At 45.4% G+C, this 72,089-nt stretch overlaps 2 pseudogenes; both read left to right on the forward strand.

Moving 5' to 3' along the window:
• Nucleotides 1-18,461: 18,461 nt before the first annotated feature.
• LOC119924052 lies at nucleotides 18,462-25,639 on the forward strand (annotated as a pseudogene).
• A 5,223-nt stretch (nucleotides 25,640-30,862) lies between these two features.
• Nucleotides 30,863-31,966, forward strand: LOC119924077 (annotated as a pseudogene).
• Nucleotides 31,967-72,089: the final 40,123 nt, after the last annotated feature.

Raw genomic sequence — 72,089 nt, forward strand, 5'->3', positions numbered from 1 at the left:
AATTTAAGGAGAAATCTGTTAAACTGAGAGGAAAATAGATCATTCAGTAAAACCAAGTGGACTTACCATACATAATAAGATCAGATGTTAAATAAACCTAGAATGGATTACTTTAGTAGGACCTGTGCTCTCTTCAACTTTGTTTTTGTTTTCTGAACTGATAATTTTGCTTCCTGTTGCCAAGATGTTACACTGGCTATTTTCCTAAGAGCATTCTGCTTGTCAGACTCAATAACTTTTTCCTCTAGGTTGTAAGCTTGTTGTGGGCAGTGAATGTGTCTACCAACTCTGATCTATTTTACTCTACCGAGCACTTAGTACAGTGCTCTGCCCAGAGGAAGTGCTCATAAATATCATTGATTGATTTTGTCTATTAATGACGTTATCAACCTAAAGTGCCCAGTGATGCTGTTTCCACTTGACAAATGTGTGAAATCAGAGATGCAAAAGTCAGGCAAGCTAGTGAGCAATCTCTTTTGCTAGAAATACACAGACAAATGAGCTGGAAAATTTCCCTCCAAAAGTATCTGAAAAATTATCTCAGTTACCTTCTCCAAATAACCAGGAGACATTCGTTTGCAAGGTTCTGGTGACTGGCAATTTGACGATGGTCATAAGAGAAACAGAAATGATTTCTCTTTTGGGATCAATATCAGGGAAAATGTGTTTTTCCTTCCCTGCATCTATACTCATTTTTTTAAGCAAATTTCTTTTTGGCATCATTTTGGGCAAACCTTCTGCAAGGGGAGACTGGTCATATTCCCATGTGGCTGATTAGGCAGAACGTTATGTGGCTCCTGAATATCTGTAGAATGCAGTTCAAATGTGAGAGGAGAAACAGTGTACCAAATGAATCTGCTTCAGGGAAGACCTAGAGCAAGGATGGACAAATCGAGTCAGGTAGATATGTTTGTCACAGTCCCAGCAAAATATATTCTTTCTGACTGACTTGGAAAAGTCACCAAATTTTTAGTGCACTTAGAAGTCCTCCTTCATAAAGGATCTAGATGTTCTGAGAAGAGGATCTTGAGCTAATATTGCAGATAAAGATTGGCAATGAAAGGAAATTGGACTAAAATTCGTTGCTGCTCTAAATCCGGACTTTACTCCAAGAAAAGACACCTCAGGCCAAGTTTAGGTTTATCCAGAAGCCATCTAGATTCTTATGGAATCTCAGACCTAACGCTTTTCTAGTTTCTAGGATTTTTCCAGGGAACAGTTATGTGTTTCTATTGGAAATCTCAGATGTAAACAGGTGCTCAAAATGCCCTTTTCACTGCATTTATATGTGGCCCTTCAGAAATATTGCCCATATTTGTACTCTCCCAAGCACTCAGTGCAATGTTCTGCAAACAGTAACCAATCGATCAATCAACCACATTTATTAAGGGTTTGCTTTGTGAAGAGTACTGTACTAAGGGCCTGGAAGAGTACAATATAACAGAGTTAATAAATACATTCGCTACCCACAATAAGCTTACAGGCTAGAGGAACAGACAATATAAATAACTAAATTATGGATATGTACATAAGTGCTGTGAGGCTGAGGGAGCGATGCAAATCCAAATGCAAAGGTGACACAGAAGGTAGTGGTAGAGGAGGAAATCAGGGTTTATTCAGGAAAATCCTCTTGAAGTTGTGCCTTCAACGAGGCTTTGAAGGAGGGGAGAGTGATTATCTGTTGGATATGAAGAGCTAGGGCATCCAGGACAGAGGTAGAATATAGGCAATAAGTCGGCAGTGAGATAGATGAGCTCAAAGTACAGTGAGTAGGTCGGGATTAGAGGAATGAAGTGTCTGGGCTGGGTTATAGTAGGGAGGAGGAAGGTAAGGTAGGAGTGAGCAAGGTGACTACGTGTTTTAAAGCTGATGGTAGGGAGTGGGGAATCATAGACTGAATGATTTTGTAGAAAAGTAATCTGGCCAGCAGAATAAAGTATGGATTAGGGAGGAGAGAGATGGAAGACAAGGAGGTTAGCAAGGAGGTGAATACAGTGATCAAGATGGGATAGGATAGTGCTTGGATTAACATGGTAATGGGAATTGTTCTTGTCTGCTCTCACGGAGGCACCCTCTAGTCCCCAGGCTCACTAGGGCGGAAGAAAGTCTCCTCTCCTAAGAGTGCCGCCATAGACGCCCGGGACTCCGTCCCGAGAGGCCCGCCCGCCATCACACCGCGTGGCCCCCGGTGCTCCCGGAAGGATCCTCTCCTCAGAGCGCCGCCATAGACGCCCGGGACTCCGTTCCCGAGAGGCCCGCCCGCCATCACAGCTCATGGACCCCGCTGCTACCGGAAGGATCCTCTCCTCAGAGCGCCAGAGAGGCCCGCCATAGACGCCCGGGACTCCGTTCCCGAGAGGCTCGCCACCGCGTGTCCCCCGCTGCTCCCGGAAGGCTCCTCTCCTCCGAGCGCCGCCATAGACGCCCCCTGCTTCCACCACCCCCACACTTAAGCGACCTTCATTATAGTGCCCCCCTACCCCCCTTCCCGGTCCAGTCCTGTGACTGACACTCCCCCCCCCCACCCCGGGGAAAAGGCCCTTGTTATCACCAAGTTACATTAACCACAACCTCATTCGCACCTACTCAGCCTTCCTGTCCCGCCATCGACCCCCGGCCCACGTCCTCCCCCGGGCCTGGAATGCCCTCCCTTTGCTCATCCGCCAAGCTAGCTCTCTTCCTCCCTTCAAGGCCCTGCTGAGAGCTCATCTCCTCCAGGAGGCCTTCCCAGACTGAGCCCCTTCCTTCCTCTCCCCCTTATCCTCCTCTCTATCCCCCGCATCTTACCTCCTTCCCTTCCCCACAGCACCTGTATATATGTATACATGTTTGTACATATTTATTACTCTATTTATTTATTTATTTATTTTACTTGTACTTATCTATTCTATTTGATTTTGTTAGTATGTTTGGTTTTGTTCTCTGTCTCCCCCTTCTAGACTGTGAGCCCACTGTTGGGTAGGAACTGTCTCTATATGTTGCCAGCTTGTACTTCCCAAGCGCTAAGTACAGTGCTCTGCACACAATAAGCGCTCAATAAATACAATTGATTGATTGATTGAAGCAGTTACTGCAGCACTCTGCAGACAGTAAACACTCAGTAAATACCATTGATTGATTGTCACTTGGCTTGATTTTTCTTTCTGTCAAATGGGACCAAGGTGTTTCAGGAATGAGTGAAATATTAGGTAATATAAATTAAGTACCTTGGGTTCCATGGGGAAAAAAATGGTGCTAAAGAAATTCAATTATCTTTATCTTTTCAGTTAAACCAGTTCTCTGTTGTACATGCTCACCGGTCTGTTCATCACCAACACCGAATTGATGGAAAAAAGGAACAATGTGACCGAATTCATTCTCTTGGGAATTACCCGGAATCCAGAGATGCAGAAACTTTTATTTGTTTTTTTTTTCTAATCATTTACCTGCTAACTCTTTTGTGAAACTTGCCTATGGTTATAACCATCAAGGCCAGACAGAATCTCAGTTCCCCTATGTACTACTTCCTCTGGTACTTATCTTTCGTAGGTGCCTTCTACTCCTCTTTCATGACTCCCAAAATGATTGTAGACAGCCTGTCAGCTAGAAAGGTCATATCCTATGATGGCTGTATGGTCCAGCTCTTTCTATCACACTTCTTTGGAGGGACTAGACTGTAAGCCCGTTGTTGGGTAGGTACCATCTCTATATGTTGCCGACTTGTACATCCCAAGCAGTTAGTACAGTGCTCTGCACAAAGTAAGTGCTCAATAAATATGATTGAATGAATGAATGACCGAGTTAATTCTCATTGCGATGGCCTTTGATCGTTAAGTGGCCACCTGCAAACCCTTGCACTATTTGATCATCATGAACCGGCAGGTGTGTGTCCTACCGGTGGGGGTAGCCTGGGTATTAGGCTTCTTTCATTCAATAATTCAGATTCTCATCCTATTCCGGCTGCCCTTCTGCGATCCCAGTGTCACTGATCCTTTTTTCTGTGACATGTATCCTTTGTTGGAACTCACCTGCACAAACACCAATGTCGTGGGCCTGTCGGTGGCTCCCAACGGTGGCATGATCTGCACTGTTTCCTCATGTTGGTCATCTAGTACGTTGTCATCTTGAACTCCCTAAAAAGTTATAGTTCAGACGGAAGGTGCAAAGCCCTCTCCACCTTTGTCTCTCACGTTAAGGTTGTCATGCTGTTCTTTGTTCCCTGTATCTTCACCTACATGAGGCCTGCCTCCACTTTCTCCATGGATAAAACAGTGGCCGTATTCTATGTTTTCAGTACTCCCATGTTAAACCCCTAGATCTACACTATGAGAAATGCGGAGGTGAAAAATGCCATGAGGAAGTTATGGAGCCAAATAATGACTTCAGGAGAGAAGTGAATCACTTTCTAAGAATTAAGTCGTTTTTTTCAGAGGGAGAAGGAAGAAACCAGTGGGTTCTTCAGATGCTTTAAGGAAAATCACCGTGGCATAATCTCTTCTAAAAGAACCATACTTGAAGGTTTTAATGTATTTTGAGTTGTCGGAACAATGAATGTCATTTTCTGTACATGTATAAGTCTTTCTTCTCATTATACACATTAATTAAAAAACTCCTTTTAGTACATTCTAATGGTAATTGGAATCCTCTTAAGGGAAGAATAGACAGGAAAACAGATGGTTTTGGTAAATAAGAGAACACTCGGGATTATATACTCAATAAGTGAAATCAATGTGTCCAGGGTGACATAGTAATAATTTTATGGGTGAAGGAGAAGAGAGATTTTTATTGGTATTTGGATATACTTGAAGCAGCAGAGTCAGCATTCTGTTATGAAGAAAGAAGGAGCAAAACCTTAGGGACCACCTGGGCTTAGGAAAATCATTAAGAATGCCCCATGCCTGCACAAGTGGGCCTTGCATCAGCTTTTTAATCACCAAAATAGCCACCCACTTTCAGATGAAACAAAACCCATCTTGAATATACTCCAACACAAACATAGCTCTTGATGGACAATATTACTCTTTGACAGTAAAACCTGAAACCCATTCAGATTATTTTTGCTATACATAATGTAGAATGCCTATCTGACCATTACTAAACACTATAATAATAATTAGAAGAATAATGAAAATAATGAAAATTGTGGTATTTGTTGAGTGCTTACTATGTGCTAAGTGTTGTACTGAGCCCTGAAGTAGACACAAGATAATTTGGTTGGACAGTTTCTGTCCCACAAAGGGCTCACAGTCCAAGTAGGAGGAAGAGCAGGTATTTAATTCCCATTTTACCGATGAGGAAACTGAGGTATGATGAAGTTAAGCAACTTGCCCAAGGTCACACATCAACAAATGGTAGAGTCAGGATTAGAACTCATGTCATCTGACTCCCAGACCTGTGGTCTTTCGACTAGGCCATGTTACTTCTCCAAATCCAATCCAAATTTAGTTTATCAATCACATACGTTAACAAAAATGTGAGTTAAATTGTCCAGATGCTTTGAGGTCCACCTTCTGGAGAATTAAAATTGCTTCAAGAGGCTTAATGATGACCTTCTATAGCCCTATCAGGGCAAGGGGTACCCTGTGTGTGACTCAGTGGAAAGAGCATGGGCTCTGGAGTCAGAGGTCATGGGTTCAAATCCCGGATCTGCCAATTGTCATCTGTGTGATTTTGGGCAAGTCACTTAATTTCTCTGTGCCTCAGTTCCCTCATCTATAAAATGGGGATTAAGACTGTGAGCCCCCCGTGGGACAATCTGATCACCTTGTAACCTCCCCAGCACTTAGAACAGTGCTTTGCACATGGTAAGCCCTTAATAAATTCCATCATCATTATTATCACTTATTTTCCTATGTGAGATATTACCTTGGGCAGTATCTCAAATCTTATATACTCTATTACTTGGTCTCATCTGTAATTTAAATTGTAAGCTCCATGAGGGCGGGGATCAGATATTTTCATTTTATATGAGAAGCAGCACGCACGACCTAGTAGAAAGAGTATTGGTCTTGGGATCAAGGGACAAGAGGTTTAAACCCCTCTTCCACTTACTGGGTTACCTTGGGCAAGTCACTATTTTTTGTGGTACTTATTAAGCACTTACTATGTGCCAAGCACTGTACTAAGCACGGGGCAGATAAAAGATTACAATAATTATTCTATTTGTTAAGTGTTTACTATGTGCCAGGTACTGTCCTAAGTGCTGGACACTGTACTAAGCTCTGGGCACCATATTGAGCACTGGACTCTGTCCATATCCCACATAGGGCACATAGTCTAAGTGGGAGGGGGTAGGGTTTGATCCCATTTTACAGATGGGGTAACTGAGATACAGAGAAGTTCAATGACTTGTCCAAGTTTAAACAGCAGACAAGCGGCAGAGCCAGGATTAGAACCCAGTTCATCTGACTCCCAGGCCCGTGCTCCTTCCTCTAGGCTACGTTGCTTCCCACTTAACTTCGCTGTGCTTCCGTTTCCTCATCTGTAAAAATAGGAATAAGATTCCTTTCCTCCTTCTCTCTTAGACTGGGAGCCCCATATGGGACTGTAACTGTGTCAGATCTGCTTACATTGTGGTAATGTAAAGCAGAAGCTTCTTACCATTGGCTTTAGAGTAAATGATCACCTTGTCCCTTCCTACCTCACCTTGCTACTTTCCTACTACAACCCACCCCACACACTTCGTTCCTCTAACGTCAAGTTTCTCTTTCTACCTCGATCTCATCTATCTCAATGCCAACACCTCACCCATGTCCTCGCCATGGAAAGCCACTTACCTTCTCTGTGCCTCAGTTATCTCATCTATAAAATGGGGATTAAGACTGTGAGGCCCACGTGGGACAACCTGATTACCTTGTATCTACCCCAGCATATAGAACACTGCTTGGCACATAGTACGTGCTTAACAAATGCCATCATCATCATCATCATCATGTCCTACCTCTGGCCTGTAATGTCCTCCCTATTCCTATCCAACAGACATTTACTCTCCACACATTCAAATCCTTATTGAAGGCACATCTCCTCCAAGAGGCCTTCCCTGAATGAACTCTTATTTCCCTTTTGACTTGGTCCCCTCATTCATCCCCCAACCCGGCCCCACAGCACTTATGTACATATCTGTAATTTATTTATTCATATTAATGTCTGTCTACCCCTCTAGACTGTAAGCACAGTATTCACAGGAAATATGTCCGTTATATTGGTGCTCTGTACTCTCCACGTCACTTAGTAAAGTGTCCTGTACTCAGTCAGCACTCCATAAATGCTACTGATTGGTTGATTTATTGATTGCATCTACTCCAGGTTTTAGTACGGTGCTTGGCACCCTAGTAAGTATCATTGTTATCATTATTTTACTATCCCAAATGCTTAGTACAGTGTTTTGTACTCACACATCCATGACACTTACGTATATATATCCTTATACTCAGTTGCGTCCTTTACCGGTAATTTATTTTAATGTTTATCTCCCCCACTCTATTGCAAGCTCCTTGAGGTCAGGGATCATGTCAACCAACTGTATTGTAGTCTCCTAGGTGCTTAGCACAGTGTGCTGTCCAAAGTAAATAATCAATAAATATGACATTGGTTGCTCTATATACAGCAGACACTCAGTAAATGCTATTAATGTATTGATTGAATAAATACTGGGCTTCACTGCCATGGAGAATTCAAAGCTGACTTCAGTTCTCTCTAGACTGTGAACTTGTAATGGTTAGGGAATGTGTCAGTTGTTGTATGGTACTCTCCTATGTGCTTAGTACAGTGCTTTGCACACAGTAACTGCTCATTAAATACCATTGAATGAAGTAGTGAAAGTTCAGCAGCTGTTGCTTTATCGGGGCCAGTTTAGTGCACTTTCAAATTCCTAGTTAGGAAATATGAAATATTTTGCCCAATCAGAACTCCTGTAAGGAGGTAACAGGCCGAAATCGGGCACATATCCCTAGCCAAATAACTTGTTGCTCATTTCACATCTGCCTGGCCTATAGATGCATTCATCCTTGAAGAATCTCTGCAGATGTTACACACCATATCAGGATGGTATAGAAGGGAGCAAATTTCCTGGGCACTGAGAAACTCCTCAGTGAATTCAACCAGTGGAGAAATAGCACTACGAGAATGATGAAATTCTGTTGTTGTTCTTGTTCATAATGGATTAAGGTCATTCATATCATGGCGTTCACCTCTTACTGAACATTTTCTATAAAGTGCTCTTCAGGAAAACAGAAGTGAAATCTCCCAAGATCAGTTTAAACCCTACAAATGGGGACATGTATGTTTGTTCCAAGTAAAATGCACTTTAGACATTTTTTTTGCAAGCCTTTGTCAGAAAGAAGATTTGGTGCCATTAGAGATATGGTCTTCTCCAGACTCTTGGATGTTAATGGAGTTCTCCCTAGAAGTGAAAATTATTTTCTGAAAGCTTCTCAGGATTGGAAGAAAGGATTTCTAGCGCTAGAGATTGTGATTCCGTTGTTGGTTAGGGACCATCTCTATGTACTTCCGACTTGTTACCATAAAGCCACATCTGTTTCCTTGAGCTCTTCCACCAGCATCCCTTCTTGGAGCAAAATGGATAACAACCAAGTTTTCCTGATTAACTTGTAATTGATTAAATCAGCACTTAGAACAGTGCTTGGCATATATTAAGTCAGTGACTTCCTAGCTATACTTGCTAGTAAGCTAAGTAACTTAAGCTCTAGCTAGCAAGTGATTGACAAAAACACAATTAATGAATTATATCCGAGCCACTGCTGTTTGGTACATTCCATGAAGGAGCAATGTCCCTGCTTTTTGGCCAAATCCTCCAAGGAAGCTTGTGGATCAATTATTTGTAGTTTAGCTCCTTTATTGTGCAAACTATGGAAGTGCATATTGGAGACCTTGTTATATTGTGTTTCTCCCAAGTGCTTAGTACGGTGCTCTGCACACAGTAAGTGCTCAATAAGTATAAATGAATGAATGAGTGACTTCCTCTCCACTCTCCTTATTCATGGACGTGAGAAAATTCTTGGCCATTTCTGTCCTTTGTGTTTACTTGGCTATCACTACCACTTGAATATTGAACCCAGCCACATCCCATCAGAGGCTAAGTCATCGGATGTAAAGCTGTCAGGATTCTGCCATCCCAATTGTGATTCTGTTGTGTATTTCTCTAAACAGTGGTGTTACACACTGGAAAAAATGGCTGGAGAAATTCCTCTCTTACTTCCAGCAGCTCATAATCATAATGGCCTTTGAATATGAAAGACAACTGTATATATATAGTTAGATTTTCTTGAATGTGAAAGAGAACAGAAAGAAGGATCATTTACCAGAAAGAGGAAACTTGAACTTTTGTTTCATGGGACTAGTGTCAGAAACTTGCTCAAGTTCCTTGTAAAATGGAGATAGCGGTGACCCATCTCTGCCAAGACTGAACTCCTTATCTTCCCTCCCAAACCCTGCCCTCTCCCTGCCTTTCCCGTCACTGTGATGCCACTGCCCTCTTTCCCATCTCACAAGCCCACAACATTGGTGTCATCCTCGACTCCACTCTCTCATTCACCCCACACATCCAATCTGTCCCCTAAACCTGCTGGTCTCACCTCCATAACATCGTCAAGATCCTCCCTTTCCTCTCCATCCAAACTGCTACCTTGCTGGTTCAATCTCTCATCCTATCCCGGCTGGATTACTGCATCAGCCTCCTCTCTTACCTCCCATTCTCCTGTCTCTCCCCACTTCAGTCTATATTTCACTCTGCTGCCAGGATCATCTTTGTGTAGAAACGCTCTGGGCATGTTACTCCCCTCCTCAAAAATCTCCAGTGGCTGCCTGTCAACCTTCGAATCAAGCAAAAACTCCTCACTCTCGGCTTCAAGGCTCTCCATCACCTCGCCCCCTCCTACCTCACCTCCTTTTTCTCTTTCAGCAGCCCAGCCTACACCCTCTGCTCCTCTGCCGTTAACCTCCTCACTGTGCCTTGTTCTCGCCTACCCTGCCGTCGACCCCCTGCCCACGTCCTTCCCCTGGCCTGGAATGCCCTCCCTCCACACATCTGCCAAGCAAACTCTCTTCCTCCATTCGAAGCCCTTCTGAGAGCTGACCTCCTCCAGGAGGCCTTCCCAGACTGAGCCCCCTTTTTCCTCCCCTCCTACCCAGCCCCCAACCCTACCCCTTTCCCCTCCCCACAGCATTTGTATATATTTGTACAGATTTATTACTCTATTTATTTTACTTGTGCATATTTACTATTTTATTTATTCTGTTAATGATATACATATAGCTTTAATTCTATTTGTTCTGATTATTTTGACAACTGTCTACATGTTTTGTTTTGTTATCTGTCTCCCCCTTCTAGACTATGAGCCCATTGTTGGGTAGAGACCATCTCTATATGTTGCCGACTTGTACTTACCAAGCGCTTAGTACGGTGCTCTGCACACTGTAAGCGCTCAATAAATACGATTGAATAAATGAAGGACTCTCAAAGAAGTACCAAGAATAAGTGTCCTGAGTTAATTAAAACAAGATGTTAAAAACACTCAAATATCCACTTTCATAATAACTGCCTTTTAAAACAGAATTTTCCAAATGATTATTGCTGTTATTTTGAGTCAATCAATGATATTGATTGAGTGCTTACTCTTTGCAGAGCACTGTATTACGGTCTTGGGAGAGTACAATCGAACAGGGCTGGAAGACACGAGCTTCCAGTCTAGAATATCTGCCCTTCTGCAGGTAGCTCTGGCATGAATTTTGCCTGTAAGAATCTATCATCCCCATCCCTCTCCAGCTGAACCCTAGGCCCCGCCTCCTCTCAGGTTGCTGCTTCCAAAAAAGGGAGACGTTTTGGCATTCAATGCTTCAATTCTCCTCCCGTACTAATTAAGGTCTAGTTAGTAGCAAGTCATAAAAGGGACAGATTCAGGAGGGACATAAACGTTTCCTCCAACACATGACCAAAACAAAGACCAGTGTAGATATACTTTGGCAAATGTTCTTAACAGGAGAGATTAGTTATTCCTTTAAGAGAGTGAAAATTGGTACTTAACTAGGTCTTTGAACTTTGAATAAGATAAAATATCTGTTGTGAGGAGATGGGTAGAGAGCTGATGGTGACAAAAAGCAGACTGAGTTTGCCATGATAGCCGAGTTTTGACTCCAAATGGAAGGGTAAGCTTCCTCTTGTTTTCTGAGGTCAGGGAGATGTACCAAGTTGTGATCAGACCTGCAGGAAATAACTGTGTCCTTAGGCTCACTTAGGACATAGCATTCTTTGAAGTCAGTGCCTGAATTGAGTGTTGATATTGAGTTTCTAACCTGAAGGTGGACTGGTGCTTTGCAATCTGACGTTGTGCAGTACCTGAGAGAGTCAGAGCTGGGAAGAAAAGCCAACTCAGACATAGGACATAATTACTTTCAGAATGCATCAAATGCAAAATTTAAATATGGGCTTATGCTTGTTTTTTATTTCTCAAAATTAACCCACAATTTTTTTCTTTGTCAAATCCATGCAATGCAAACACCAACTTTGATCATGTCATCTATTGTTAAAGTGTGAATATTACTAATAATTGTCTGAATGGACATACCCAGGCCCAGCTCTAACATACCGTTACTTCATCTGTAAAACAGTTATCTCATCTGTACAATGGGGATTGAGACTGTGAGCCCCACTAGGGACAGGGACTATGTCCAAGCCAATTTGCTTGTATCTTCCGCAATGCTCAGAACAGTGCATGGCAAATAGAAAGCACTCTAACCTGATCCTCCTCGATCTCTCAGCTGCCTTTGACACAGTGGTTCACCCCCTTCTCCTCAACATGCTAACCGTGGCTTCACAGACTCTCTCCTCTCCTGGTTCTCCTCTTATCACTCCGGCCATTCATTTTCAGTCTCCTGTGTGGGCTCCTCCTCCCCCTCCCATCCCCTTACTGTAGGGGTTCCTCCAGGATCAGTACTTGGTCCCCTTCTGTTCCCTATCTACACTCACTCCCTTAGTAAACTCATTTGCTCCCACGGCTTCAACTATCATCTCCACAATGATGACACCCAAATCTACATCTATGTCCATGTTCTCTCCCCCTCCCTCCAGGCGTGTATCTCTTCCTGCCTTCAGTACATCTCCATCTGGATGATTCTGATTTCTTCACATACGTGCTGTGTGACCTTGTGTAAGGCATTCAACTTTTCTGCACTTCATTTCCCTCTTCTGAAAAATGGGCATTCAATACGTGTTCTCCCTCCTACTTGAGATGGCAAGCCCCACATAGGACCAAATGATCTTGTGGTAAAAGCATGGCCTTGTGAGTCAGAGGTCGAATGTTCTAATTCTGGATCACCCCTTATCAGCTGTGTGACTTTGGGCAAGTCATTTAACTTCTCTGTACCTTAGGTTCCTCATCTGTAAAATAGGGATTAAGACTGTGAGCTCCAAGTGGGACAACCTGATAACCTTGTATCTATCCCAGGGCTTAGAACAGTGATTAGCAAATAGTAAGCACTTAACAAATACCATTATTATTATTATTATTATTTTGTCTTTTCACTCTGTCCCTTTTGTTCTGGATCCTGAAGCTGTCGAGCACTCAACACCTTTCAGAGTGTACAAATGTTGCCACTTATTGAAAATTTTTTAATGGTATTTGTTGAAGGTTTATTTTGTGCCAGGCACTGTCCTAGGTAAGTGTGTAAAATAATCAGATTGAACACAGTTCATGTCTCACATGGAGTTTACAGTCTTAATCTACATTTTTCAGATGAAGGAACTAAGGCATTAAGAAGTGAAGTGACCTGCCTAAGGTCAACCCACAGACAAGTGGCAGAGCCAGGGGTTAGAACCCAGGACCTCTGACTCCCAGGCCCGTTCTCTTTCCATTAGGCTGGGCTGCTTCTCATTGCCTCACTCTGACTGTTCTGCTCCAGCAGAGAAAATAAAAGTAGTTTCTATACCAGAATTCTGTGGTAAAATGTGGACTAAAATTTGGGATATAATTATTTGAAAATACACAGGGTTGTCCTATTCTGGGTAAGTAGGTAGAGAGTCCAAATCCTAAAATGAGCTTTGGAGATCATCTTGGCCATCCCCATTCTTTCAGAAAATTAATTAATCAAACAATCAGTGATATATATTGAGCTTTTACTGTGTGTAGAATACTATACTGTACTATATTTGGGAGAGTACAGCTGAGTTGGTAGACATGTTCCCTGCCCACAATGAGCTGAAGTCTAGAAAAGAAAGCACTTTAAAAGAAAGCACTTTGAGCACCACTCAAAAGCTACCTTCCTTTTTCTTAAACCAGCATATCCTTCTTATGAATTGCATGCTGCTGTCGTACACAGTTCAGCTATCAATCAGTGTTAGTTAGTTGTTTAGTCATTAAAGGCTAGTACTAAAATAGCTGATTTAAAAGGATTTCCTGTTCTAGCATCCCCCATTCTCAGTGAATAGACCAGAGTCTGCAACTTCCCAAAGGTAGGCACTTCTTCTCACAAGCCCTCTCTTCTTTTTCGCCTTCCTACTCTTTTCCCCGAACTATGTCCTAGGAAGAAAGAAGAACTTATTTCTTAATATCAGTTATGATGACAAAACACCAAGATGTATTTGCGCAACCGCTCACTCTCCACTGGTTCCTTCCCCTCTGCCTTCAAACATGCCCATGTCTCTCCTATCCTAAGAAAATCCTCTCTTGTCCCCACCTCACCTTCTAGTTATCGCCCATATCCCTCCTACCATTCCTTTCCAAACTCCTTGAACGAGTTGTCTACACGCGCTGCCTCGAATTCCTCAACAACAACTCTTTCCTCGACCCCCTCCAGTCTGGCTTCCGTCCCCTATGTTCCACGGAAACTGCCCTCTCAAAGGTCACCAATGACCTCCTGCTTGCCAAATCCAACGGCTCATACTCTGCCCTAATCCTCCTCGACCTCTCAGCTGCCTTCGACACTGTGGACCACCCCCTTCTCCTCAACACGCTATCCGACCTTGGCTTCACAGACTCCATCCTCTCCTGGTTCTCCTCTTATCTCTCCGGTCGTTTATTCTCAGCCTCTTTTGCAGGCTCCTCCTCCCCCTCCCATCCCCTTACTGTGGGGGTTCCCCAAGGTTCAGTGCTTGGTCCCCTTCTGTTCTCGATCTACACGCATTCCCTTGGTGACCACATTTGCGCCCACGGCTTCAACTATCATCTCTACGCTGATGACACCCAGATCTACACCTCTGCCCCTGCTCTCTCCCCCTCTCTCCAGGCTCGCATCTCCTCCTGCCTTCAGGACATCCCCATCTGGATGTCTGCCCGCCACCTAAAACTCAACATGTCCAAGACTGAACTCCTTGTCTTCCCTCCCAAACCCTGCCCTCTCCCTGACTTTCCCATCTCTGTTGACGGCACTACCATGCTTCCCGTCTCACAAGCCTGCAAACTTGGTGTCATCCTCGACTCCGCTCTCTCGTTCACCCCTCACATCCAAGCCGTCACCAAAACCTGCCGGTCTCAGCTCCGTAACTTTGCCAAGATCCGCCCTTTCCTTTCCATCCATACCGCTACCCTGCTCGTTCAAGCTCTCATTCTATCCCGTCTGGACTACTGCGTCAGCCATCTCTCTGATCTCCCATCCTCGTGTCTCTCCCCACTTCAATTCATACTTCATGCTGCTGCCCGGATTGTCTTTGTCCAGAAACGCTCTGGGCATGTTACTCCCCTCCTCAAAAATCTCCAGTGGCTACCAATCAATCTGTGTATCAGGCAGAAACTCCTCACCCTGAGCTTCAAGGCTCTCCATCACCTCGCCCCCTCCTACCTCACCTCCCTTCTCTCCTTCTACAGCCCAGCCCGTATCCTCTGCTCCTCTGCCGCTAATCTCCTCACCGTACCTCGTTCTCGCCTATCCCACCATCGACCCCCGGCCCACGTCATCCCCCTGGCCTGGAATGCCCTCCCTCTGCCCATCCACCAAGCTAGCTCTCTTCTGCCCTTCAAGGCCCTACTGAGAGCTCACCTCCTCCAGGAGGCCTTCCCAGACTGAGCCCCTTCCTTCCTCTCCCCCCTCGTCCCCCTCTCCATCCCCCATCTTACCTCCTTCCCTTCCCCACAGCACCTGTATATATGTATATATGTTTGTACGTATTTATTACTCTATTTATTTATTTATTTTACTTGTACATATCTATTCTATTTATTTTATTTTGTTAGTATGTTTCGTTTTGTTCTCTGTCTACCCCTTATAGACTGTGAGCCCACTGTTGGGTAGGGACTGTCTCTATATGTTGCCAACTTGTACTTCCCAAGCGCTTAGTACAGTGCTCTGCACACAGTAAGCACTCAATAAATACGATTGATTGATTGATTGATTGATTGCTCTTAAGCTTGCCAAATCCTTTGTCTATATAAGAGTGTAAATGTACTGTGAAGACATTGTTAACCAAAAACAACAACTGACCACTGAGAACACAGGAACATAGCTACTAAATTGAGATAGGAGAAGCAATATTGCCTAGTGGATAGGGCACGGGTATGGGAGTCAAAAGGACCTGGGTTTTAATTCCTGCTGTGTCACTTGTCTGCTGTGTGACTTTGGGAAATTAATTTAACTTCTCTGTGCTTCAATTACCTCATCTGTAAAATGGGGATTAAAACTGTGAACCCATCTGTGATGTAGACTATGTCCAATTTGATAAGATTGTATTACCCTGGCACAAAGTAAGCTCTCAAAAAATACCATAAAAATTTTCTTCAGAATGTTTGGCTCTTCTAGATTCTTTTTATTCAGGGTGACTGTATAATTTGTTCCCATTTTATAGATATGTAGGAGGGTGTCTTGTTAGAAGACGGATAAGGAAGTGTGGAATGCTTTTTAAGACGTTACTACAACAGAGACTAGTCATTCCCCCAACTCTAAAATTGAGCAGGAATTGGGTAAAAGGCAAACTTAAGAAGTAAAATGGTGATAATTTATCTCTGCCCTAATAATAATAATAATAGTGGCATTTGTTAAGTGCTTACTATGTTAGCACCACAGACCACCATGGAATTTTCCAGTGCAGCCATCACAAGAACTTCTTCAGGTTTCTCTACCCAGATGGCCAGGGATTTTCAGGATTCCTGCTGAGCCTGTCCACTACATAAGATGCCCCCTTTCCATGGTGTTTTTAAGTGTTTACTATTTGACAAACACTATTCTAAGTGCTGGGGTAGGTACAAGTTAATGAGATTTTTCTCTGGTGACAGACCTTCAATATTGATGGAATTGACCCAGCAAACATTCTGCTGATTCTGGCTGTTTCACCCTCCCACCACGGTGAGATATAAAGCTATGATAGAAACATGCAAAATGAGGGTAATGAGATGGCCTGAAATTCGATAATTTAGAATTCCTCACTCAATCATTATGGATGTTGTTTTCTTTAGGTAAATACAGAGCTTCACAAATGAGGAAAATCTGCAAAGACATCAGAACCAAATTCCAGGACCTTTCCAAGAGTCAATCCGGCACAAATAGTGCCAAAGTCAGATGCCTTTTCGACCCTTCACGACAGTTAAATCAAGACTCTAATCAAGTATCGTGGCTAAGTGGAAAGAGCACGGGATTTGGAGTCAGAGGTCATGGTTTCAAATCCCAGCTCTGCCAATTGTCAGCTATGTGACTTTGGGCAAGTCACTTAACTTCTCTGGGCCTCAGTTACCTGATCTGTAAAATGGGGATTAAGACTGTGAGCCCCCCGTGGGACAACCTGATCACCTTGTAACCTCCCCAGTGCTTAGAACAGTGCTTTGCACATCGTAAGCACTTAATAAATGCTATTATTATTATTATTATTAGTTTTTATTCAATGAGAAAAAAGCAACAGCATGGCCTTGTGGAAAGAACATGAGCCTGGGAGTCAGAGGACCTGGGTTCTTATCCCGGCTCCACCACTTACCTACTGTGTGACCTTGGGAAAATCACATAACTTCTCTGTGCCTCAGTTTCCTCATCTGCAAAATGGGGATTTGGTGCCTGTTCTCCCTCATACTTAGACTGTGAATCTCACTTGGGATCTGATTCTCTTGTATCTATGCCAGTGCTTAGTACAGTGCATAATAATAATAATAATAATAATAATAATAATAATAATAATAATTATAATAATGCCATCTGTTAAGTGCTTACTATGTGCAGAGCACTCTTCTAAGCGCTGGGGGGGGATACAAGGTGATCAAGTTGCCCCACGTGGGGCTCACAGTCTTAATCCCCATTTTACAGATGAGGTAACTGAGGTTCAGAGAATTTAAGTGACTAGCCCAAGGTCACACAGCAGAAATGTGGTGGAGCTGGGATTCGAACCCATGACCTCTGACTCCAAAGCCTGTGCTCTTTCCACTGAGCCACGCTGCTTCTTTTTTGGTAGCAATTGATATGCATTGAACTTAGATTTCTTATTAAATTGATTGGCTGATCAGTACGAAACAATCAACCTATAGTAATAATTGTAATTATTATTATTTTGCTACCTATTTTTAATTGTATTTGTCAAGTGTTTACTATGTGCCAGACATTGCAGTAAGTCTTGGGGTAGATACAAGCTAACGAGGTTGGACACAGCCAATGTACAACATAGGGCTCACTGTGTCCAACCTAAGGCTCACAGCCTTCACCATCATTTTACAGATGAGGTAACTGAAGCACAGAGAATAATAATAATAATTATGGTATTATGGTGTTAAGTGCTTACTATGTGCCAAGCACTGTTCTAAATAGTGGGATAGATACAAGGTAATCATATTGTTCCATGTGGCATGGACAGTCTTAATCGCCATTTTGCAGATGAGGTAACTGAGGCACAAAAAAGTTAAGTGACTTGCCCAAGGTCACACATTAGACAAGTGGCAGAGATGGGATTAGAACCCAGGTTCTCTGACTCCCTAGTCCGTGCTCTTTCCATTAGGCCACACCTATTCTCTTATGTTACCACAATCTTACTCATCTTCATTCCCGTAATCTGTAGGGACCGTCTCTATATGTGGCCAACTTGTACTTCCCAAGCGCTTGGTACAGTGCTCTGCACACAGTAAGCGCTCAATAAATACGATTGAATGAATGAATGAATGTTTTTGTAGGTGAAGAATTTCTCATTTGAGTGCATTCCCTGAGCACAGTAATCGTGGTGATTAAAAACAGTGTGACAGAATTAATTTTATTGGGGCTGACAGATGAACCAACAGAGCAGAAAATCATTTTTGCAGTCTTCATAATTCTCTACGTTGCAACTATGTTGGGGAACCTACTCATTATAGTAACCATCAAAACCAGTCAGACTCTTGAATCTCGTATGTACTTCTTTCTGACCTATTCGTCCTTCTCTGATGCCTGTTTTTCCACCACCATGACCCCAGAATTGCTCGTCATCACCCCCTTTGAGAAGAAGACCATCTCCTTCAATTACTGTATGACCCAGATCTTTCCCCTCCATTTCTTCAGCTGCTTGGAAACACTGACCCTCATTATGATTTCGCATGATCACCTATGTGGCCATCTGCAAACTCCTGCATTACACAGCCATCATGAACAGGCGTTGCTGTAGCATCTTGGTGGGAATAGCCTGGTTTGGGTCTTTTCTACATTCTTCTACCCAGCTTTTACTCACTCTGAGTTTACCTTTCTGTGGCCCTGATGTGATCAATCATTTTTTTGTGATTTGCAACCCTTAAGGAAACTCTCCTGCACTGACACTTACTTTGTAAACCTGCTCTTTTTGTTTCTAATAGTGGAGCCATCTGTACCATGAGTTTTGTAATGCCAATGGCTTCCTACATGGTCGTCTTGTACTCACGGAGGTCTAAGGGGGTTGAAGGGAGACACAAAGCCCTATCCACCTGCAGCTCCCACATTCTTGTGGTCACCTTATTCTATGGCCCCTGTATTTTCATATACACTCTGCCCCAGATCACCCTCTCTGTGGATAAATCAGTGTCAGTACTCTACACAATTGTTACACCCTTGTTAAACCCTTTGATCTACACTCTGAGGAACACAGAAGTGAGGAATGTCATGAGGAAGTTGTGGAGTCACAGAGTGACCTCCAGGAGCAAATGAACATTTTTCTGTGAAGTAATGGTTTTGATGTTGGTTTGGATTGGGAGATCTCCAATTATTTCTTCTCTGACTCTCTAACACTTCCTGTAATTCCCTAACTGTTATCTATTTAACAGGAATCCCAGGTGTTGAGGAGAAAGTAAGACTAGCATATTTTCATATTTTCCCAAGTTTAGAAATGTTTAGACTCTTATGAGTTATGACCTGTTAGTTTATAACTGGGAAGAATTGAGATGGGAGAAATGGTGTCAGAGAAGTGTCATGCAGGGTTGGGCTGGTCGACTACACTATCATGTAGTGTCTTGGAAGACGGGAAGGCAATCGATGATTCAATAAATTGTATTTATTGAGCATTTACTGTGTACAAAGCATTGTACTAAGCTCTTGGGTGAATACAATAGGGTCAGTAGATACATACCCTTCCCACAAAGAGCTAACCCTGATGGACTTGAAACAATCCTAATCCACAGTTTCCTGTTCCACCATCTCTTCAGAGAGCACTATGTCATTCTCATAGTACTCATAGGTACTGCTTCTCTTGTTCACTGTCAAGGGCTTAACCCAATGCTTTGCACTTAGTAGGTGCTCAACAAATAACCTGCTGTTTTGTGTTTTTATTGCTTCATCTTTACTTAAACTGTCTGTGACTAATGCTTACCCCTATTCATTTTTAGATTGAGAGCCCCTACAGGGGAAGGGACGGTGTCTAATTCTCATCTGAAGACATTCTCAGGAGAAGCAACGTGGCTTAGGGGAAAGAGGATGGGTTTGGGAGTCAGAGGTCGTGGGTTCTAATCCTTGCTCTGCCACTTGTCAGCTATGTGACTTTGGGCAAGTCTCATAACTTCTCTATGCCTAAGTTACCTCATCTGTAAAACAGGGATTAAGCCCCTTGTGGGAAAACCTAATTACCTTGTATCTACTCCACTGCTTAGAACAGTCCTTGGCACATAGTAAGTGCTTAACAAATGTTATTATTATTATTATTATTATTATTATTATTATTATTATCTTTGTGTTTTTCCCAGCCCCTTAGTACAGTGCTTTGCACAAAGTAAGTTCTCGAGAAAACTTATTGAAGGAATAGAGGAACAGATGCTATTATTAACTTAGGCCTATCCTATCTCTCAGTGAAGAGTCCAGCAGAGGACTCAAGGAAAACCACAATATTCGCCCTGAGTTGTTTAGAAATGGGATCTTATTCAGTGACTACGTTGACGTGCAAAGGGAATAAAATGGCAATAGAGAAGAAAGTCCAACCTTCCTTCATTGGGTTGTTTGTTTTTTCCTCCGAATTCAGACGTTGCTGGTTTGTTTTCTACCAAATGTGTTGAGTCCATTAGTGACGCTGAGGAAAATCACGAGTTCTCCATGGGTATGTCTTGTATCAGGTGATATCCTCCCAACCACAAACTGCAGTATTTTTTAATTTGCAGCAATTCATAGCACTTCTGGATATAGTTTTGTGGACTGTGCAGTTTTGGCAATTGTTTGCCCTCATCTATCTTTCCATTCCCTTTCTCCTCCTAACTATAAATAAACTTGTGTCTCTCTTCTCCCTTTGATTGGAAGCTTTCTTGAGGGTTGAAGTTTAGTCTCGTGCTTCTTTTTTCCTTTTCCAAGTGCTTAGTACAGTGCATTGCCCAGTTAGCCAGGTCTGTTCTCCAATCTTTGGCATTTGTGTATTTTTTTACAATTATTTAAAATAGCCTACAAAAAAAATCATTGAAAATCTCCCAAAGGCCAATAGTTCATTCTTAAATGATTACCTTGAGCAAATCACTTAACCTCTATGTGTCTCAGTAAACACATTTGAAAAATGTGGATTAAGACTGTGAGCCTCCTGTGGGACACAGACTGTGTCTAACCTGATGAGTTTGTATCTACCCTAGGGAAGATACAGGGTAGATACAGTGCCTGTCACATAGTAAAGACTTAACAAATACCATAACTCCTCCTCCAACCAGCCCCCCAGGACCCCCCAAAAATAACAACCTGCTACTACCAGGATATCACTTAAGTTATCTGAGAAAAGGGGGGAAAGGAGAAGGAAAGAGATTGACTTTCCAAGACTGGACAATATATTTTCCTACTAGGGTTTGCTTAGACAATCATCTGTTTTGGATGGTTTAGTCAGGAAAGGGCAGGGATTACACAAAAGGGCATTCATTCATTCATTCAAACATTTTTATTGAGTGCTTACTATGTTCAGTAAGTAGAGAACTTAAGGTTCCTTCTAGCTCTGTGATTTGAACAGCATAAAACCATCCCACATTTCTCCACCATGAAGAAAAATTGTTCAAAGTTAATAAGATTCGTGATCTTGCAAAACTCTATTCCATTTTGTAATGAATTGCTGATGAGCGAACCCCAGGGTAAATAATAGTGATTCTAGATTTAGTTTTATCTCCTAGTTAGACTTCATGCTCAGAATCATCTCCCTGTTCACCATTCCGACTATCAAATTAAAGTCCGCTGTTCTAGGAAAGTGACCTTGATTAAACCTAGAATTTGTTAATCAACTCCTGGGCTTTCTCTGGCAGTGTGTGAGGGGAAGGGGGAGAGGGAGGCTGGGGAGGGAGGGTGTTAGGGCTTGGGGAATAAGGAATTCTGTTTCTAGGGCCTTCAAATAATAATTATGGTACTAGTTAAGCACTTATCATGTGCCAAGCATTGCCAAGTGTGGAGCTTTTGGCATTGACCTAAAGACATTTCCAAGTAAGGGAAAGGGCAAGGACTGGGCTGTTCACTTCTCCTTCTCCACTACTTGGAATATGTTTTTCAAGGTGTGGACTCTCTAAAAACAACAACAGCAATAGTAATAAAAATTGTAGTATTTGTTAATGTCAAACACTGTAATAAGCACTGGAGTAGATACAAGATAATCCAGTTAGAATCAGTCTGTGAACCTCATGGGTCTCACAGTCAAACTCATTTTGCAGGTCCCATTTTTGAATCCTAATCTTATGCTATTGTGGGGACCAGGGACATGGGTGAGTGGCTTGAAGATTCAGTGGAATGTTTGCTCATATTAAGAATTGTGTCGTGATTTGGGGGTCTGGGGTGCTTGGGAGGATTTGAGTCAGTCCACAGGATTTGGATGCTAGAAGCATGGGAGAGCAGAATGTTACTGAGACCCTTTCGAGTTGTGACTAAACGAACAATGAATGAGGGTAGCTGTACCAGGCCTGAAGTAAAATGACCAGACAAGCTGATTTTGGCAAGATGGCCCCCAAAGTAAGGTTGGATTTCTCCATCTTATTTAACAATTTCAAGACAGAAAAAGCAAAGCCATCTCCATGTTAGAAAGATTAGCGCTGACACTAATGGGAGGGGTCCTGCTGGGAGGGAGATGTGTCCCTCCATGGTGGGGTGCATGGTATGCTTGTTCTCGTCTTGCTCCACTCCTCCATGGAGAACCGGTAGAGTAAGCATATCTCAGGGTTGCCACAAGTGAAGAGACCAATCAGAAAGAAAGATGTTTTCCCAATCTCCGGTGAAGAAAGAAAGACTTTGAAGTTGCTGATAAAACTCTGAGAAGCAGGGTGGCCTAGGCGAAAGAGTCAGAGAATCCACGTTCTAATCCTGACTCTGCCACGTGTTTACTGTGTGACCTTGGGCAAGTCGCCAAACCTCTCTGTGCCTCAGTTTCAAGGATTTAGACTGTGAGATCTACATGGGGCATGGACAGTGTCCAACCTGATTATCTTGTATCTACCCCAGCACTTAGTATAGTACCTGACATTTAATAAGCACTTAAGAAATACAATTAAAAAAAAATAAATCTCAGAGGGAAGAGTAGAGAAGAAGACTGTGAGGAGAGGGTGAGGTAAGGACAGATTAGTTGTGGGGAGTGGGTCAGTAGTCTGTTGGAAGAAAGTAAGGTCGACACTGGGTTCCATGTTGAATCTCGATCTTGATTTAGGACTGGTTTTTGTGGTCAGGGGCTCTGTACTTCCAAGTGCTCTACAGTGCTCTGCACACAGTAAGCGCTCAATAAATATGAATGAATGAATGAATGTGTGCCTTACCCAGGGTCTCAGAGTCTCTCATCACAACCCATCAAAGGCCCTACTTCATTGTGAGCTCCAGAAATCTGGGACTTTATCAAGGCCTTTGGGAGGAATTCATCTGTGTGTGCCTCTCTCCCTTCTGAATCAGTCAGTCAATCATATTTATTGAGAATTTATTGTGTGCAGAACACTGTACTAAACGCACAGGAGAGTAAAATACAACAATTAAACAGACACATTACCTGTCCACAAGGAGCGCACAGTGTAGAGGGGGAGACAGACATTAATATAAATAAAATTACAGATAAGTGCATAAGTGTTGTGGAGATGGAAGCAGGGATGGATAAAAGGAGCAAGTCAGGGTGACCCAGAAGGGAGTGGTAGAGAGGAAAGGAGGGCTTAGTCAAGGAAGGCCTCTTACAAGAGATGCACCTACAATAAGGGTTTGAAGGTGAGTAGAGTAATTGTCGGATATTAAGAGGGACGGCGTTCCAGGCCAGAGGCAGGATTTGGATGACAGGTAGGCCACGAGATAGATGAGATCTAAATTCAGTGAGTAGGTTGGCATTTGAGGGGCTCGGTGTGTGGGCGGGGATGTAGTAGAAGAATGGTGAGGTGAGGTAGGAGAGGGCCAGGTATATGAGTGCTTTAAAGCTCTTGGTAAGGATTTAAGTGTGGAGAGTTTCTCTCTCTCTCCACATACCCACTTCAGAGGCAAAGTTGTGATTTATCAGAGGCATGTTTTCCGACAGTTCTGGTGAACTTCCTGCTAATCAGTTTGAGTTTCTATAAACTCAGCTTTTCTGTAGGTACCCATTATTCGCTAAACTACAGCTGCAGCTCTTAAGGGAATTGGGTGGCTCAATCAATTATTCAGTCAATCAGTCAATAGTATTTATTGAGATCCTACTTATCCTACTGATCCTACAGATCAAACGTTCCCTGCCCCAAGGAGCTTATACATGTAATGGGGGAGTTGGGAGGACACAGATATTTTCTAATAGTGAGAGCAGAAAGAACCAGGATGCAATTGGTATTGGCAAGAGAATAAAATGAGAGAGGTTAATATGTAGTTTCATGAATCAGCAATGTGTATAGATCAATGTATATCATTAATCTGTATTGATATATGCATTTAGTGTTGACTTGTGTTCTCCCAAGTGCTTAGTACAGTGTTCTGTATACCATAAGCTCTCAATAAGGAGCTTTGGGATGGATAGGATCCTTACTTGGGTTAAGATTCCTGGAGAAGATTAAATGAAGGAGGGAATGGTGGAAGACTGTAACCGGTACATTTCATAGGGGAAGGGTTTTCAGGCCATAGCAGTGGTGTGAATGCTTAGTACAGTGTTCAAGGGCTTAATACAGTGCTCTACACTCAGTAAGTGCTCAATAAATGCCAATTATTTACTGAGCATGTTTCAGGTAATCAAAGTGTGCTCAAGTCCCCCTGAACCTGTGCTTAGACCGGGTGTGTAGAATCTTGAATTTTCTGATGGCCAGAATGGCTATAATTGGCTTTGAATTTAGAAGGTTTGGGAGGAGTGGTCAAATCCATCGATACTCAGCTTACGTAGGCTTGTGGGGGCTGAAGTGGGCATGGTTCAAATTAAAAGCCCCTGTAGTACAGTCATCATCTTCAATGGAAAACTGGTTTTTCTTCACAGGTTGATTTGCCTGTAACTGTCATATGTACATGTGTTTGCTTTGGAGGCCTGGATTAAAGCAGGAAAAAGACATAGGGACCTTTGGGAAATACTTTAAAGAAAACTATCAAGTAATTTTACATCTGAAACCTAATGTGGTAAGGTTCATGGTCTTTTTAAAGTAATGTGATTTGATTTAAAAGCACCTTAAATAATTTGATGAACATTTTTGAAGAAAGTAACATTCAATGCAAAAACTGTTGAAAGGGAAAGAACTTCAGGAGCCCCAGAAATTGTGGCCATTGTCTCTCCCTCTAGAATGTAAGTTCATTATGGGCAGGGAATGTTTCTGCTAATTATATTGTTCTCTTTCAAGCTCTTAGAACAGTGCTCTTGCACGTAGTAAGCACTCAATAAATACCACTGTTAGACTGATTACTGCTGACCCCAATTCATCCTGGCTGGTGTTTGCATCTCCCCTTTTATGCCCAAGGCGGTGCTTTGTACCCTGAGTTGGCTGAAAAAATGTCTCCATGTGAAAGAATAGAGCACAAAATTATTTCTCTAGAATATGATGTAATCAAGGTAAAATGAGATCCTGTGCTGTTTTGGCCAGTTTCCTGTCTAAGTCCTTTGGAAACTCAGAAGGAGACCTCTGAGATCCTAGGTTTTCGATGAGTGGCTATTAATATTCAGTAAATTCAAAAGTGGATGGAATATAGAGATTGAGGATGGGACATCGGGATTAAGGAAAACAAGGGGAGTTAGCTACTGTGAGGACTTTGAGTGGAGAAAACTGCTCTTTCTCCTAGCTTTGTCTTTGATGTTTCATGCTCTTATTTTCTCTTTGAAGCTCCATGCAAAGAATTGGAAAACATAGCTGCACCCTCTTCTGTTCCTTACATCTACGTCTTTCATAATCGGACCCAGAGAATTTGACCAAATGAAAATAGAATATTAGACTTCTTTGGCAATCTCTTTTGCATGGGGAAACCTCTAGCCCCTAGAGGGCTGACAGAGAGACACACAATCAATCAATCAATCAATCAATCAATCGTATTTATTGAGCGCTTACTGTGTGCAGATCACTGTACTAAGTGCTTGGGAAGTACAAGTTGGCAACATATAGAGATGGTCCCTACTCAACAGGGGGCTCACAGTCTAGAAGGGGGAGACAGAGAACAAAACAAAACATATTAACAAAATAAAATAAATAGAATAGATATGTACAAGTAAAATAAATAAATAGAATAATAAATACATACAAATATATATACATATATACAGGTTCTGTGGAGAAGGGAAGGAGGTAAGGCGGGGGGTGGAGAGGGGGAGGAGGGGGAGAGGAAGGAGGGCACTCAGTCTGGGAAGGCCTCCTGGAGGAGGTGAACCCTCAGTAGGGCCTTGAAAGGAGGAAGAGAGCTAGCTTGGTGGATGTTGGGAAGGAGGGCATTCCAGGCCAGGGGAATGACGTGGGCCGGGGGTCGACGGCGGGACAGGCGAGCACGAGGCACGGTGAGGAGATTAGTAGCAGAGGAGCGGAGGGTGCGGGCTGGATTGTAGAAGGAGAGAAGGGAGGTGAGGTAGGAGGGGGCGAGGTGATGGAGAGCCTTGAAGCCGAGGGTGAGGAGTTTTGCCTGATGTGCAGGTTTCTGAACACTCAAGGAATGGCTTTAAATATCCAGTTGAATAGAAAGAACAGACCTTTGCCTTCAAATGTACAGTGTGGACGACTCTGTTTGAGGAAGGTGGCAGAGCACTAGTTATTGAGAGAGCTTTTTGCCACCACCAGCAGTAAGAGTAACAATGATAACTGTGGTATTTGTTAAGTGCTTTCTATGTGCCAAGCACTGTATTAAACACTAGGATAGATAGAAAATAATCATGTCAGACACAGTTCCAATCCCACATGAGGCTCTGATAGTCTACATAGGAGGGAGAACAGGTATCGAATCCCCGTTTTATAGATGAGCTTGGTATGGACAGGGAATGTGCCTGCTAATTATCTTGTATTGTACTCTCCCAAGTGCTTATTACAGTGCTTGTTATAGTGTACTTTATTGCTCATTTATATTTTCCAAGTGCTTAGTACACACAGTAAGTGCTCAATAAATATGATTGAATGAATGAATGAAAGAATACAGTTGACTAATTGAAACTGACAAGGAAGTTATGTGACTCGCCCAAAGTCACAGTACTGGTAATTGGTGGAGTCAAAATTAAAACCGAGGTCCCTTTTGGCTCCCAGGCCTGAGCTCTTGTCTTTAGGCCATGGGGCTTCTCAGAGCAGAAATATTCTTTTCTTCTCTCTATTATTTCACACCGAGAATTGGGAAACAATCCTGAATTTTAATTTGTCGACTGCTGGATGTTTCTTGGATCAGTTGCTAATGCAAGGATACTGTTGAGAACAGAGTCCAAGGTAAGAGTTGGAACTCTTAACTATAATTGCTGATCCCATTTTGTATAATTCAGATGTTTTAAACTGTAGAGAGCAGAGTCATTGAAACAGTGGAAGAATACTTTAGGCATGGTCAGTTGCTCTTAAAACAGAAACTGCACAGAACAGCTGCAAGGATATGGAATTTGTTACTAAAGGAAGTTGTGAAGGCAGAAAGTACCAATAGCAATCAGAAAGTTTTGGAAAAATTATGGGTTATAGTTTACTCATTATTAGAGAAGCAGAGAAGCAATGTGACCTAGTGGAAAGAGCACAGTCCTGGGAGACAGAGGACCTGGGTTCTAATTTCAGCTCTGCCAATTACCTTGGGCAATTCACTTAACTTCTCTGTGCCTCAGTTTCCTCATCTGTAATATGGGGATTCAAACCTGTCCTCCCACATACTTAGACTATGAGCTCCATGTGGAACAGGGACTGTGTCCAATCTGATTAACTTCTATCTATTCCAGCACTTAGAACAGTGCCTGACACATAGTAAGTGCTTAACAAATGCCATCACTATTATTAGAGGGAAAGTCAGGGTATTTGAAAGTTCAAGAAGGATCAAGATTGTGCGCACTTCTCACTGCTGATTTCTTGCTAATGATCACCCTCTCTGCTAGAACTCACTCCCCCTTCACATATGGCAGGTCACTTCTCTTCCCATCTTCAAACATCTAAAATCTCTCCTCCAGGAGGCCTTCCCTGACAAATCTCTCACTTCCCCAACCTACATCTCCACCAACAGCCACTTCAACATTTTCACATTTACCCAAGCACTTCGATATTCCTCCTTATGTATCTGACTAACCACATGCATGTCTTCAAGCTGTGTTGCTTCCCCCTGTTGTTGTTTTTGTCTTACGCTGTTTAGTCATGTCCAACCTCTAGCAACGCCATAGATACGTCTCTCCCAAAATACCCCACCTCCACCTGCAGTCGTTCTGGTACCGTATCCGTAGAGTTCTCTTGGTAAAAATATGGAAGCCGTTTACCATTGCCTCCTTCTGTGCAGTAAATCTGGGTCTCTGCCCTCAACTCTCTCCCATGCCACTGCTGCCCTGCACAGGTGAGTTTTGACTTGTAGCAGATTGCCTTCTACTCGCTAGCCACTGTATAAACTAGAAATGGAACTTATATGCCTCTGCTTGACCGTCCCTCCAATAATCCCTCCCATAGGGGTTCCTCAAGGGTCAGGGGTTCCTCAAGGGTCAGTTCTTGGTCCGCGTCTGTTCTCAATCTGCACTCACTTCCTGCGTGAACTCATTCGCTCCCACGGCTTTAACTATCATCTCTACACTGATGACACCCAAATCTACATCTCTGCCCCTGCTCTCTCTCCCTCCCCCCAGGCTCGTCTCTCCTCCTGTCTTCAGGACATCTCCTTCTGGATGTTTGCCCGCCATCTAAAACTCAATATGTCCAAGACTGAACTCCTTATCTTCCCTCCAAAACCCTGTCCTCTTCCTGACTTTCACATTACTGTAGATGGCACTACCATCCTTCCCGTCTCACAATCCCACAACTTTGGTGTCATCCTAGAATCTGGTTTCTCATCACCCAACACATTCAATCTATCACCAAAACCTGCCGGTCTCACCTCCGCAGCATCGCCAAGATCCGCCCTTTCCTCTCCATCCAAACTGCTACCTTGCTGGTTCAATCTTTCATCCTATGTTGCCGAGTTGTACTTCCCAAGCGCTTATTACAGTACTCTGCACACAGTAAGCGCCTAATAAATATGATTGAATGAATGAATGAATAGTCGAGACAGGTGGAGTACTGGAAAATCTCAGTGTGTGACCCTGAGCGGTTTGCTTCACATTACTTGTAATTTATTTTAGTGTCTGTTTCCACAAATAGATTGCAAACTCCTTGAGGGCAGAGATTGTGTCTACTAACTCGATCACACTTTCCCAAATGCTTGGTACAGACTCTTTAAAGAGTAACTACTCAATAAATAATGTTCTATTGATTGATTGGAGCAATAGATAATAGATCCATGATGGGTTATTAGAGGGAAATGTAACCATAAGGGTGGATGCCAAGGAAGGCAGTCTTTACACTATTTTTCTAAGCATCCGTTGGTGTTAATAATGGAAACAGACTTCTAGATTAGGCATATGGCTCATCTAATCTTACTCCCTTAAATCAGTTTTCCGGGCTGTCTATTTTTGTTTCTTTTCATTTTATCTGTACAGCACATTTGAAACTCTTTCTGAACTCAGTTTTGATAAGCTCGCCTCCTTCGGTTAATTTTTGGGCCCTTTCAGTACAGGTACTGTAAACAGTTGTTTGGGTGATGAATGGATTATCAGGGAAATTGAGAGAAGTTCCCAAGCAGAATGATTGGGGAAATACCAATTCAGATAATGATATACAAACGCAAGTAAACCAAAATGTGTGCAGTTGTTAATACTGAGTAACTGAAGACTAAGTTGTAGAATTATAGAATCAAAACATGAAAAATTTCTGCAGGTCATTCACTTCATCCATTCTTCTGCCTTAATAATAATGATAATAGTAATAATAACAATTGTAGTTATATCTGTGTGCTAAGCACTGTACTAAGTGCTGATAAGCTTATCAGGTCCCACATGAGGCTCACAGTCTAAATGGGAAAGAGAACGGGTATTAAGTCTTCATTTTACAGATCAGGGAACTGAGGCAAAGGGAAGTTAAATGACTTGCCCAAGGTCACCCAGCAGATATTTGGTGAAGCCAGGGTTAGATCCTTCCTACTATTTTTTTAAATGATATTTAAGTGCTTACTAAATGTCAGGCACTGTACTAAGTACTGGGGTAGATGCAAGCTAATTATATTATACACAGTCCATGTCCCACATGGTGCTTACAGTTTAATCCCCAGTTTATAGGTAACTGAGGCACAGAGAATTTAAATAACCTGACCAAGGTCTCACAGCAGACAAGTGGAAGAACTGGGATTATACCCCAGGTCCTTCTGATACCCAGGCCTACGCTCTAACCATTAGGCAATGCTCAGTAGTCATAAATTAAAATGGGGGTGGCATGAATAAAATCTCAACAACAGTGTGAACTGAGAGAAGAACATGAACCAATTTTCCAAGAAACATATCTACAGGTGCACAACAGATTGTCCCCTTGGTCTGCAGATCTAGTCATTTCTACAACTAGATTTCCGTCTCATGCTAATAATAATATAATAATGATAGCATTTGTTAGGAACTTACGATGTGCAAAGCACTGTTATAAGCGCTGGGGAGGATACAAGGTGATCAGGTTGTCCCATGTAGGTTTCATAATCTTTATCCCCATTTTACAGGTGAGGGAACTGAGGCACAGAGAAGTGAAGTGATTTGCCCAAAGCCACACAGCTGACCAGTGGCGGAGCCGGGATTTGAACCCATGACCTCTAACTCCCAAACCCGTGCTCTTTCCACTGAGCCACGTTGCTTCTCAGCAACGCTGCTAAATTTAGGGGCTCTCCAAACACTCTTCAATGAGAACGTCAGATTGGAATGAAAATAAAAATATTCTCAAGGAGAAACTTTCACTTTACAAAGTCATGGTCATGTTGTTCTCTTCCAAGTTCACCATCTCCCCGGGATAGTGGAGAGCCAGTCCCTGTTCCCTGGAATAAGATCCTGCCTCAGCCCCAAGGTAGCGCTCATGAGAATTTGTTTCTTATTTTTGTAGGAACACCAGTTTTCACCAAGAGGTGCTCCGTGGACACTGAATGCTCCGTGGACACTGAACTCATGGCTATCCCAAACAATGTTATGGAATTTGTTCTGTTGGGACTGACCCAGGATCCAGAGAAGCAGAACATCATTTTTGCTGTTTTCCTGATATTTTACTTGGCTACCCTGTTTGGAAACTTCCTCATTGTGTTGACTATCAAGACTAGCCCAACTCTTGAATCACCTATGTACTATTTTCTGACCTATTTGTCATTTTCCAATGCCTGTTTCTCCTCTACCACAGCCCCCAAATTGATTGTTGACTCTCTCTTAGATAAGAAGACCATCACTTTTGGGGGCTGCATGCCACAACTCTTTGCACTTCATTTCTTCGGTTGCATGGAGATCCTGGTCCTCATTCCGATGGCCTATGACTGCTACGTGGCAATCTGCAAGCCCCTCCTCTACACCACCATCATGCATAAATATCTGTGTGGATTTCTGGTAGGCTTAGCCTGGGTAGGGTCTTTCTTGCATTCTTCCATCCAGCTTTTCCTCACCCTGAGCCTACCATACTGTGGTCCCAATGTGATCGATCATCATTTATGTGATGTGCTCCCCTTTTAGACTGTGAGCCCACTGCTGGGTAGGGACTGTCTCTATATGTTACCAACTTGTACTTCCCAAGCGCTTAGTACAGTGATCTGCACACAGTAAGCGCTCAATAAATACGATTGATGATGATGATGATGATGATGATGTGCAACCCTTGATGAAACTCGCCTGCTCTGACACTCACTTGGCGAAACTGCTGTTCGTTTCTAACAGTGAGGCCATCTATACCTAGAGTTCTGTAGTACTTATGACATCCTATGTGGTCCTCCTGTACTGTCTGAGGTCGAAGGGGGCTGAAGGGATACGTAAAGCCCTGTCCACCTGCAGCTCCCACATTCCTGTGGTCACCTTATTCTTTGGTCCCTGTATATTCATATATACCCGGCCCCAGACCACCTTCTCTGTAAATTGGTGTCAGTCTTTTATACGACCGTTACCCCTTTGTTTAACCCTTTGATGTATACTCTGAGGACCGGAGAGGTGAACAATGCCATGGGAAAGTTATGGAGCCAGAAAGTGCTTCCTGGAGAGTTATTAGGAAGATTTTGAAGATGGGAAGAGGTGTATCTTGGAGTATTTTAAAGGGGAGGGAGTTTCAGGTAGGGAACAGAGTGAGGAAAGGGTTGTCTTTTTGGTGCTCTGAGTGTTTGTTTCCACTAGTAACTTTACCGTTAAAAAGAAATTGTCAGTTAACGGATTCAAAATTAAACACAAATAATAGTTTCCTGAACTGGTAAAAAGACCGTGGCTTTGAAATTTTTCCATGGAATGGTGAATCCAAACGAAACTGATGGTTCCAAGTGAAACTGGTTTGGCTTAACTTTTGCCAATGTTTGAATGTATTTGGAACAAATATGCCAGGGCAAGATGTGTTACCTGTCATGTGGGTTCTATGCTCTTTTTTCCTCTCCTCCTCCTCCTCCCCTCCCAAACGCCCCCCTTTCCCCTCCCCACAGCACTTGTAAATGTTTGTGCATATTTATTACTCTATTAATTTTATTCGCACATCTTTTTTATTACTCCATTTGATTAATGATGTGTATATATTTATAATTTCATTTATTCTGATGGTATTGACACCTGTCTACTTGTTTTGTTTTGTTGTCTGTCTCCCCCTTCTAGACTGTGAGCCCGTTGTTGGGTAGGGACTGCCTCTGTTGCCAATGTTTACTTCCCAGGCTCTTAGTACAGTGCTGTGCACATAGTAAGTGCTCAATAAATGCGATTGAATGAATGAATGCTCCAATCCTTTATCCAAATTTTTTGACCCGGGAATGACTTACTGGGACATCTTCAAAGGGACAGTTTCTGAGAGCTTTAGGCTTATCCGGTCTCACCTGTGTAGGTGGGAAATGGGGCCGATATTTTCCAGGTAAAACTACCTTTCACTTTGTGCATCTGTAAGGTTGGATGTGGGTTGAGATGGATGAGAAATCATTTTCAATAGCTTTTCTGCCTGTAGACTACTGTGAGTTTGCGATGGAGGGGTTGATTCCTGGTGGAAGTCTGAATTAGGAAGTTACAATCAAATAGGATGGGGTCATTATTCTAGAATGCGACAAATGACACTTTTCTGGTTTGCTCATGAAATTTTGTTAATTAGTTTTAAAATAATAATTTGTATTACCGTTCATAACTTTGAACATAGATACTGTGGGAAGGGAAGGGGTCCAGTGGATTTTCAGCTGTGGGGCATCCAGCTGTTGTTTACACCAGCACAAATTTTTGGGCTGGACATTTAGGTTCCCTCAAACCAGGGCTCCTACAAGTCTCAACTCCTCCTAAGCAGTATTGAAAAGAACCCAGAATTTTAAAGTAGGGCTTAAAATGTGCATCATCTTTTTGACATGTTAGTTCTTCTAAACGTGCTTGCTATTCTCAAACCCAATCTGCTTGCTTATCTGCTAAAATCCTCCTCCTCTTTCCACTCTTGCTCTCCTGAAGAAGTTGTCAGCCATGGGACTGAGTCTAAACCTCAGGGATTTTCCTGATTTCCGAAGTGACAGAAGTCACCTTTCTGGTTCAAAGTCAATATTTGTCACATCTAAGCCTGGATTTGTCAGGTGAAACTGATCACTTGTGTCACCATCACCATATACTGTAATCTTGTCTTTCCACGTATTTCTTTCTTGCCTGTTTCTCCTTCATAAACTTGTTTCTCCTTAGTTAAGACAATTTTTTTTAAAAAAAATAGTATTTGTTATGTGGTTTCTACCTGACAGACCCTGTACTAAGTGTTGGGGTAGATACACAGTAGTTGGGTTGGACATAGTCCCTGTTCCACATTGGGCTAACAGTCTTAATCCCCGTTTTATGAATGAGAAAGCAGAGGCCAAGAAAAGTTAAGTGACTTGCTCAAGTTCACATAGCAGGGATTGATAGAGGATTGGAACCCAGGTCCGCTGACTCCCAGACACGGGATCTTTCCACTAGGCAACACTGCTTCTCTTGCAGATTAGTTCCATGAGAAGGGAATCATGTCATTCAATGGATGACTGCTTTTTTGCAGTTCATTCTTTGCTAGGACTGAGGTGTTGATAGGTGGGTTCCTTGATGCTCTGGCACTATATGATCATTATAATTGGAATCTATGAGAACTAGTATATTTACATTGGGCAATAGGGCAACATAAGCCAGGTTCAGATTTGTTTGAAAAATCGAGTTGCATCACAGTGACATTTTACCTTTCAAATTGCTTTTCCACAGGGGGCTTGACACTCTCCCACTACCAAAATTCTTGAGTTCATGGGGGCGGCCCAGGGCCCTGCCACTCTTCAGCGAGACACCAAGTTTCTTTTTTTAAAAAATGACATTTGTTAAGTGCTTGCTATGTGCCAGGAACTATGCAATGAGCTGGGGTAGATACCAGCTAATCAGGTTGGACACAGTCCATGTTCCACATGGGGCTCACAGTCTAAATCCCCATTTTACAGCTGAGATACCTAAAACACAGAGAAGTGTATCAACCTACCCAAAGTCATACAGCAGACAACTGGTGGAACAAGATTAGAACCCAGGTCCTTCAGATTCCCAGGCCCATGATCTTTCCACTAGACCATGCTGGTTGCTCTCCTCTCATTTCCCTCCCCTAGGAACAAGTTCCGTCTTTTAAACATAGAGAATATTGGAAAGACTGTGGCTCAGAGAGGAGTGATGAGATGATGAGGCATAAAAATTAATCTTTTACTGTTGGTCCTGGTTTTACATTTTTTCCATCCGTGTCTTTCAATCAATCAATCAATGATATTTATTGAATGCTTCCTGTATGCAGAGCATTGTTCTAAGCACTTGGGAAAGTACAATGTAACAGCTTTGGTAGACACAATATTTGCCCACAAGGAGTTCAATGTCTACAGGGGAGACAGAAACTGAAATACATTTCCTCCCTTGTTTAGATTCTGAGTCTTTTGAGGGGCAGGGGCAGAGCCTGAAATTATCTAATTCTTCTTCCTCGAGCTTAATATTATAATTCATGCATTTCTAGATTTTTAATTAATATTGTTATTGATTATTGAATGGTTTGTGAAAAAACACAAAGTCTTTTGAGAAGTGTGGGGAGTTTAGTAAATTTAATTTTGAATTTTCCAGGTAGCACCATACCAAAAGAAATTGGCGTTTTCAGATCAGAGATAAATCCTCCTGAAATATACAGAGAGGTCTACACAGTTAACCAGATAATTCAGATGGAAACCCTCCAAACCAAACTTTTGTCTGAATTGCTCAGGTATACTGATAGAGAAGTGGATTGCTTTGTTTTGAACTGTCTGAATTCACCAAGTGACTGTTCTCTACTTCACCTTGGGTTTTGCAAAGTGATTAAATCAGTAACCCAAACTTCATTTTAGAGGAAAGGTAGGACATTTAGGCCTAGATTTTCCTGGCCAATTATCTGAATAATTACTTTACTGTTTGTAGAATGATACATTGTTGATGAGAATTAACCAATGGTCTATTGTAAAACTCATTAGCAATGCCAAAAATTGAAATTCAGATTCTGGTAAACCCAATCAATTCAAATTCCTACAAAAATATTTTTTGAGAGATCACTAGCTCATCCTGAACTTCAATCGTTTTTCTGAACCAGACTCAAGCTCTGTCCACCTATGCTGATAGAAGTTCTGATTGTATTGGGTTCAGAGGTCTGGGGCTCTGTCTTGATCAGTAATCTCTAATTAGAACAACAACCTGGAAAAAGCCTGAGCATATGAGTGAGAAGACTTGGGTTCTATTCCCAGGTGACTTTGGACAAGTCACTTCACTTCTCTGTGCCTCAGTTTCCTCATCTGTCAAATGGGGATTAAGTCTATGAGCCCTATATGGGAAAGGGACTGTGTCCACCTGATTATCTTGTATCTGCTCCAGCACTTAGAACGGTGCCTGACATACAATGCAAGGTTAACAAACACCATAAAATGAACAACAAAACAAAAAGCACCTCGATCTGAAGCAACAGAACTCTCCCATAATCAGTTTCCACCTCTAAACTTGGGATTTTGCAAGACTAATTCCCGCTTGATGTAGGCAGATGTAGCCAACATTAAACTGGGATGTAGTCTATAGTCCCTCAATATCATAAATTTGGTCTTTAAAATGACTTTAATTTACTATTATTTTTATGGTATTTATTAAGCTCTTTCTCTGGGCTAAGTACTGAGCTAAACACAGGCATAGATACAAACTCAGATTTAGTTCCTGCCTCAGGATCCACATCCAGGAGTCCAGGGAACATCAAACTGTAGCCTGATTTTGGTAAAGGAACAAGTGCATCTTTTGAGGAAAGATCTAATCAGATGGAATCTATGCGAATAGAGGTTATCTGTGTCATCATAAATGATCTCTGATCAAACAATGGTATTTATTGAGTGTCCACGTGTGCAGGTCACTATACTAAACAATTGGGTGAGAGTACAATACAACAGAGTTGATAGACACATCCCATGCCCACCAAGAATTTGCACTCTAGATGGAGCAACAGACATTAAAGTAAATTATGGATCAGTACCTAAATGCTGGTGGAGCTAGAAGGTAGATGAATAAAGGATACAAATCCAAGTGTGAGGGTGGCATAGACGGGAGAGAGAGTAGAGGAAATGAGGGATTTGTTGGGGAAGATCAGAAATTTTTTCTACTCTCCCAAGTTGAGTATACGAGAGGCTATTTTCAAGATTGATTTATTTTAATCACTTTTTAACTAGGATCAACACTGTCCTAGATTATTTAGGAGACTGCAAACTGAACAGAAAGTAATATGGGGCTAGGGTCACTGTAGCATGGCCTAGGGGAAAGAGCTTGGGCCTGGGAGTCAGAGGTCCTGGGTTCTAATTCCGGTTGGAAAAGTTGCTTTTATGTGACTTTAGGTAAGTCACTTAATTTGTCTGTGCCTCGGGTTCTTCAACTGTGAAATGGGAATGAAATGGGAATGAAATACTTATTATCCCTCCTACTAAGAATGGAAGTCCCATGTAGGACAGGGACCATGTCCAACCTGATTAACTACTGTCTACTCCAGTGCTTAGAACAGTGCTTGCCACATAGTAAGTGCTTAACAAATACCATTGTTGTTATTATTATTATTGCTATTTTAATGAGGCATGATTTGCACCGGCCACAAGTAGCAATACAAAAAGGGAGTTCTGTTTTAATCGAAATAGATGTCTTAGATGTGCTTCAAGTTGCTTTACCAGAGAATCATGGGGCAATTACGAACAATGGAGCTGTGGGAAAATTGCTGTAATTTAGGATTCATTGTCATCAGGCTGAGCAGCAGGTTTCTGAAGAGGTGTAATAGGTATCGCTCTTCACTATAAATCTCTGAAGATTCATATCACTAAGTCATTCGAAGGTATTTATTGTTATTTATTGCTTACGGTGTGCAGAACACTGTACTAAACCCTTGAGGGAGTGCAATGCAATGGAGCTGGTAGATATGATGGCGGCGGTTGTTCCGGATGGCCACCAAGTCGCCGGGTTTCTAAAGAATTAGTCAGGCAGCATGTGACTGCCGGAAGTTTTAATAAAGTTTTATTGGTAAGGCCGAGGACCGAATAGGGGGGAACGCACCTGGCGGGCTCATTTCCTTAAGGGAAAAGGCCCCGAGTGCCTGATACAATGGGCTTATATACCGCTAGATAGATTTGAAAACAGTGGGGACTGGATTGGTGCAGATTTGGTACAGATTTGGTGCAGAGCTGGGCGGAGTCTATCTCCTTATTTGGTTTGGTTCCTGGACCCAGCCAGTGGGCTGCAGGGTCTAAGGCCCATAACAAATATGGCAACAGAACCGCGTACATTCAAACAATACCTGCAATCTTTCCATGGTGCATGGGGGGCCCCCATCATTCCCCCCTCAAAGACATACGACCCTTATTCCTAAGGGTTTGCTGAGGGTCGATGGTCCATCTTCTGGAACGGCTTCATGCTGACAGTGGGCGATGAACTCATAACTAGATGCGTTCGGGGTCATATGGGTGTACCGCAAACCGGCCATGAGCCCGGCAGTGAGATGGTGGTGGTGTCACGGTCGGGGTGATTTCTCGTAGAGCCTGTAAATGGGGGCAGCATCCCCCTCAGTTTCCTCAGTTGGCTTCTGTCCCGTGGGTTGGTGCTCTTCCCCATGGAGCCGGAGGTCGCCGATTCGGTCACGGGTGTATTGTGATGGAGCGTCCTCCTGGGGAGAATCAGAAAACTCTGGGACAGGAGGTGCATAGGGTTTAATGCGTGAGTTATGAGTCCACGAGGACTGGCCCTCCAGTTTCACAGCAGTGGGGGTAGCAAGTATCACCCGGAAAGGACCTGTCCATTTTGGCTCTAAATCTGCCTTCACCCCCGTCTGCCAAGTTTTCAAGAGAACAAGTGAGCCTGGTGTTATGGTGGTGCCCACTGGAGCCCCGTCTACATCGGGGGCTGGCAAATGAGAATTTGTATACTTGCGCAGGGCCGCGTGTACCGCTCCTAGCTGGGAAGCAAAGTGCCCTAAAGTCTGTGCTTCTGGGTCCACCACAAGATCAGTAGTGAGAAAGGAGCGGCCGTACATCAGCTCAAAGGGGCTGAGGCCTAGGCCTTTGTGGGGCACCATACGGAGTAGGAGGAGACCCGTAGGCAAACACTGAACCCAGGATTGTCGGGTCTTGAGGCTGAGCTTAGTCAGAATACGTTTTAAAGTGTGATTAGCCTTCTCTACTTTCCTTGAGGACTGTGGGTGCCAGGCAGCATGCAGGTAGTAGGTAATCCCTAGGGCGTGGGCAATGGACTGGGTCACTTGAGAGGGGAAGGCAGGTCCGTTATGGTTTTGGAGAGAGCAAGGGAGTCCAAAGCGAGGGATTATTTTCCTAAGGAGCCACTTGTCCACCTCTATTGCACGCTCAGTGCGGCATGGGAAGGCCTCGATCCATCCCGTGAAGGTATCAATCAGGACTAGCAGATACCGGTACCCAGAGCAAGAAGGCATGTGGGTAAAATCCATTTGCCAGTCCTCCCCAGGCAGCTGGCCGCGCCGTTGTACTGGCGTCAGTAAGGGAGGCTTCCTCACGGCCCCCTCAGGGTTAGCTCTGGCACACATTGGACAAGCGCGGCAAACCTTCTTAATGGTTTCCCGCATACCTCGTCCCACAAAAATGGGATCTAAGAGGGTATGTAAGGCATCCCGACCGAGGTGGGTAGCCTGATGCATTCCATTCAACAACTTCCAAGCGGAGGCTTGGGGAATGAGGAGCTTTCCCTCTGGGGTTTCTAGCCATCCATCAGTCCGGAGGATGCAGCCTTCCTCGTCCACTTTGCCCAACTCCATCTCGGAATATACCGGGGCACCTGCAAGCTCTGAGAGGGTTGGTACAAGAGCCAATGCACTGGCTGCCTGGGTCCTGGTGCGGGCTGCCTGTAGAGCAGCTGTGTCCGTAAAATGATTTCCCTTGATTATTTCTGTATTCCCCTTTTGGTGTCCCCTACAGTGAATTACAGCCACCTCCCGGGGTTCCCAAACAGCTGCGAGTAGCTGGAGGATTTCCTCTGCATGTTTGATAGGGGTGCCTCGGGCAGTGAGGAGACCTCGCTCTTTCCAAATAGTCCCATGAGCATGTAAGACACGGAAGCCATATTTGGAGTCAGTAAATATATTAAGACGCATCCCCTTTCCCAATTCCATAGCTCGAGATAGGGCTACTAGTTTTGCTTTCTGTGCAGAGGTCCCTGGAGAGAGGGGCTGTGCCTCGATGACCTCATGGAGGCTCACTACTGCGTACCCTGCATGTCAGACTCCCTGGTCCATGTAACTGGACCCATCCGTAAACCAGCTAGCCTCCGCGTTTTCAAGACAATCATGAACTGGGGCTGGCCAGCCCCCTTCCCCATCTTCCGGAAGAGGGAGAAGGGTTGCTGGGTTCAAGGAGTTACAGGTTTTTAAGATAACCTCAGGGGTGTCAAGAAGGAGGGCTTGATATTGCCGCAAGCGGCCTCCCGTGAGCCAACGCTCGCCCCTATTTCCTAGCACTGCTAGGACCCGATGTGGGGTATAGACGGTAAGGGCCTGGCCCAATGTCAGCTTTCTGCTCTCCTGTACCGCCACGGTGGTGGCCGCAACTGCACGGAAACATGCTGGCCAACAAGAGGCGACACTATCCAACCACTTGGAAAAATATGCTACCCCCCGAAAGTCTAGTCCCAAAGATTGACCTAGAACCACGGCACAGTGGTGTCGTCGCTCATCTACATGTAAGGCAAAGGGTTTGGCTAGTTCAGGCAAGGCTAAGGCTGGGGCCGAGGAAGGGTTTCGTTTGAGAGTTCGAAATGCGTCCATCTGTTAGCCACCCCACTCCAGCGGCTCGTCCTCTGGCCCAGCAAGGGCACCATACAGAGGCTTGGCCAGGATCCCGTAGTTTGGAATCCAGATGTGGCAGATACCAGTCATTACTAAATAGACACGCAACTGGTGCTTGTCTTGGGGGCTGGGATTTGCAGGATAGCGTCTTTTCTCTATGGGCTTAGGGTCTTCCCTAAAGAGCTTAATACATCATCCAGATATCGAACCTCTTGTTTGCAAGCCTGTAATTTCGAAGGGGAGACTCGGTACCCACAACAGGCCAGGTGATTAAGTGTCTGGACAATGTCCTCCTTCACGCCTTTCTCAATCGGGCTGCAAATGAGGAGATCATCCACGTATTGAATTAGGGTGCTGTCACGTAATTCAAGGTCATGGAGATCTCGGCCCAAGCACTCCCCAAAAAGGTGAGGGCTATCCTGGAATCCTTGCAGAAGGACCGTCCAGGTGTACTGACGTCCCAACTTTTCCCTTGGTCCGGTCCACTCAAAAGCGAAAATATACTGGGACCCTTTACTCAAGGGGATACAAGGAAGGCATCCTTCATATCTATTACCAAGGACCAGTTGGTATCCCCCGGTACCTGTGCAAGGAGAGTGTATGGGTTCGCCAATTATTGGGTGTATAGGGATCGTAGCTGCATTCACCCTCCGCAGGTCCTGGACAAAGCGATAGGTCCCATCTGGTTTCTTTACCGGGAGGACAGTGGTGCTGCAAGGGGAATGGCATGGCACAAGTAACCCGTTTTCAAGAAATCGCTCGATAATTGGTTGGATCCCTGCCTGTGCCTCTGTTGGGAGTGCATACTGGCGTTGGTGTGGAAAATCGGAGGGATCCTTTAGGCGCACCTCGACTGGGATTTCATCAATGGATCGGCCCGGGAGATCTTTATCCCAAATGAGGGGCTCAACTTTTTCCACAAGGTACTCAGGTAAGTCCACTTGGTCATGATATCCCTCCCCAGTAATGGTGCGGGGGTGGAGGGAATAATAAGGAATCTATGTTCAAACAATTCCTGCTGGTATATACATGGTAGTGGGTCAGTTTGGCGACAAGATTCTGGGATGCCTTCGATCCAAACCACCCTTACGCCAGATGGATGGGTAGGACCGTAAAAACTGGGAAGGACAGAATAGGCGGCCCCCGTATCGATAAGAAAATTTATAATCTTACCGGACACTTCCACGCTCACCCTGGGTTAGGCCATGGAGATGGTTCCTGTGGGGGCCTGGCCGTTCCCTGGGCCCCGTCAGTCCCGACTCTTAGACATGCCAACAGCCGAGAACTTGGCAGCCTCTGGGTCGGCGCTTGCCTCCAGTAGTGAGCAGTTCCGCTTCCAGTGTCTCCGGCAGAGGGGGCATGGTCCAGGTGGCTGGCGGCTGTGACAAGGCCTCCGTGCCTGGGGGCACTCCTGAGCACAGTGGCCAGACTGGTGGCACAAAAAACAGGGCTTCCCGGACCCTGGGCCGCGGACAAGCATCGTGGCCACGTCGGGCGACCTTCCAAGGCGAGACTGACCCTTCATCAGGGCCGCCACAAGTAACTGGGCCTGCTCGCTGCCTTTCACTTTGGCCCTGCGGTCCCTCCCATCCCGGGCTGCCTGGTCACGGTTGTTAAAAATTCTAAAGGCAGCCTCTATCACCTGATTCGTGGGAGTTTGTGGCCCCAACTGTTCCTTCTGTAATTTTCGGCGGATATCTTCAGCTGATTGATTAATAAAATGCATATTCAGAATGACACTTCCCTCTACCGAGTCGGGATCAAGCTGGGTGTACGTTCGAATCGCCTCCACCAGTCTGAGTCTAAGAATAGAGGGGTTCTCAGTAGAGTCCTGGGTCACAGCTCGGACCCGATCATAGTTAACTTGCTTCCTAACTCCTTTCTCCATGCCCGCCAGTAGGCATGTAATCATGTGATCCCGGAGCTATCAGTACTGTCTCCCTGATAATTCCAATCTGGTTTGGAGCGAGGGACAACTATCGCTCCCAGTGGGTGCCTGCCATGACTGTTCACGGCAGCTTCATCCCCCACCCTTTCAGCATAATCCCAAACTACACACTTTTCCTCTACGGTCAGGCAGGAGGAAAGCAACAGATTAAGATTTTCCCATGACAGGTCGTACTGCAAAGTCAGATTCCGGAATTCGTCCCGAAAACGCGTGGGGTCCACAGAATATTGTCCCAATTTCCATTTTGCCATTTACAATTCGCTCAAAGAGAAGGGAGCCTGTACCCGCAATATCTTTCCCCTCTCCCCTGCAACCTCCCTCAAGGGGAGTATCCTTTCCCCTCCTTCTGGAGGGGCGTAGCGTGTGCCTCCCGGGTGCTGGAAGGGCTTAGGGCCCACGAGAAGGTGGGCTGGTATGGAGGAGGACATAACAAAGGGTTGGGCCCCGTAGTGGTGGTGTTTCCCATCCCCTCAGGGGGCTGAGGGGGTGCCGAAGGTACCTGAGATTCCCAGACAGAGGGAGTGGGAAAGCCATCCTCCCGGGGTCCCCTACAGAGGAGAGGATCATCCAGTATATCTGAAGAATCAGACCTTAGGGCTGAATCCCCTGGAGGGGCCCAGGAAAAACACATGCGGCAGTTTTTTCCTTCAGGGCTTTGGGACAAAGCCATAAAAGCTTGGACATACGGGATTTCTGACCATTTCTCTAACCCCCTTCATTATAAGTCCAGCTGGAGAATAGTATTATAACTTACGGACCCATATTCGGGCCAGAACTCCTGATCCTCTAATTTATACTGGGGCCATTTTGTGGTGCACAAGAAAATCAGTTGCTGGCATTTTAAATCGGCCAAACCAAATTTGTCCTTATTCTTGGTGTTCAGCAGGCAACCCAATGGGGAGTCTCCTGGAATTGAGGAACCTTGTCCCATAACGGGTGAACAACGTTCCTCTTTTGGGGTTCTGGAAAGAATTTGTCCCGTAATGGGTGGAAAACGTTCCTTTTTTGAGGTTCTGTGTCTGTTTCGGGTTATGACCGACCCGGTCGACCTTTCGTTCTCCCTAGTGAACCTGGGGACCAGAGGGTGCCTCCGCGAGAGAAGACAAGAACAATTCCGGTTCTGTGTCTGTCTCGGGCTATGTCCGAGCGCCGCGTGGCGTCCCACTGGCCCTGGAATACCCGGACCGTCTCCTGATGAGAGGTCCTTTTCCCGGACCGACCCAGTCGGCCTTCCTTCCCCGCTAGTGTACCCAGGAACTAGAAGGTGCCTCCGCGAGAGCAGACAAGAACAATTCCGGTTCTGTATCTGTCTCGGGTTATGCCCGTGCACCGAGTGGCGTCTCACTGGCGCTGAAACGCCCGAACCGTCTCCTGTCGAGAGGCCCTTTCCCAGACCGACCCGGTAGGCCTTCCTTCCCCCCTATTGTACCCGGGAACTAGAGGGTGCCTCCGCGAGAGCAGACAAGAACAATTCCGGTTCCGTGCCTGTCTCGGGTTATGCCCGAGTGCCGCGTGGTGTCCCACTTTCCCAAGCTGTGGTCCCTCCAACTCAAGGCGTCCCCTGATGAGAGGTCCCTTCCCCGGACCGCCTCCTGACGAGAGGTCCTTTTCCCGGACCGACGCGGTCGGTCCTTCCTTCCCCCCAGTGTACCCGGGAACTAGAGGGTGCCTCCGCGAGAACAGACAAGAACAATTCAGAAAAAAAGAACTCACCACTCCGATGGCTTCAGGCTGTGCTGTGGTCAGCCAGGACGGCGGCAGTCACATCTACTGGATCTCCCCGTAAGGGCCACCAAAATGATGGCGGCGGTTGTTCCGGATGGCCACCAAGTCGCCGGGCGACTAAAGAATTAGTCAGACAGCATGTGACTGCCGAAAGTTTTAATAAGGCTTTATTGGTAAGGCCAAAGACCGAAAAGGGGGTAATGCACCCGGCGAACTCATTTCCTTAAGGGAAAAGGCCCCGAGTGCCTGATACAATGGGCTTTTATACTGCTGTTTCTGATCACAGTGATTGGTAGATTTGAAAACAGTGGAGACTGGATTGGTGCAGATTTGGTACAGAGCTGAGCAGAGTCTACCTCATTATTTGGTTTGGTTCCTGGACCCAGCCAGTGGGCTGCAGGGTCTAAGACCCAAACCAGATATGGCAACAGAACGGCGTACATTCAAACAATATCTGAGACCTTTCAATGGTGCATGAGGGGGCCCCCATCATTCGGAATCCCAGTCTGCTACTGACCCAAAGTCTCTCTTTTTCAGATGAAGCGGGCATTTCTTTTTCTAGCACTCCTGAGAGGGATGGGGGTAGGTGTCTTGCCCGGTTGGCTGGGAGTGACCAGCTCAAGATGAGTTTCCCAGCCAACTGTGCACCTTGCTGATCTGAAATTGGATGATCTCAAGGAAGTGGGAAAGGATGGTTTCTGTGCAGGCCCCCGGGGATTCTCGGAGGAACAGGGGGAATTCCCAGACAGTAGAGTGCCCTTCTCTAAACTTCTCTCAAGATAATAATAATAATAATAACAATAATTATAGTACTTGTTAAGCACTTAACTTTGTGCAGAGCACAGAGCAGAGCAGAAAGGTAGTGGAGGCGGGATCAGAACCCAAGTCCTCGGACTCCCTAGCCCGTGCTCTTTCTACTAAGCCATGCTGCTTCTTTATTATTATTACTACACTTGAAATGCAAGTCTCTGTCAGGTACCTGCAACCCGCCGAGATGTCAGAACCTGCAGCCAGAACCGGAACTGTAGAACCCCGGTGCCCGGAATTCTGAGCTGTCGGGGAGACTGGTGCCCTTCAGGACTCCCTACCGGTGAGTCCTGCACGGTACTGTGGGCAGGGCATTTGCCCACTAAGCATTTGGGAAAGCACAACGCAATAATATAACAGACACATTCCCTGCCCACAACATGTTTCCAGTCCAGAGGCTAGAACTGATTCCTGCCATCCTGAGGTGCTAGTCCCACCCAGGTCCAGCCTGTCTCCCCCTGGGAGCCAGAGGGAGAAGTGTGGCCTAGTGGCTAGCGCCCAGGCCTGGGAGACCGTAGGACCTGGGTTCCAGGCCAGGCTCTGCCACTCAGCTGCTGGGTGACCTTGAGCAAGTCACTTCTCTGTGCCTCAGTTTCCTTATCTGTAAAATGGGGATTAAGACTGTGAGCCCCATTTAGGACAGGGACTGCGTCCAACCTGATTGCTCTGTATCTCCCTCTGGCTTCGTTCAGTGCCTGACACATAGCGCTTAACGAATACCATAAAAAACCCAAAAACCTGTTCTCCCTCCCTTTTACACTGCTATACTATACTAGCATCTATTCCAGTGCTCAGTATAGCACCTGACACATAATAAGCACTTAGCAAATACCATTGTTATTTTTATTTTTATTTACAAACCACGATAGTCAGTATCACAGAAAGAAAGCCTTTCTGAACCTACAGAGAAACACAAAGGATCCTGCTTCTGTTAAGCTCTCAACCCAGGAGCAATGAGATCTATGACACTATGGGGTCTTGAAAATTTCCTCCTGCGGGATGATCAGTCCCGTTGTCCAAGGCCTTAAGGGGCCAGCCCAGCCCGGGCGTTCCCCCTGACTTCCTGACCTTCGGAGACCAGCGACCAGCAAAGTAGGGGCCGAGAGCAGCGCGGACATCCCCTCGGACGGTGCCTTCGGCCTTGGTGGGCTCGGTAGACCTTGCCTAGAACGGTGAACAGGGGCCGCCACAGGCATTTGCCCCAGCCTTTCAATCCTGTTGTTGGTCGAACATCACCTCCAGCTTCCTCCGGGCCAATTACAGACCCATTGTCTTCTGCTCTTAGAAGACGTCCCACCCGGACCCCCGCGGGGCGCGGGGGTGTTGTCAACAAACCTGGCGACGATAGGTTCGGCTCACCTGTGATACCGGAAAGCGAAATGCCTAAGGGCATTCACAATAGAATCCGGTGATGAGCGAGGCGCCAACTGCACACTGCAGAGACACAGGCCTCTCTCTCCACGGCTGAGAATCCAGAAGCTGGGTGGTGCAGTCATTTTCACCGGTCTCTGCCCTTTTCCTTTTTGTTTTTAGTTTTCACTGATATTTGTTAATCACTTGCTCTGAGCCAGGCAATGTACTAGGCACTGAGGTAGATACAAAGTTGATAATAATCTTCTCACCTGCCTCCTCACTCACACTCCTTTCCCTTGGAAATCCATATTACTCTCTCACAGAGATCTCTGCTCTCTTGACCCCATCCAACTTTCTGAGCGCCTCACACCCCACCTCAATCAATCAATAAATCAATCAATCATATTTATTGAGCATTTACTGTGTGCAGAGCACTGTACTAAGCTCTTGGGAAGTATAAGTTGGCAAAATATAGAGATGGTCCCTACCCAGCAGTGGGCTCACAGTCTAAAAGGGGGAGACAGAGAACAAAACAAAACATATTAACAAAATAAAATAAATAGAATAGATATGTACAAGTAAAATAAATAAATAAATAGAGTAATAAATATGTATAAACATGTATACATATATACAGGTGCTGTGGGGAAGGGAAGTAGGTAAGGCGGGGGGATGGAGAGGGGAAGTAGGGGGAGAGGAAGGAGGGGGCTCAGTCTGGGAAGGCCTCCTGGAGGAGGTGAGCTCTCAGTAGGGCCTTGAAGGGAGGAAGAGAGCTAGCTTGGCGGATGTGGGGAGGGAGGGCATTCCAGGCCAGGGGGATGACGTGGGCCGGAGGTCGACGGCGGGACAGGCGAGAACGAGGCACGGTGAGGAAATTAGTGGCAGAGGAGCGGAGGGCGCGGGTTGGGATGTATAAGGAGAGAAGGGAGGTGAAGTAGGAGGGGGCGAGGTGATGGAGAGCATCGAGGCCGAGGGTGAGGAGTTTCTGCCTGATGTGTAGGTTGAATGGTAGCCACTGGAAATTTTTGAGGAGGGGAGTAACATGCCCAGAGTGTTTTTGGACAAACAGAATCCGGGCAGCGGCATGAAGTATGGATTGAAGTCCTTGATGATCAGATTACTGCTCTCAACTCTACCCTTTCTACTCAGCTAGACTCACTCGCTCCCCTTTCCCTTCGCCGCTCTCGTACCACTAACCCATAGCCCTGGATCACTGCCACTGTCCGCCTCCTTCGCTTTTATGCTGGAGCTGCCAAACGCTGCTGGCGGAAGTCTAAACACCATGCCAACCTCGTTCACTTCAAGTTTATCCTTTACTGCCTTAACTCAGCCCTCTCCTCTGCCAGACAAAACTATTTCTCCTCCTTTATTGACAACCATGCCCATCATCCCCGTCAGCTCCTCTGTACATTCAACTCCCTTCTCAGGCCCCTGGTTCCTCCCCCTCCTCCTTCCCTCACCCCCAACGATCTGGCCTCCTACTTCATTAATAAAATTAAATCCATCAGGTCTGACCTCCCAAACGTCACTCCCCCCTTTTCCAATCCCCCGGCTCTCAACACTCTCTGCTACTCTCCCATCCTTCCCAGCAGTATCCTCAGAGGAGCTCTCCTCCCTCCTCTTAAGTGCTACTCCGGCCACCTGTGCTTCTGACCCCATTCCCTCTCATCTCATGAAATCTCTCACTCTGTCCCTTCTCTTCTCCTTAACTTCCATCTTCAACCGCTCACTCTCCACTGGTTCCTTCCCCTCTGCCTTTAAACATGCCCATGGCTCTCCCATGCTAAAAAAACCCTCTCTTGACTCCACCTCACCTTCTAGTTATCGCCCCATCTCCCTCCTACAATTCTTTTCCAAACTCCTTGAACGAGTCGTCTATGCACGCTGCCTCGAATTCCTCAACACCAACTCCCTCCTCGACCCCCTCTAGTCTGGCTTCCGTCCACTACTTTCCACGGAAACTGCCCTCTCAAAGGTCACCAATGACCTCCTCCTTGTGAAATCCAACGCCTCATACTCTATTCTAATCCTCCTTGACCTCTCAGCTGCCTTCGACACTGTGGACCACCCCCTTCTCCTCAACACGCTATCCAACTTTGGCTTCACAGACTCCGTCCTCTCCTGGTACTCCTCATCTCTCCGGTCGTTCATTCTCAGTCTCTTTTGCAGGCTCCTCCTCTCCCTCCCATGCCCTTACTGTGGGGGTTTCTCAAGGTTCAGTTCTTGGTCCCCTTCTGTTCTCGATTTGCACTCACTCCCTTGGTGACCACATTGGTTCCCACGGCTTCAACTATCATCTCTACGCTGATGACACCCAAATCTACATCTCTGCCCCTGCTCTCTCCCCCTCCCTCCAGGCTCGAATCTCCTCCTGCCTTCAAGACATCTCCATCTGGATGTCTGCCCGCCACCTAAAACTCAACATGTCCAAGACTGAACTCCTTGTCTTCCCTCCCAAACCTTGCCCTCTCCCTGACTTTCCCATCTCTGTGGACGGCACTACCATCCTTCCCGTCTCACAAGCCCGCAACCTTGGTGTCATCCTCGACTCCGCTCTCTCGTTCACCCCTCACACACAAGCCATCACCAAAACCTGCCGGTCTCACCTCCGCAACATTGCCAAGATCCGCCCTTTCCTCTCCATCCAAACCGCTACCCTGCTCGTTCAAGCTCTCATCCTATCCCGTCTGGACTACTGTATCAGCCTCCTCTCCGATCTCCCACTCTCTTGTCTCTCCCCACTTCAATCCATACTTCACGCCGCTGCCCGGATTGTCTTTGTCCAGAAACGCTCTGGGCCTGTTATTCCCCTCCTCAAATCTCTCCAGTGGCTAAAAATCAACCTACGCATCAGGTAGAAACTCCTCACTCGGCTTCAAGACTCTCCATCACCTCGCCCCCTCCTACCTCACCTCCCTTCTCTCCTTCTACAGCCCAGCCCGCACCCTCCACTCCTCTGCCGCTAATCTCCTCACCGTGCCTCGTTCTCACCTGTCCCGCCGTCGACCCCCGTCCCAGGTCATTCCCCTGGCCTGGAACGCCCTCCCTCCCCACAACCGCCAAGCTAGCTGTCTTCGTCCCTTCAAGGCCCGACTGATAGATCACCTCTTCCAGGAGGTCTTCCCAGACTGAGCCCCCTCCTTCCTCTCCCCTTACTTCCCCTCTCCATCCTCCGCCTTACCACTTGCCCTTCCCCACACCACCTGTATATATGTATATATGTTTGTACATATTTATTACTCTATTTATTTTACTTGTACATATCTATTCTATTTATTTTATTTTGTTAATATGTTTTGTTTTGTTCTCTGTCTCCCCCTTCTAGACTGTGAGCCCACTGTTGGGTAGGGACCATCTCTATATGTTGCCAACTTGTACTTCCCAAGCGCTTAGTACAGTGCTCTGCACAGAGTAAGCGCTTAATAAATACGATTGATTGACTGAGTGATTGATTTATTGATCATGGACTTTGTCAGGCGCTGTAGGATAGATCCAAGCTAATCAGGTTGATTACAGTCCCCGTCCCACAGGGGGCTCACAGTCTTCATCCCCATTTTCCAGATGAGGGAACTGAGGCCCAGAAAAGTGAAGTGACTCACCCAAGGTCAGACGGCCACAGACAAGTGGCAGTACCGGGATTAGAACCCACGTCCTTCTGACTCTCAGGTCTGGGCTCTATCTGGACATTTCCAAACCAGCATCACCCTGGCAAGCCGGGCTGTTCGATTCCCAAAACCCCATCGGTGGAGGGGTGGGGAGAGAGAAGCAGCGTGGCTCAGCAGAAAGAGCACGGGCTTTGGAGTCAGAGGTCATGGGTTCAAATCCCGCCTCCACAAACTGTCATCTGTGTGACTTTGGGCAAGTCATTTCACTTCTCTGGGCCTCAGTTACCTTATCTGTAAAATGGGAATTATGACTGTGAGCCCCCCGTCGGACAACCCGATCACCTTGTAACGTCCCCAGCACTTAGAATAGTGCTTTGCACATATTAAGTGCTTAATAAATGCCATCATTATTAGTATTACTTGTCATTCCCCTGGCTCTGACTCCTCGAGCCTTGACTCATCATTTGGGAGGGCCATGTTGAAATTCAGGCAGAACTGCGATTCAAAAATTCACGACCCAGCTTACAGTCTAGAGGACTTTATATGTCCCCACCCTCAGTCCCACAGCGTTTTTAAAAATTGAATATTCTGAGTTATTTCTTTATATTGATGTCTGTCTCTCCCTCTAGATTGTAGGCTCATTTGGGGCAGGGAACCTGTCTGCTAATTCTGTACTATGGTCCTCTCTGGAGGGCTTAGTGTGGTGTTCAGCACACGGTAAGTGCTCAATGAATTCCATTGATGTATTAATTGATTACGTGTATATCCGTAATTTGCTTTAATATCTGTCTCCCCCTCTAGACTGTAAGCTCTTTGTGGTCAGGGACCGTGTCTATTAATTCCGTTACATTATCTTCTCCTAAGAGCTTAGTACAAGTGTTTTGCACAGTAAATGCTCAATAAATACCATCGACTGACTGACTCCCTCTCTTGACTATAAGCTCATTGTGGTCAGGGAACGTGTTTACCAACTCTGTTGTATTGTACCTCTCCCAAGCGCTTAGCATAGTGCTCTGCACACTGGAAGCGTTCAATGAAGTGAGCCCGTTGTTGGGTAGGGACCGTCACTATACGTTGCCAACTTGTACTTCCCAAGTGCTTAGTACAGTGCTCTGCACACACTAATCGTTCAATAAATGCGATTGAATGAATGAATGAATGAATATGCCTGATTGATCGAACTATTGATCCTTTTTGGGTTGTGGAGGAACTGGTTAAGATTGAGCCTTGCCGGCCCTTCCCAAGCCTCGGGCGCCACCTGCCGGTAGGTCTTGGTTCTACCGCGTGAATCTCAACTCGGCGCCCAGTGAAAAGAACTGTTCTCAGTGGCTTGGTCCAACCCAAACCCAACCCAAGCCAGGGGTCTCCTCGATAAGTTGATTCTGAGCAGAATCCTCCCCTCCAAGGTCGTGGGGGAGGTATCTAGGTCGTACTGTCAATCCATCAGTGGTAGTTATTAAGCACTTTCTATGTACAGAGCACTGTACTGAACACTTGGGAAAGTACCATCCAACAGAATTAGCAGACACGGTTTTCTGCTTATAACGAGTTCACAGTCTAGTGAATGTTTACAGCCTAGAATCAGAGATGGCATTAATAATAACTAATATTATCTGCCCAAATAATAATGGAGAAGCTGAATGGCCTAGTGGATGAAGTAGGGGCCTGGGAGTCAGAAGGACCTGCGTTCTAGTCACAGCTCCGCCAATGGTCTGCTGTGGGACCTTGGGGAAGTCACCTACCTTCTCTGTGACTCAGTTACCTTATCTGTAATTGGGGGATTAAGACAGTGAGCCCCATGTGGGACATGCACTGTGTCCAACCTGCTAGCTTGTATCTACCCCAGTGCCTAGTACAGGGCCAGGTCCTTCTGATTCCCACACCTGTGCTATTATCCACGAGACTACACTGCTTTTCTTCCTGCTAGGCCACACTGCTACTGTTGGAGAGATTTTACTGGTGCTCAGGAGTACACGAGTGCACGGGGTGGGACTATAGAGATCTCATCTCCTGTGACCTTGGGACATTTTTTTGCCCATAGAGACGGGGCAAAAAAATATCCTTCTTGACGAACCGATCTTCCCAAAATCACTGCCCAAATACAGTTATCCACTTTCTGATTGGTGCCTGCCAAGCTGACCTGTCTCCCAGCCGTCCGATGCCCTACCCTTAAAAGTCTCCTTGTTGCTGTGGCCAATGAAGCCCCCGACTCCGTCATGGGCACCTCCTCCCTTCATCCTCACCCTGTCCCCTGCCCTCTCCTGCCTCCTCATCATCTCATGTCATCCCTAGATGACACCAAGCCCGCAACCTTGGTGTCATCCTCGACTCCGCTCTCTCGTTCACCCCTCACATCCAAGCCATCACAAAAACCTGCCGGTCTCACCTCTGCAACATTGCCAATATCCGCCCTTTCCTCTCCATCCAAACCGCTACCCTGCTCGTTCAAGCTCTCATCCTATCCCGTCTGGATTACTGTATCAGCCTACTCTCCGATCTCCCATCCTCCTGTTTCTCCCCACTTCAATCCATACTTCATGCCGCTGCCCGGATTGTCTTTGTCCAGAAACGCTCTGGGCATGTTACCCCCACCCTCAAAAATCTCCAGTGGCTACCAATCAACCTATGCATCAGGCAGAAACTCCTCACCCTCGGCTTCAAGGCTCTCCATCACCTCGCGCCCTCATACCTCACCTCCCTTCTCTCCTTCTACAGCCCAGCCCGCACCCTCCGCTCCTCTGCTGTTAATCACGTCCCCGTGCTTCGTTGTAGTCTGTCCCCCCGTCGACCCCCGGCTCACGTCATCACCCTGGCCTGGAATGCCCTCTCTCCCCACATCCGCCAAGCTAGCTCTTTTCCTCCCTTCAAGGCCCTACTGAGCGCTCACCTCCTCCAGGAGGCCTTCCCAGACTGAGCCCCCTCCTTCCTCTCCCCCCCTCCATCCCCCTAGCCTTACCTCCTTCCCTTCCCCACAGCACCTGTATATATGTATATATGTTTGTACGTATTTATTACCCTATTTATTTATTCATTCATTTTACTTGTACATATTTATTCTACTTATTTTACTTTGTTAATATGTTTTGTTTTGTTCTCTGTCTCCCCCTTCTAGACTGTGAGCCCACTGTTGGGTAGGGACCGTCTCTATGTGTTGCCGACTTGTACTTCCCAAGCGCTTAGTACAGTGCTCTACACACAGTAAACGCTCAATAAATGCGATTGAATGAATGAATGAATGAATACCTATTTTATAGATGAGGGAACTGAGGCCCAGAGTAGGAAACTGACTTGCCCAAGGTCACACAGCAAACAAGTGGATAGTGCCTAGGCCTGGGAGTCAGAAGGACCTGGGTTCTAATCCCAGTTTTGCCACTTGTTGGCTATGTGACCTTGGGCAAGTTACTTTATTACCCCGAGCCTCAGTTCCCTTATCTGTAAAATCTGGATTAAGAGCGGGAGCCTCACGTGGGACAGGTACCATGTCCAACTTGATTTGTCTGTATCCACCCCAGCACTTAGTGCAGTACCTGGACCATGGTAATCACTTAACAAATAGCACTATTATTATTATTATTATTATTGTTATCTGGATTAAGACCATGAGCCCCATGTGGGACCATGTCCGACCGTCTATCTACTCCAGTGCTTAGTACAGTACCTGGCACATAGTAAGCACTTAACAAATACCACAGTTATCATTAGTATTCTCACCAAGACTTGGCACCCTCCAGACGGCACTGACTGCCCTGCTGCCCTTCCCCAAGGGGGCCGCATGTCTTTCCACTGCTCTTGTCTCCCGGAAAAATTGAGAGGTCAGCAGGCTCTTCCCCTCCCATTTCCTTCTCATCTTTGAAATCCCACAATGTCCATCTCTCCTGCCATCTGATGGCTACCTGTCCCTGCTGTCTTCCGGCCTCCTAGTCTACCCTCACTCTCCTTAGCAGTAGTAGCAATAATATTGGTTGAGTCCTTACTGTATGCCAGGCGCTGGGAGGCAGTGTGACCAAGTGGATAGAGCATGGGCCTGGGTTCTAATCCCTGCTCCACCGCTTGCCTGCTGTGTGATCTTGGACAAGTGACTGAGCCTCATTTCCCTCAACTGCAAAATAATAATAATAATAATAATAATAATAATAATAATAATAATGATAATAATAATAGTAGTAGTAGAATTTGTTAAGTGCTTACTCTGTGCCAGGCACTGTACTAAGCACTGGGGTAGATAGAAGGTTGGACATGGTCCCTGTTCCACGTGGAGCTCACAATTTCAATTCCCATTTTACAGATGAGGTAACTCATGCCCAGAGAAGTGAAGTGACTTGCTCAAGGTGACCCATCAGACAAGTGGAACCCAGGTCCTTCTGACTCCCGGGCCTGGGCTCTAGCCACTAGGCTTTTATGCTTCTCAGTAGTAGCAATAGAACTGATTAAGCCCTTACTATGTGCCAAGTACTGGGAGGCTGTGTGACCCAGTGGATATAGCATGGGCCTAGGTTCTAATCCCAGTTCCACCATTAGCCTGCTGTGTGACCTTGAGCAAGTAACTAAGACTCGGTTTCCTCAACTGCAAAATAATAATAATAATAACCACAGTAATTGTGGTATTTGTGAAGTGCTTTCTATGTGCCACGCCCTGTACCTAAGCGCTGGAGCAGATATCCCTGTATCTGTTCCAGGCAAATAGGGTTGGACACAGTCCATGTCCCACTTACCGGGCTCACGGTCTTAATCCCCATTTTATGGAGGAGGGAACTAAGGCCAAGAGAAGTGAAGTGACTTGCCCGGGGTCACCCAACAGACAAGTGGCGGTGCTAGGATTCGAATCCAGTCAGAAGGACTCCCAGGAATACCAGGCCCATGCTCTATCCCCTTGTCCGGGCTGCGAAATGGGGATTCAGTACTTGTTCTCCCTCCTACTTGCCTGTGAGCTTAATGTGGGACTGAGACTGTATCTGGAGTTACTAACTTGTATCTCCCCCAGGGCTTAGAACAGTACTTAATACGTAGAAAGCGCTTAATGAATAGTATCATAAAGGCATTGTGTCAAGCACTAATAATAAATAACTGAATGAGATAACAGTCCTTGACGCCCTGGGGGCGCCGGTGACAGACAGATGGGAGCCCATGAAAAATAAAAACCCAGGGACCAGAGAAGAGAAGACAGTGATTACTGCAACAAGAATAATAGGGTGCGTGGCTTCAGGAGAAACTTTTCAGGTTCCGCCCAGCTCAGAGTCCACAGTCACTACGCCCACAGCAGCCACCTCGGCAGCCTCCACAACTGCTGGAGTAAATTTGTCCACGTGAGCAACTCCACTTGAGAGATTCCAAAAATTCCTCCCACACTTTACTTCCCCGAAGAAAATGATCTGCTATAGAATGTCCTGGGACCATCTTCCATCCTACTTGCTACTTATCTACCATCCTACCTCACCTCGATGCTCTCCTAGTACAACTCAGCATGCACACTTGACTCCTCTAATGCCAACCTTCTCACTGTACCTCGCTCACGTCTACCTCACCGCTGACATCTCGCCCTCATCCTGCCTCTGGCCTGGAATGCCCTGCCTCTTTCAGAAGCAGCATGGTTTAGTGGAAAAAGCAGGGGCTTGGGAGTCGGAGGTCGTGGGCTCGAATCCCGGCTCTACCATTCATTCAGTGCATTCAATCATACTTATTGAGCGCTTATTGTGTGCAGACCACTTCTCAGCTGGTTGACTTTGGGCACGTTACTTAACTTCTCTGTGCCTCAGTTCCATCATCTGTAAAATGGGGACTAAGACTGTGAGCCCCACGTGGGACAACCTGATAATCTTGTATCTACCCCAGAACCTGACACATAGTAAGCGCTTACCACATACCATCATTATATCATTATGATTGTTATTATCACTAATATATCTGATAGATGATCACTCTCCTCTTCTGCGAAGCCTTACTGAAGACACATCTCTTCCAAGAAGCCTCCCCAACTAAGCCCTCATTTCCTCATTTCCACTCCCTTCTGACCACCCTGATTGACTCCCTTTATTCACTCCTCCCTCAGCCCCGGAGCACTTGAGTCCATACCTGTAATTTATTCATTTATATTAGTGTCTGTCTCCCCCTCTAGTGTGTAAGCTCACTGTGGGCAGGAAACGTGTCTACCAACTCTGTTCTACTGTATTCATTCATTCAATCATATTTACCATGCGCTTACCGTGTGCAGAGCACTGTACCAAGTGCTTGGAAAAGTACACAACAGTACAATAAAGAGTGACAATCCCGGCCCACAGCGAGCTCACAGCTAAGCCAGGTGCTCTGCCCACAGTAGAGGGCATGGCGCAATGGATAGAGCACAGTGCTGGGAACCAGAAGGTCATGGGTTCTAATCCCGGCTCCGCCACTTGCCCACCGGGTGCCTTTAGGCAAGTCACTTTATTTATCTCTGCCTCAGTTACCTCATCTGTAAAGTAGGGAATAAGACTGTGAGCCCTATGCGGGACAGGTACTGTGTCCAACCTGATTTGCTTATATCCATCCCAGCCCTTAGTACAGTGTCTGGCACATAGTAAGTGCTTAACAAATACCACGGGTTTTATGATCATTACTACTATTAATAATAATAATTAAAAATGTAATTCATTGATAATGCGGGATTTTGTAGCCCTCCCTAGATCCCTACCCTCACTCTATATCATCACCCATCTAGCAGGTCTCGGTCACTGCAGTCACTGACAAAATAAGCCGCAGTCTTTGAGAGTGTGCTTCTTCATTCATTCATTCATTTAATCATATTTATTGAGCGCTCGTCACTTGAAGCTGTTCTACTTTCCTTGCTCAGATCACAGACGAAATCATTCAAGTCAGAGGTGGTGTTGGGGCGAATCCAGGTCCCTCAGCCATGCTGAAGCTTGGGGCCCACAGTCCTCCAGAACTTCAGTTCCATCAGAAGTATGAAGTCGGATTCTTTTTCTTGCTCTATCTGGGATCGATTTCTACCTCTGGTTATACTTGGATTTGCTCCCTTTTTTCACCCCACCCACAGCCCCACAGCATGAATGGCCATATCCGTCATTTGTTCATTTGTATTCATGTCTGTCTCCCCCTTCTGGACTGTGAGCCCGTTGTTTGGTAGGGACCGTCTCTATATGTTACTGATTTGTACTTCCCAAGCGCTTAGTACAGTGCTCTACGCACAGTAAGTGCTCAATAAATACGATTGAATGAATGAATGAATAAACTTGTTACAGGCAGGGAATGGGTCTGCTCACATTTTTGTACTGTACTCTCCCAAATGCTTAGTACAGTGTTCTCCACACAGTGAGTGTTCCATAAATACGATTGATTGATTGATTGATTACTCTATAATTATTGTTAGCCAAAGATCAAGGAAGAAAACCCTAGATTCCCTTTAGGCATTTTGATAATATTAATGATGGTGTTTGTTAAGTGTTTACTGTATGCCAAGCACTGTTCTAAGTGCTGATACTCATCCCACCTCAGCCATTATAGACATATGTTTTACTCTGCCAATCGCCCCCACCCCTGCCACCCCCTGCCTTTTTTATGGAATTTGCTAAGCTCTTAATGTGGGCCAGGCATTGTTCTAAGTGCTGGGATAGGCACAAGGCAATCAGTTTGAACATAGACCTTGTCTCACATGGGGCCCCCAGACTTAATTGCCATTTTCCGGTTGAGGTAACTGAGGCAGAGAGAAGTGAAGTGACTAGCCCAAGGTCTCCCAGCAGACAAATGGCAATTAGAACCCAGATCCTTCTGACTCCCAGGCCCGGGCTTTACCCACTAGGCCTCTCCACGTATAGTCTCCAAGACCATCGATGGGAAGCCAAGAACTGTGTCGATCTGTGTTCAGCCCATCTGTCCAGGATTCCAGCACACCTCGTCAGACATTGTGATGCAGGAATTTTTTTGTACTTACTATGTGCCAGGCACTGTATTCATCGCTGCAACAGAAACCAGCTAAACGCACTGGACACAGTCCCTGTCCCTCTTGGAGCCCACAGTCTTCATCTCCATTTTATGGATAAGGGAACAGAGGCATAGAGAAGTGAAGTGGTTGGCCCAAGTTCACCTAGCACCTACCTGTACTAAGCGTTGGGGTAGAATCAAAATTATCAGATCCCACACGGGGTTTACAGTCTACATAGGCACTGTGGTCAGTGAATGTGTTTGTTATATTGTTATACTGTACTCTCCCAAGTGCATAGAACAGTGTTCTGCATGCAGTCAGTGCTCAATAACTATGAGTGATTGATTAATTAAGGGAGACCGGGTTTTGAATCCCCATTTTGGAGATGGGGGAACTGAGGTCCAGAGAAGTGAAGTGGCTCACCCAAGGTCCCACAGAAGACCCACCCAGGTCCTCTGACTCCCAGGCCCGTGTTCTTTTGACTAATAACAAGATGTTGTGTTAAAAAGGCTTTGGGGCCAAAGGACTAAGTAACCCTAAGAACAGAATTACAAGATTTTGCATTAGGAAGGCCTAATTTTGCATTAGGGGGCCTAAGGCCAAATATCACTAATAACAAAATTCTGTGGTAGAAAGACCTTGGGGCTTAAGCCTCAGGTGCATTAGTTGGATTTATTTCTTCACTGTGATAATCAGTCATATCTATTGAGTCCTTACTGTGTGCTGGGCATTGTACTAGGGGCTTGGGGGAGTACAGTATAACAATAAAACAGACATGTTCCCTTCATCATCATCATCAATCGTATTTATTGAGCGCTTACTATGTGCAGAGCACTGTACTAAGCGCTTGGGAAGTACATATTGGCAACATATAGAGACAGTCCCTACCCAACAGTGGGCTCACAGTTTAAAAGGGGGAGACAGAGAACAAAACCAAACATACTAACAAAATAAAATAAATAGGATAGATATGTACAAGTAAAATAAATAAATAAATAAATAGAGTAATAAATATGTACAAACATGTATGCATATATACAGGTGCTGTGGGAAAGGGAAGGAGGTAAGATGGGGGGGATGGAGAGGGGGCAGAGGGGGAGAGGAAGGAAGGGGCTCAGTCTGGGAAGGCCTCCTGGAGGAGGTGAGCTCTCATCAGGGCCTTGAAGGGAGGAAGAGAGCTAGCTTGGCGGATGGGCAGAGGAAGGGCATTCCAGGCCCGGGGGATGACATGGGCCGGGGGTCGATGGCGGGACAGGTGAGAACGAGGTACGGTGAGGAGATTAGCAGCAGAGAAGTGGAGGGCGCAGGGTGGGCTGTAGAAGGAGAGAAGGGAGGTGAGGTAGGAGGGGACGAGGTGATGGAGAGCCTTGAAGCCCAGGGTGAGGAGTTTCTGCCTGATGTGCAGATTAATTGGTAGCCACTGGAGATTTTTGAGGAGGGGAGTAATATGCCCAGAGCGTTTCTGGACAAAGATAATCCGGGCAGCAGCATGAAGTGTGGATTGAAGTGGAGAGAGATACGAGGATGGGAGATCAGAGAGAAGGCTGATGCAGTAGTCCAGACGGGATAGGATGAGAGCTTGAATGAGCAGGGTAGAGGTATGGATGGAGAGGAAAGGGCGGATCTTGGCAATGTTGCAGAGCTGAGACCGGAGAGAGACCTTCCAACCATGTGCTGACAGACATTCATAGAAATAAAAAAAATTAGAGATATGTACATACGTGCGGTGGGAGTGGGTGTGGTGAATAAAGGGAGCCAGTCAGCATGCCCCGGAAGGGTGTGGGAGAGGAGGAAATGAAGGTTTAGTCTGAGAAGCCCTCTTGGAGTTAGAGATGTGCCTTCAATAAGGCTTTGAAGGTGGGGAGTGTAATTGTCTTTCAGTTATTGAAAGGGAGGGAACTCAAGGTCCTCACACTGTCATGCTCCAATACCTCCTGTGGAAGTGTCTGTCTGGGGCTGTATGGGTTCTCCATTAATGATAATAACTGTGGTATTTGTTACGTGCTTATTATGTGCCAGGCACTGTACTAAGCTCTGGGTGGATAGAAGGAAATCGGGTTGGACCCAGTCCGTGTCCCTCGTGGGGCTCCCAGTTTCAATCCCCATGTTTCAGATGAGGTCACTGAGACCCAGAGAAGTGAAGTGACTTCCCCAAGATCACACAGCAGACAAGTGGAGGAACTGAAACTAGAACTCATGGCCTTCTGACCCTCAGGTCAGTACTCTATGCACTACACCATCCATTAGACTGTAAGCTCCTTGAGGGCAGGGATAGCATTTTTTTAAATGGTATGGATTAAGTGCTCTTTAAGTGCCAAGCATTGAGCTAAGGTACAAGATAATCAATCAATCAATCAGTCATATTTATTGAGCACTAATTTTGTGCAAAGCACCATAATAAGCACTTGGAAGGGTGAAATAGAGCAATACAACAGGCAAATTCCCTTCCCACAATGAGCTTAAAGTCTACAGTGGGAGACAAACATTAATAGAAATGATCAATGGTATTTATGGAGAGCTTACTGTATGTAGAGTAGCGTACTAAGCACTTAGGAGAGTATAATAGAACAATATAACAAATACATTTCCCGCCCCCAGCAAGCATCCAGGCTAGATAAGCCCATGAAGGTTAGAGCCAGTGCTTAAACTCCGTAACTGAAGAGCGGCCGAGGTCCCGTACCTTGAAGCGAATGACGTATGCGGCTACCGGCACACCGACACTCTGCACCAAGTCCCTCAGGACGTGGAGAAATGCTACTCTCAGTGCCAGTCGTGCCTGGTGGTCACCGCGTTCTATGGTTGTGGCCCACGCCAGCCTTGCTTTCGAAGTCAATAAATTAATAAAGATCTTCCAATAAAATAGCTTGGGAAGCCCTGGGAATTTCAGCCCCTTTATTTTCCTTTCCCTGGGATACTTCAAGCTTCTAATTGAGAAGCAGCGTGGCTCAGCGGAAAGAGCACGGGCTTTGAAGTCAAAGGTCATGGGTTCAAATCCCGGCTCTTCCAATTGTCAGCTGTGTGACTTTGGGCAAGTCACTTAACTTCTCTAGGCCTCAGTTCCCTCATCTGTAAAATGGGGATTAAGACTGTGAGCCCACCTTGGGACAACCCGATCACCTTTTCACCTCCCCAGCGCTAGGAACAGTGCTTTGCACATAGTAAGCGCTTAATAAATGCTATCATTATTATTCTAATTGTTTCCAGGATTCAGACTGCGGACCATCAAGTGCCAGTCAAATACCCACCCCTTTGACTTTTTGTTCATAGGAATCTTCCAATTTCTTGTTTCCCAGCGGCTCGTGGCCTTAACAAAAATCATTTTCTTAATAATAGTATTTACTTAAACATTATATGCTAAGCTTAGGGGTAGGTGCAAGATTATGAAATTGACCAGTGGTATTTATTGAACTAGACATAGGCCCCGTCCCAAAGGGGGCTCACAGTCTGTCTTAACCCCACTGTACAGATGAGGAAACCAAGGCCCGGAGAAGTTTGGTGATTTGCCCAAGGTCACCCGGTATTTGAGTCTCCTGACTTCCAATCTTGTTCTCGATCAACTAGGCCACACTGCCTCCCCCCGTGTCTTCCCACAGGATCTTTCCCCAGTCAAAACCGGGTATTAAAAGTGCAGGTTCAACTGCTTTATTCTGTAACCCTGTGCTTTCCTGACTTGCTAAGATGTACTCAAATGACATGAGCTCTTTATTTTTGTTATTCGTATTTTGTTATTGATATAACATCAAAATAACATCTTGAACTCTTCATTATTATTATTATTATTATTATTATTATTATTATTATTATCGTCATTATTATGTTATTATTATTTTGTGCTTTCTATGTGTGAAGCCCTGTCCCGAGTCCTGGGGGAGATAACAAGTTAATCAGGTCGGACACAATCCCAGTCCCATGTGGCACTCAAAATGTAAGTGTGAGGGAATAGGATTTAATCCCCATTTTACAGATGAGTAAAATCCTCTTTTTACAGATGAGTAACTGAGGCTCAGAGAAGTGAAGTGACTTGCCCAAGGTCACACAGCAGTTAAGTGGAGGAACTCGGACTAGAATCCAGGTCCTTCTGACTTCCAGGCTTGTGCTCTATCTACTAGACCACGCTGCTTCCTCTGAAGATGGGCCGGGAAATAGGAAGCAGGGCCTCGGAGGCGTGTGAGGTTGGCCCCTGGGTCCTCTAAAAATCCCACATATAGGCCTCCTACGGTAGAAATGCTAAAGTCCCCATGAAGAGCTACCATAAAGGGCCAGGGATATTCTGTTTGGAGTTTTCCCATTATATTTTTAAGCGGAACGTACATTTTCCCCAGAACAACTTACTGGCGCCTTTTCACTTTGGCTTGCCCTCTCGATCCCCTCCGTGTGATACGGTTTCTCTGGTGTCTGCCTCTCGGTGGTAATTCCTGCAGGGATATAATAATAATAGAGGTATTTGTAAATTGCTCACTGTGTGACAGGTACTGTACTAAGCGCTGGGGTGGGTACAAGCAAATAATAATGTTAATAATGTTGACATTTATTAAGCACTTACTATGTGCAAAGTACTGTTCTAAGTGCTGGGGAGGTTACAAGATGATCATGTTGTCCCACAGGGGGCTCACAGTCTTAATCCCCATTTTACAGATGAGGTAACTGAGGCACAGAGAAGTTAAGTGACTTGCCCAAATTCACACAGCTGACAATTGGTGGAGCCGGGACTTGAACCCAGGACCTCTGACTCCAAAGCCCGTGCTCTTTCCACTGAGCCACAAAATCGGGTTGGACACAGTCCCTGTCCCACAGGGGTTCACAGTTTCAGACCCCACTTTGCAGATGTGGTAACTGAGGCACAGAAAAGTGAAGCGACTTGACCAATGTCACACAGCAGACATGTGGCAGAACCGGGATTAGATTCCAGGTCTTCCTGAGCCCTAGACCCCTGTTCTATCCAGTATGCCATGGTGAACCAGTCTCAGCCTTGCTGGCCTCGCTCAATTTCAGGATGGCAGAGGTGGGGTAAACTGAAACTTATTGAATCTGCTGTGAGCATGTGTGTATGATTGCTATCTCCCTATCTCTCTCTCTCTATCTGTCTCTCTCTATCTCTCCCTTTCTCAGTGACAAAACTCATCTCCTCTCCTTGGACTCTGGTCCAGCACTCCAAATCTGGAGATTCAGAAAACAAGAAGGAAAACCCTAATAATAATGATAATAATAGTAATGGCATTTATTAAGTGCTTACTATGTGCAAAGCACTGTTCTAAGCGCTGGGGAGGTTACTAGGTGATCGGGTTGTTCCACGGGGGGCTCACAGTCTTAATCCCCATTTTACAGAGGAGGTCACTGAGGCCCAGAGAAGTGAAGTGACTCGCCCAAAGTCACACAGCTGAAAAGTGGTGGAGCCAGGACTTGAACCCATGACCTCTGACTCCAAAGCCAGTGGTTCTTGGCATGAAAGACCTACTTCGAACCAAATACAGCATTAGAAAATTCAGGCTTTGGTTGGAAAGGGGCCAGTTCGTGTGTCCTTTAAGAGCAGAATAAGGCCCTCGCTGTAAGGCTGAGAAGCAGCGTGGCCTAGTGGATAGAGCATGGGCCTGGGAGTCCAAAGGACTTGGGTTCTAATCCCGGCTCTGCCACTTGTCTGCTGTTTGATCTTGGGCAAGTCACTTCACCTCTCTGGTCCTCAGTTCCCCCATCTGCAAAATGGAAATTTAGTAACCTGTTCTCTTTAGTAACATGTGAGCCCCATGTGGGATATGATTATCTTGTATCTACCTTAGTGCTTACTACAGTGCATAGCACACAGTAAGTGCTTAACAAGTACCACAGTTATCATTATTATTATGCCATCAAATGCGTTAGAGAAGCACTTTGGCCTATTGGAAAGCGTGTCAGCCTGAGAAGCAGAGGACCTGGGTTCTAATCCTGACTCTGGCCAAAGGTTGCCATCTGACCTTGGGCAAGTCGCTTCAATTCTCTGGGCCTCAATTCTCCTGTTCTCCCTCCTACTTAGACTGTGAACCTGATGCGGGACAGGGACTGTGCCCAACCTAATAAACATGTATCTATCCCAGTGCTTAGAACGATGACTGACATGCAGTAAACACTTAACAAATACCATAAAAAAGAAAAAGAAAAACTGACATTGTGTGCTGGTCTAGGCAGCCATCCGCTGAGTATAGTATACAGGGATTGGGTCTGAGCTGGTCATCTTAGGTCTTAATACTGTGCTTAGTATGGTGCTTGGCCCAGAGTAAACGCTTAACAAATAGCCCAGTCGTTATATTCGTCCTGAGGCACAGGGGCTTGAGTGAATAGTTTCAGTCCCAGTTAGATCCCAGTTTAGGCAGTGAGCAGTAACTGGGCTGACCAGTTGCTCTCCCCAGTAAATCGCCATGGCAGATTCCTTTGACTCGTTATTATTATGGCTATTATTAGGGTATTTGTAAGCACTTAGGACGTGTCAGGCAATGTTCTAAGCACCGGGGTAGATCCAGTCTCCATCCCACATGGGGCTCACAGGGAGAACGGGTGTTGTGTCCCCATTTTCTGAATGAGGAAACTGAGCTTCCATATATGAATCCCTAGGCCACTCAGAGTGATGCCAGTGTGAGCAATGGGCCACTGTTTAACGTCTCTCTCCCTCTCTAGACGGTAAGCTCATTGAGGGCAGGGAATGTCACTGTTTATCATTGTACTGTATTTTCCCAAGCGCTTAGTACAGTGCTCTGCACACATACCACAATTATCATTATTATTATTATTCTGTCTCCCCCCTTCTAGATTGTGAACCCGTTGTTGGGTAGGGATTGTCTCTATTTGTTGTCAAATTGTACTTTCCAAGCACTAGGTACAGTGTTCTGCACACAGTAAGCACTCAGCAGATACGATTGAATGAATGAGTGAATTAGTATTACAAAACGCAGTCTCTCCGTCGGTTTCGAAGGTTCTGGTTCCTCTTCTCTCTTCCAGACTGGTTTGAAGAGAAGAGCCCCCCGAGACTTACTGGGAACTTTGGAGGAAAAGGACTTTGTCAATGCCAAGTGAGCTAACCCAGGCAATGATTAACAATGGCTTCTTGGCCTTTCCTCAGTTGGAATTCTTTGTGGACACTTCAGCCAAACCAATGACCCAGCGCTTATGGGGACTGCTAGGGAGCCTCAGCGGATGACATCACCAATCAGGAGAGCCATAGGTCGGGGCTTTGGAGACCCTGAACGAGCCCAGACAAGGAGAAGGGAGGGAGGCTTTATAAAAGTGAGGGGATCCTGCCTTTGGGCTTCAATTTTTAAAGAAATAATCAGTCCACAGGGTATTTGTCTAGCGCTTACTGTGTGCAGAGCAATGTACTAAGTACTTGGGCGAGTAAAATTCACTAGAGGTGGTAGACACTGTCCCTGACCACAAGGAGCTTGTAGTGTAGAAGGGGAGACAACACCTCAAAATAAGTTCCAGATAAGGGAAACGGCAAAACGTAAGGATGAGTGTGTAAGGGCTGGGTCTGAGAGTCAGTTCCACATTTCCATAGGGATGGTATTTGTTAAGTGCATACTATATGCCAAGCACCGTTCTAATCACTGGAATAGTCTGGAAGAGATTTGGAATGCCGGTGGCCAGGGGATTTTATGTGTAAAGTTTAATCCTGATATCTATTTGCTCTTTTGTCTTTTGTTGCGTATGGCACGCGATGTGCTATTTTTCTTTGGGAAGCCCTTTCCTTGAGATGTTCACAGAGGAGTTACCCAGGAATTATTCTTTGCCGGTGTTCAAACTTTTATGTTACCTCAGATTTATTTCAGTCCAGGAAATATACACTCCAACCACATTAGCAGCACTGTGGGTTTTTTTGTTTTTGTTTTTTTAATAGTATTTGTTAAGCACTTACTAGGTGCCAGGCACTGTACAAAGAACCGGGGTACATACATGTTTGTCAGGTTGAACACAGTTCCTATCCCTCCTGGGACTCACAGTCTTAATCCTCATTTTGCAGATGAGGTAACAGAGGCCCAGAGAAGTTAAGTGACTTGGCAAAAGCCACACAGCAGGCAAGAGGTGGACCCGACATTAGAACCCAGGTCCTTTGGACTCCCAGGCCTGGGATCTTTACACTATGCCCCTCTGCTTCTCACTAGAATGGCCACACTACTGCTTGTTTTCAGTTGTCATAAAGTTACTTTCTGATCTCTCTCCGGATCGCTGTAGCTTGGTTCGGTTTCCTTGGAGCCCTGTCGAGATTAACCATTTTCAAAGTTTCAAAATTCCCTGCCACAATTTTTAATAGAAATATGAGGCCAGAAATGCTTAGTACAGTACTCTGCGCACAATAAGCACTCAGTAAATACTTTTGAGGAGGATGATGATTTGTAGAAATAGCGAATGCAGTTATTGACAGCCCATGTCCCTTCAGGTAACATTCTTCTAGGATAAATTGTTTTTTGTTTTGCAGGAAAACAAAAATTGCTTTTTTTTAGAATAACGAATTATTTCTTCAGTTCTCTGCTCCCCAAACCTCTGTTGACCTCCTAAGGTTAAATCCCTAGACTGTAAGCTCATTTAATATGAAAGCATCCTTGTACTGTTTGGAAATTGGCATTCCCTCAGGATCAAAGCGCACCTGCATTACTCCCTCTAGATTGTAAGTTCGTGTGGGCAGGGAACAAGACTTCTAACTCTTTTGTCTATTGGACTCTCCCAAGCGCTTAGTACAGTGCTCTACAGATAATAAGGACTCAATAAATGCCATTGATTCAATGATTGGTCAACTCTCTGGAAGATACTTTGATAACAGAAACAGCATGGCCCAGGGGATAGAAGCACAGGCCTGGGAGTCAGAAGGACTTGACTTCTAGACTGTGAGCCCACTGTTGGGTAGGGACTGTCTCTATATGATGCCAACATGTACTTGCCAAGCGCTTAGTACAGTGTTCTGCACACAGTAAGTGCTTAATGAATACGATTGAATAAATGAATGAATGAAGGACTTGGGTTCTAGTCCCGGCTTCGCCACTTGTGTGCTGTGTGACCTTGGGCAAATGACTTCACTTCTCTGCAGCTCAATTCCCTCATCTGAAAATGAGGATTAAGACGGTGAGCCCCATATGGGATAGGGACAGTGTCCAACTTGATTAGCTTGTATCTACCCCCATTGATTAGTACAGTGCCTGGCATGGAGTAAGCATTTCAAGTACCATTAAAAAAAAACCCAAACACACTTCCGTATCACAAACCTCAAACACGGTGATAGAAAGCAGTTGAGTTTTGTTGTTGTTGGTGGTGTTATTTTTTGAATGTGCCTTGGAAGAGATGAGTTAATGGTCTTCATTGTTTTCCCTGCAAGGTTTTTTTTCATGAGAATGATAATAATTGCGGTACTCATAAAGCACTTACTATGTACCAAGTAGTGTACTAAGCGCTGGGGTAGCTGCAGGATAATCTGAAATACCTCCAGTCCTAAGCAGAGTAGCTGTAAACTGTTCCTAAATCCTTTTTTCACAAAGTGTGTGATCGCAAGCCTTTTCCCTCCCAGACCTGAATGTCATAGATTTGTTGTACTTACCTATTTATATTTACCTATGTTATATTTTGTTATATTTGCTATATTTACCTCTTTCTGGCACTGTACTAAGCACTGGAGAAGATGGACGCTAATCAGGTTGAGCACAGTCCCTGTCCCACATGGGGCTCACAGTCTTCATTTCACGGATGAAGGAACGGAGCCAGAGAGAAGTGACGTCATTTGCCCAGGATCACACAGCAGACAAGTGGCAGAGCTGCGATTGGAACCCAGGTCCTTCTGAATCCCAGGCCCGGGCTACTATCCACAAGACCACACTGCTTCTCAGCGCGCAGACTAAATTTGCAGAAAACATTTCACCTGCAGAATGAATTTGGGAATTTTGTAGTTGCCCTTTTGTGGGAAAGGGAATTCAAAGAGGTGGTTTCCACGAGGGAATTTTATCTCTCTAGGTATTTCTTCGCACGACCTTGCTGGGATAAGATAAAACGTAGAAATATCTTGAAAAATTCCTGTTGTCCAGAACAGCTAAACCCTATCAGAATGATGGTCAGATGAGTTGAATGGGAATTACGTGATGCAATTCAGGTCAGGATTTAACCTGAATCTCTATAGCAGTAGGCACAGGGACGCATAATATGAAATTTTCCACAATTGTGAAATTGCCTGTGAGAACTGTAGGTTTTATTGGACACTCAAATGAATGGTTGGGCTGTCTCCCAGAGGCAAAATCCTGAGTCTGTTTAGGTAAAAACCCAAAATATAGCCCAAGATAAGTGGGTCAGAGCAAGAAGCCAATAAATCCTCATATAGCTTTCCGGGAGGAAAATTGTCCTCTAGGTTGTTTAAAAGGATGATGGGAAAATATAGTGCAAAATTGGATGGACCAAAATATGATGCCAGCTTACACATTAAAAAAATAATAATAAACCTCGAGTTTTGAGAGTATCTCCTTTTTGAAATTACATGTGAAAGCAATAACATTTAATATTATTAAATATTATTGTTATTATTATTATTATTATTATTATTTTGGTATTTGTTAAGCACACTAGCATGGATACAGGCAAATTAGACTGGACCTGTCCCATGTGAGGCTTGCAGTCTCCATCCCCATTTTACAGAGGAGGTAACTGAGGCCCTGAGAAGTGAAGTGACTTGCCCAAGGTCACCAGTTGGGCTCATCCTCTTCCTGCCCCGGCTCACCTTCAGACAAGGGGCCAGAGGATGCGGAATCATTCAAAATCATTCCTGTGGTACGTTCACGGGAAAGTGCTGGGTGAAATCCGGTGGAGGTGGGAAGGCTATTGGTGGGGTAGAAGTGATAGTGTTTATTAGGTGCTTACTTGGATCGTGGCACTGTACTAAGCCATGGGAGAGAATACCCAGGTGAGAATTAAATGCAGTCCTTTCCCTTTATGGGGCTCACGGTTTAAGTGGGTTGCCCTTCACTGGCCCCTGTGTGTTCTTGACATTTCAAGGAAAAAGGAGGGGAAGCAGCGTAGCTTAGTGGATACAGAACGGACCTGAGAGTCAGAAGGACCTGGGTTCTAATTCTGGCTCCACTGTTTGTCTGCTGCATGACCGTAGGCAAGTTCCTTCGCTTCTCTGGGCCTCAGTTCCCTCATCTGTCAGGTGGGAATTAAGACTGTGAGCCTCATCTAGGACTGGGACTGTGTCCAGCCTGATTAGTTTGTATCTACCATAGCACTTACAGTGCCTGGCACATAGTAATCAATCAATCAATCAATCGTATTTATTGAGCACTTACTGTGTGCAGAGCACTGTACTAAGCGCTTGGGAAGTACAAGTTGGCAACATACAGAAACAGTCCCTACCCAACAGTGGGCTCACAGTCTAAAAGGGGGAGACAGAGAACAAAACGAAACATACTAACAAAATAAAATAAATAGAATAGATATGTACAAGTAAAATAAATAAATAAATAAATAGAGTAATAAATATGTACAAACATATACACATATATACAGGCGCTGTGGGGACGGGAAGGAGGTAATTTGGGGGGATGGAGAGGGGGACGAGGGGGAGAGGAAGGAAGGGGCTCAGTCTGGGAAGGCCCCCTGGAGGAGGTGAGCTTTCAGTAGGGCCTTGAAGGGAGGAAGAGAGCTAGCTTGGCGGATGGGCAGAGGGAGGGCATTCCAGGCCCGGGGGACGACGTGGGGTTGGGGTCGATGGCGGATCAGGCGAGAACGAGGTACGGTGAGGAGATTAGCAGCAGAGGAGCGGAGGGTGCGGGGTGGGCTGTAGAAGGAGAGAAGGGAGGTGAGGTAGGAGGGGGCGAGGTGATGGAGAGCCTTGAAGCCCAGGGTGAGGAGTTTCTGCCTGATGCGCAGATTGATTGGTAGCCACTGGGGATTTTTGAGGAGGCACATAAGTACCAATTTAAAAAATATTTTTAAAAAAGGGAAAATATTTTCACCTAGGAGAACTTGCTAAAGGTGATGAGAAAAATTCCACTGACGTTTAAAACCTCCACCTGGACTTTAACTTTAAAACTAAATAGTTAACGTTTATAATGTTTAGGAAAGCAGCGTGGCTTAGTGGAAAGAGCACGAGCTTGGAAGTCAGAGGTCACGAAATACCATCATTATTATTATGATTATTATTATTATTATTATAGCGTCCTTAGTACGGTGTTCTAAACAAAGTAAGTGCTCCGTAAATGCCATTGATTGATATAAAGTTTCCTCTACACTGTGAGCTCATTGAAGGCAGGGAGCCTGTTTACTACTTCTGTTGGATTATTGGCTCTCAGATGCTTAGTTCAGTGCTGTGCACACAGTAAGTGCTCAGTAAACACCATTAACAATAATAATGATGGTATTTGTTAAGCGCTTATTATGTGCAAAGCACTGTTCTAAGCGCTGGGGGGATACAAGGTGATCAGGTTGCACCACGTGGGGCTCACAGTCTTAATCCCCATTTTACAGATGTGGGAACTGAGGCACAGAGAAGTGAAGTAACTTTCCCAAAGTCACACAGCTGACAGGTGGTGGAGTAGGGACTAGAAACCACGACCTCTGACTCCCAAGCCCGTGCTCTTTCCACTGAGACATGCTGCTTCTCTGATTGATGCTTCTCTAATTATCATTGATGACGATAAAGTTCTGGGTTTAATAAAAACAGGTATAACGATTGTAAGCTTGTTATGAACAGAGAAATTGATGGCTTATTCTGTTGTATTGTACTCTCCCAAACACTTAGTTCATTGTGCTGCACATAGTAAACACTCAACAAATACCATTGATTTGGTTGATTAATCTTTAAATTTTCTATTTTCTCTATGCTTCCTCTAAACAGCAAGTAGTGGTCATTACTCCAAAAAGGATCACCAGCAGCTGAAGACTTAAAGGCAGGTTATCCATTTTTTAATCTGAGGGATAGCAAAGGAAGGTCTTTACTTTGAGGAGAAAGAAGATGATGTGGCGCAGAAAAAGGAGAATTTCCCTTTCTCCAAAAAGCAGACGCACTTCCAACAAATTGCATCTGGAGGTAGCTCAGGGAAAGCACAGGAGAAAGGAAAAGATGGTTCTTATGCACAGAACTGGAGGAGAGTTAAGGTCTGGCACTACTTATCCAAATCAGAGACCTAGAGAACTGCCCTCTGCCCCAGGCACAGATGTTCTAGCCTTCCAGACAGTGGGAACACCATGAGAGACTGGCATGGGGATGGGAGCCCAGGTGGTTAGCTCCTGGCACTGTCACCCCCCGCTCTCTCCAGCGATATCTCTGGGGCAGTTCCAGCAATCAGCAGCGGGCACACTGAGGCAGAGGTGGGAGGTTTGGCGAAGGGGGAAACTGCAGAGAATGGCAGTCAACAGTCTGGCTTAAGTGGGGGTGGGGGGGAGGGACTAGGGAACAGGGGACCCGGGTTCCAAGCCTGGCTCCGTCACGTGCCTGCCCTGTGAACATAGTCGTCAGCCTCCTCTCTGATCTCCCATCGTCCTGTCTCTCCCTACTTCAGTCTATACTTCACGCTGCTTCCCGGATCATCTTTGTGAAGAAATGTTCCGGGCAAGTTGCTCGCCTCCTCAAAAATCTCTAGTAGCTGCCAGTCAACCTACTCATCAAGCAAGAAACTCCTCACTCTCAGCTTCAAGCCTCTCCATCACCGCGCCCCCTCCTGCCTCACCTCCCTTCTCTCCTTCTTCAGCCCAGCTCGCACCTTCCACTCCTCTGCTGCTAACCTCCTCACTGTACCTCGTTCTCTCCTGTCCCGCCATCGACCCCCGGCCCACATCCTCCCCCTGGCCTGGAATGCCCTCCCTCCGCACATTCGCCAGGCTAGCTCTCTTCCTCCCTTCAAAGCCTTACTGAGAGCTCACCTCCTCCAAGAGGCTTTCCCAGACTGAGCCCCCTTTTTCCTCTCCTCCTCCCCATCCCCCCCACCCTACCTCCTTCCCCTCCCCACGGCACCTGCATATATGTTTGTACAGATTTATTACTCTATTTATTTTACTTGTACATATTTACTATTCTATTTATTTTGGTAATAATGTGCATCTTGCTTTATTTGTTCTGACGACTTGACACCTGTCTACATGTTTTGTTTTGTTGTCTGTCTCCCCCTTCTAGACTGTGAGCCTGTTGTTGGGTAGGGACCGTCTCTATATGTTACCAACGTGTACTTCCCAAGCACTTAGTACAGTGCTCTGCACAGAGTAAGCGCTCAATAAATACAATTGAATGAATGAATGAAGGCACTTAGCTTTTCAGTTTCCTCGTCTGTGAAATAGGGATTAAAGACCACTCTCCTCCCCACCCACCCAATTCCCATCCCATGAGAAGTAGCTTGGTGTTGTGGATTGAGCATGGGCCTGGGAGTCAGGAGGTCATGGGTTCCAGTCCCAGCTCCACTACTTGTCTGCTGTGTGACCTTTGTCTGGTCACTTCACTTCTCTGGGCCTCAGTTACCTCATCTGTAAAATAGGGATTGAAACTGTGAGCCCCACGTGGGACAGGGACAGCGTCCAACCTGATC

This window comes from Tachyglossus aculeatus, unplaced genomic scaffold (assembly GCF_015852505.1).
Source record: "Tachyglossus aculeatus isolate mTacAcu1 unplaced genomic scaffold, mTacAcu1.pri scaffold_78_arrow_ctg1, whole genome shotgun sequence".
Lineage (NCBI taxonomy): Eukaryota > Metazoa > Chordata > Mammalia > Monotremata > Tachyglossidae > Tachyglossus > Tachyglossus aculeatus.